The sequence below is a fragment of the Rattus norvegicus genome, chromosome 7 (genome assembly GCF_036323735.1).
Source record: "Rattus norvegicus strain BN/NHsdMcwi chromosome 7, GRCr8, whole genome shotgun sequence".
In the NCBI taxonomy this organism is placed as follows: Eukaryota; Metazoa; Chordata; class Mammalia; order Rodentia; family Muridae; genus Rattus; species Rattus norvegicus.
Genome location: NC_086025.1, coordinates 63693435 through 63765523, shown reverse-complemented (window position 1 = coordinate 63765523; position 72089 = coordinate 63693435). Strand labels below are relative to the sequence as shown.

The following is a 72089-nucleotide window of genomic DNA, read 5'->3' as shown; positions in this document are numbered from 1 at the left end:
TAATGTGCCCATGCTGGATATTAGATCTTAACTGTCCCTTAAGGAACCATGTGTTAAGGGATTAGTTTCCAGGTTTTGGCACAAGCAGGAGATTGTGGATCTTAAAGCAATGGAGCTTAATGAATAGAAGTTAAAGCACTAGGGTGTGCCCTTGGAGGTTCTGGCTTCAATAGCTTCCCTTTTCTTTGTTACTAACCACCTGAGGCCAATAGCATTCATCCACAAGGTACTAAACACCATGAGGTACTAACCCCAAACACAGACAAAATAGATAAGTGATCTTTTTAACTTGCTTTCCTCTTTTTCACTTGAGTTTCCTTTTTTTTTTTTCAGGTATTTTTCTCATGGCTATAGGACTCTGATTAATACAGCTTTCTTAGGTAAGGCTTCTATTGCTGAGGCGAAACACCATACCAAAAAAACAAACAAACAAACAAACAAAAAAAACAAAAAAAACCAAAAAAAAAAAAAAAAACCAAACAAACAAAAAAACGACTTGGGAAGAAAAGGATTTCTTCTGTTTACACTTCTACATTGTTGTTCATCACCAAAAAGCAGTCAGGACAGGAATTTCAACAGGATAGAAATCTAGAGGCAAGACTAAATAAAGCAGAGGCCATGAAGGATGCTGCTTACTGACTTGCTCCCCATGGCTTGCTTAGCCTTCTTTTTTATAGAACAACAAGCCCAGGGATGGCACCACCCACAATGAGCTGGGCCCTCCCCAATTGATCACTGATTGAGAAAATGCCTTACATCTGAATCTCAGAGGCATTTTCTCAACTGAGACTCCTTCCCCTCTGATGACTCTAGCTTGTGTTAAGCTGACACAAAATCAGCCAGTGCAACGGATCCATTGTTACTTAACACACAAACACACCGCTGAGAAGCCCCAAGCCTTCCTTTCTATTCATCCTCAAGATCTCGGATTAAAAATATAAATAACTTTAAAAGTTCCACAGTCTTTACAAATTCAAACATATTAAAATTTCAATATCTTTTAAGTAGCCAGTCTCTCCAAAAATCTTAAATCTCTTTTAAAAGTTCAAGGTCTTTCAGCTGTGGGTACTCATACAAATCAAAATTAAATACCTTCTTCAAGAGAAAGAAATCAGGGCACAGCCACAGTCTTGAACCAAGCAAAACTAAACTTCAACAGTATAATTCAGTTTGCAATGTCTGGAATCAACTCATGGTCTTTTGGGCTCCTCTAAAGTGCTTGGGTCACGTCTCCAGCTCTGTCCTCTGCAGCACAGAGCTTGTCTTCTAGGCTGTAGCTGATTCCACTCCACTGCTGCTGCTCTTTTGGGTGATCACTCCATGGTACTGGCATTTCAAAAATGCTGGGTCTTCTGCTGTAACTGGGCTGCACTTTCACCATTAGCTCTCACATGCTATCTTCAGATTGTCAAGCTTCAACTTCTGTGCCAAAACTCCTTTAGTCCTGGGTCTTCAACTGCTACTGAGGCTGCACCTTCACCTACGGCCTCTGCTGAGCTCTCACACTGCCAAGCCTCAGCTGTTCTCCATGACCCCTTCCTGTCTTCAAATCCAATACCATCTAGATGATTATTTCACATTAGCAAGACTGGCTACCAGCAAAAGGTACAACCTTAGCCACCCGTGGAACACAGCTTCTTTGTGCACTCAGGAAACACTTCTCAGAAGATTTTACCTCAGTGATGCCAGTTTCTTCTTAATCACTGCTAATTTCATAGCTCCAGCTGACCAGCATCCATTGTCTCACTAACTCAAACGTTTCTCTTCAATGGTGCTGGTCTCTTGTTAATCAGAACTGATTGTTCAACCCAGATGACCAGAACGATAGACTTAAAATAGCAAAGAGACCAGATAGAGTCCTCAATCTGCCCTCTGAAATGTCACAAACCAAGCCTCCATCTTTGGCAATGCTCTCAACACTCTCATCTTCCAAGCTCCTGCAGAACATCCATCCCACTGAGGTCTCAACACTCAATGGTTCTTTAAGCCCCAAGTTCCAAAGTTCTTTTACAATCCTCCCTCAAACACAGTCAGGTCTGTCACAGCAATAACCTCACCATGCTGGTTCCAATTCGTCTTAGGTTTTCCATTGTAACGAATCATCACAACTGAAAGAGCAAGTCGGTGAGGAAAGGGTTTATTCCATGTTGTCGTCCACTGAAGGAAGTCAGGACAGGGACTCAAGCAGGGCAGGAAACCTGGAGGCCGGAGCTGATGCAGAGGCCATGGAGGGATGCTGTTTAATGGCTTGCTCCTCGTGACTTGCTCACCTTGCTTTCTTATAGAACCCAGAACTACCAGCCCAGGGATGGCATCACCCACAATGGTCTGGGCCCTCTCCCATGGATCACTGATTGAGAAAATGCCTTACAGCTGGATCTCGTGGAAGCATTTTCTTAACTGAGGCTCCTTCCTTTCTGATGGCTCTGTAATGTGTCAAGTTGACACACAAAAACAGCCAGTACAACAGCATAGCAAAATAAGATGTACCCCCAGAATGTTAAAAATGAACATTTTGGGGCTGGTGAGGTAGTTCAGTGGTTAAGAGCACTGCCTGCTCTTACAGAGGCCCTGAGTTCAATTTCCACCATGACTACAGCCAAGTTACTCTCATAGGCATTTTCGATTACCCTATGACTAACTGGTTTACAGATTTTTGGGCTCCATTTTTCTTGACTTCTTAGAAGGTTGCAGGTGGGCAGTGGTGAGTCCACACTCCTTGACACATTTTTTTAGTTGGTATTCTGAGTTCACCTAGGCTTCTCTCCTGCCTACCTACCAGCTCCTTCCCACTCAGCTAAGACAGACTTTTCACTGTTCAGATGTGTTGTTAGTGTGCCCCAGAGCCCAGGCTTGCACCTCTCTCTCTCTCTCTCTCCCTCTCTCTCTCTCTCTCTCTCTCTCTCTCTCTCTCTCTCTCTCCTTTCTCCCTTAGTAAATAAGTTGATCCAAAGTCTTTCCATGATATCTTTATGTTAATAATTTCTGAGCTCATAGATTCATCCCGGATTCATATACCTGACTGCCAACCTGAAATTTTCACTTGAGTATCACTCAATTCCTGAGTTGGTCCGAAGCTGAGTTGACATTCTCTATAATAAACCTCAGTGTTCTACCTTGTCCCCTGCCTGAAGTTACACATCTTTCTATCATTATAAGCAATAGCTTACTTCCAATGCTGTCCATTTTACTCTGTTATTAAGACAGCCATAGAGTTAACATGGTTAAATACAAACTTAATATACACAGGGCCTGGCTCATTCCCCAGAATTAAGCAAGTGGCTAGTAATACATGTCTTCTCTTTGACAAAAGCACTTCAGGTATATTCACGTTCCACTGAGAAAAGACTAGATCACTGTCTTAGTTAGGGTTTCATTGCTGTGAAGAGACACCATGACCAAGGAAATTCATATAAAGGTAAACATTTAATGGGGGCTGGCTTACAGTTTCAGAGGTTCAGTCCATTAGCATCATGGTGGGAAGCATGGTAGCGTCCAGGCAGACATGGTGCTGGAGGAGCCAAGAGTTCTACATCTTGTTCCAAAGGCAAACAGAAGGAGGGTCTTTTTCTGCACTGAGCAGAGCTTCAGCACTAGGAGCCCTCAAAGCCCACCTACACAGCGACACACTTCCTCCCACAAGGCCACACCTCCTAGTGGTGCCACTTCCCAGGGGCCACACATATTCAATCCACCACCACTACCTCTCCTTAATGCCCTGTCATGGATTCCTGTGCTTATACTTCTTCTTGCTGCCTTGGCCACCAGCTGCCTGCTCCTACAACACTGTGTATGTATTGAGTGGGGTTCCTGACATGAATGCCTTTCCTAGGACATAGATAAAATCAGTTAATCTTTCCAGTCATTTTCTGTAGAACTGCATTCCCTAGCGCTGGTATCATAGCAGTTGTTACTTTGTAGCACACTATATAACATTCATTCGGCTCAATTTCTTTACTTCACAATATGTTGAGTGATGGAGGTTAAGTTTTATTTATTTGGTCATTACATTTCTGCAGGTGGTACAGTACACATTAAAAAAGCACTCGGTGGACTTCAGATGAAGATTATGCAACTTAATACATTTTAAATCATAAGTTTCCTTTCACCCTGATGAGAAAGAAAGTTTTTTGGATCACTCCACCTCATCTGTGTCTACTGCCCCTGCGTTCTCTTACCTGTATCTCTGTAAATACATAACCTCTCAAAGCAGACCCATTTTCCACAGAGTGCAGTGGTTCCCAACCTTCCAAAATGCTGTAACCTTTTAATAGAGTTCCTCATGCTGGGGTGACCCCCAACCATAAAATTATTTCATCGCTACTTCACAACTGTAATTTTGGCACTGTTATGATATCTGATAGGTGACTCCCAAAGGGGTCATGTTGCACAGGTCGTGAACCCCTGATCGAGTGGTTTTCTACCCTCTTCCTTAGGGTTATTCTGCTTGGCAAATGGGTGAAAGTTGAGAATATCATCCTGAGTGAGGTAACCGAGAGCCAGAAAGATACACATAGTAGGTACCCACCTATAAGTGGGCATTAGCCATAAAGTGTAAGATAACCACACTACAATCTACAAACTTCCAAAAAGTGGGTAATGAGGGTTATGAGGATGAAGATCAGGTGTGGAGGGCAAGGGGTGGGAGAGGACTGGGAGTGAGACTAGAAATCGGTGGGGGACCATCTCTGGGGACCTGGGATGGCAGAAGCTACAAGGTGTCTATGGCAGTGACCCTAGCTGAGATTGCTAGCAGCTGGAAATATGGAGACTGACGAGGCCACTTCCTATAGCCAGGTGGGACTTCAGAAGGGGACATCAATCCACCCACAAAACCTTTAACCCAAAGTTTTTCTTGCCTTGAAGACATGCCGAGACAAAGATGAACCAGAGACGGAGGGGACAGCCAACCAATGGCTGCCCACACTTGAGACCTATCCCATATAAGAGAGCCAACACCTGACGCTAGAATACTGTTATGCTTGCAGACAGAAACCTAACATAACTGTCTCCGGCTTCACCCAGCAGTGGAGGGAGGAAGATGCAGAGACCTACAGTCAAACATCAGTCTGAGCCCAGGGGGTCTTGGGAAGAATGGAGGACAGAATTGAGCGAGTCACAGGGGTCAAGGATACCACAGGAAGGCCCACGGAGTCAACTAACCTGGGACCATGAGGGCTCACAGAGCCTGGACCACTAACCAGGGAGCAGGCAGGTGCTAGACTTAGGCTCCCTACACATTCGTAGCAAATGTGCAGCTTGGTCTTCATGTGGGTCCCCTAACAAGTGGAGCAGGGGCTGTCTCAGTCTCTGTTCCTGCCATTGGATTCCCTTCCCCTTTACTTGGACAGCATAGTTGAGTCTCACTAGAGGAGGAAGTGCCTAGTCTTGCTGGAATTGAATGTCCCAGGGTAGGGTGAATCCCAAGGGGGTCTTCCCCTTCTCCTCAGGCGATGGGGGTGGGATTTGCAAGGGTGGGACTGGGAGGAGAGAAGGGGGGGTGTGATTGGGATGTAAAGTGAATAAGAAAATATTGGGGGAAAAAAGGCTACTCTGTTCTTCTAGATTTTGTCCTTTTTCTAACAGCCTCCGGACATTTCCACTTACTGTTTTAATAAATCCCTCATGCCATACAAAATAAACAAGGAATAAATATATCCCTTCGTCAACCTTATTGCCTTCTGTGCCACGGTTGGGGTACTATAACCCCCCATGCTGCAAAGTCTACAGCTCTGGTCTCTTCTCCGGCTGGTACTTACTCCGTGCTTCCAAGTAGGAGCTCCAGCTCGGTCCACACGGCACTGTGGTTTCTCACTTTAAATTGAAACCAAACGATGCAAATGTGTACATATATAGGTGTGCACACATGTATATGTGTGTGTGTTTTCATGAGACACAATCACACACACACACATACACACACACACACACACACACACACACACACACACACACACAAATGAGAAATGAGACAGGCCATGACTGGTGAGGTGGTTCCACCGGAAAATGTACCTGCTGCCAAGTCAATCCCAGGCCTAATGGGGTAGAAGAAGTGAAGTAACTCCTACAGGTTATCCTCAGGCCCCAACTCATGCACTGTGACACACACACACACACACACACACACACACACACACACACACACACATGGACTTGCACATAAATGAGATTTTAAATTTTACCAAAAAAAAAAAAATGAGATGAACGTATCTTATAGGCCAGTCTTTAGCCATCAAAAACAACCACACACATGCAAACACACACACACACACACACACACACACACACAGAGAGAGAGAGAGAGAGAGAGAGAGAGAGAGAGAGAGAGAGAGCAGAGAGAGAGCAGTAATAGAGGCTAAAGTTTGGTTTCTGTAAAGCTTAAAGTAATAAAGCCAGCACAGAGATTGAGGGCCAAAACTGCCCCCAGACACACAGGTAGTGAAGCTGGGCTCACTGCATGAAACTGAGCACCAAAGCAGGCTCTGTGGTTGTGGAAAGATCAGGGGAAAGAAGCAACCTCCAGTCAGGTCTAAGGCGTGTGGGAGCCCATACGCATTCAGTGGTAGAGCCCGACCGACAGGACGCAAGTCAAGCTGGCATCAGGTCTGTGACTGAACACGGCGTGTGCTCCACCTTCAGTTGCTAATATGAAAAAAACCTGACTTAAATTCTATTTATTTTATATGTAAGGGAGTTTTGCCTGCATGGGTGTGTATAGCACCTTTGGAAGCTGGAAGGGAAGCATCAGATCCTTTGGAACTGTAGTCACAGACAGTTGTGAGCCGCCATATGGGTGCTGGGACTTGAACCTGGGTCTCCTGGAAGAGGAATAAGTGCTCTCAACCACTGAACCATCTCTCCGGCTCTGAAAGCTGATTCGAACCCCAAAGTGCAGTGACTTCACAAAATGATCGCTAAATCTCTTTTTTTTAAAAAAGGGTAAGCGACATAAAAAGAGAAAGAGGAAAACTTGTGAACACAAAACCCAATGCACAGAAGCAAATGCTAGGACAGACTTGACAAGGCCAACAAGCGGGGTGTCCACTGTTCTCGTGTGTTCTACAAGGCCCCTCAGCTTTAAACCCAAACTATATCAGGCGATTTGTCATGTGACAGAAAGGTCACTAGTGGGGTGTCATATTAAGAAGGATACATTAAACCAAGTGACAAGGAAAACACCCTTCACTTGCTGGCTGTGGTAGCATATATCTACCTCGTAGTACCTGGAACTCTGAAGCAGAAGGATAATAAATTGAGACCAGCCTGGCTTCCCACCAAGACCCTCTCCTAAAATCTGGAACAGGAAGAAATCAGCGAACCTGGAGTCTAGCTGGAGGGAATAGAGATGAACAAAGGACGTGCATTTTAAACAGAGCCCAGTCTGAGAGTAGGGTAGCTGGTGATTCGGGGAAAGCACTTTCAACCGGATTTAAGCATGCTTTGTAGATTGAAAAGGAACTGTGACTTTAAGAAGTTTGAGCGAGAAGGACATGAGGGAGGAGAATGAAGAGGTGAGGTCTGGGAATGAGAGCTGTTGCCACATAGGATTCTGGTGACTACATTTATAGACAGAGCACATCAGTGACCTAAACACAGGAGCAGCAAGTCTCAAGTGACGTCTGAGTCCCCACCCCCCACACCACAGTCGTGTGGAGCCAACTTTTCCTGGGGGGGTGGGGGGGATAATGTCTGGACATATCTGTTTACCCCTGGTACATTGCACCTGAACTGAGCTTCCTGTAAGTGGGCCATATCATCTAGAGCAGTGGTTCTCAGCCTCCCTAAGGCTGTGACCCTTTAATACAGTTCCTCATGCTGTGGCTAACCCCCAGCCATAAAATGATTTTTGTTAATACCACGTAACTCTAATTTTGCTGCCGTCATGGACTATATGAATATCAGTGTTTTTGGATGGTTCTTTGACCCTCAATGGGTCAGGAGCCTTGGGTTGAGAATCACGGATCATCACTGAGCAAGCAGGCAGGGGTTTAGACCGTGTTGTGTTGCTATCTCGAAATACTGAAGCTGGGAACTTACAGAGAAGAGCAGTTACCTCGTGGTCTGGAAGCTGAAGGACAGAGTGCTGGCTCTGCTAAGGGTGGCAGATGGCAGTAAGAGCACCCGGTGTGGAGAGGGTCACAAGGCTAGACAGGAAACCAGAGCACAGGGGCGGCCAGCCCGGCTCTTTCAAGTAACCCTCTCTGTGGGAACTAACAAGTCTCACAGGAGCTATTAAATTCCTTCTGAGGATGTCCCCAGTGACTCAGTTGTCTTGTACTGGGCCCCCACCTTGATAGACCCACCATCTGTCACCATACTCAATATCGTGCTTGCCACACATAGGCCCCTGGGGACCATTCTACACCCGACTCATAACAACTCCATGTATTTATTTATTTTTGTAGAAACCGCCCTGTTGGCGTACAGGTTGATTCTATTTAGTGTTTGCCATGCATCACCAATGGCTCCGTGCACACTACTTTCTTGGGATTTTCTCCTGGTGGCTCAGGAGAGAGAGAGAGGAAAGCAGTTATTGTGGACATGGTAAAATCACAGGCTTGGTCCTGGAGAGGCTTACCAAGGGAGCTGTGAGGAAAAGCAACATGACTGGTAATTGTTTGCATTCGCTTTGATTTGAGGATTTGAGGGAATCTTGATTGTAAGAATAAATATTTACTTGAGAATAAATATCACCCAGCTGATGAGATGGCCTTGCAGGGAAAGATGGCGTCAACTTGCTGTCAAGCCTGACATCCTAATTCTATCTCCTAGCAAGCCTGGTGGGAGAAGAGAACCAGCTACTGTAAGTTGTCCTATGATAGCCACTCCTATTCTGCAGCACACATGTGCATGTGCACAAGCATACATACGCAGGCACATGCACATGTGCACACACACTCAAATGTAAAAAGAATAAGTGTTATGGTCATAGCATATAAGACAGCTCCTAGCTACAGGATGCGTGTTTTCTAAGACAAACATGAAAACAGTACCCCCTGCACAAAGGCAGTTAGTGAACAGGCAGTGTGCTGAACGGTAGAGTTGAAAGGCTGAGAGTGCTGTGAGGATGGGGTGAGGTCATGGACCACCTAGTTATGCTGTAACTAGGATTTAAAGTTAGTTACGTGAGGATTTTAACAGGGACCTGAATCCCTTTGGATATGCATTAGAAAGCTATTTCTGGTCATCACAAACACCATGCATAGTATACAGAAAGGAATGAGATTTGCTGAGTCACTGCTGCAAAAGAAAGATAAGAGTGTGAACCATGGGATGTCAGAGGACGTGGGGCAGACGTTGAGAACACTCAATGGGAATGGTGAGCGCTGACAGGTAAACAGGGAGCTGGGATTGTTCTGCAATGCAGGTGGAGAACACAGATAAAACAGCTGAGGCAGCTCAAAGTTCACGTGACACTTCTGGGTTACTGGGTGAGGAAGCAAAGGTTTTTTTTAGACACAAAATCGGTGCTGGCCACGGAGGCTTACTGGGCCAGAGCATTAGTATGTGGCCGTGATAGCTAATGGAGAAACTCTTACTGTCTGCTGACTCTTCTGCTCATTTTCACATCACCTGGGAAAAATACACAGCCAAGAACATAAAGGATGCAGGGGAGTAAATAAATGAGCTGCCCAAACCCAGCCCTGAACTGGAGACAGGCCCAAAAGGCCACATGTAGAAAGAAGAACAGATCATTATGGGCCCGGGGATGTAACTGTCTAGGTAAGTTCTCACCTGTGTCTCAAAAACCCACAGCAAACCAAACAAGCAACTGATAGAACAACAAAACCACTCTGCAAAACCATGATAAATAACAATAAATGTAAACAAACCAACTTCATGAAACCATGATAACTCGGCATGACAGTCGCTCTTGTCTTCCAAATGGAGCCCAAGACTTTAAGCCTGATAGATAAAGCAGTCACTCTTGAAGCCTAATGAAGATACGAAACAGAAAACTGGTTATAATTTTAGACAAAACCTAAGCACTGACTTGTAGCAGCTGTGACTTACCTTCATCCTTAAGGATCTTTAATAATGTAAATGCCATAAGGACTGCCTGAGTATTGGTTAACCTTTTCTCTCTTGATGTCCCTGGGTATCTAATATATGATATGGAATCGAGGACCAAGCGTCCTGATGCTTAGCATTAAATCAAATGAACAGGAAAGAAAATGAAACCAAAATTTGTACAACAATGAACTGATCAACTATGTGAAAATATAACATTTTTTAATCAATATTGGATTTCTTAAAGGGAAAAAGAGTGACAAATGACTCCAGATAGTGGGATAATTCTGTATATGCACATGTACAAACCCTCTAGTCTATTAAAAGATTGTACCAACTGCTTTCAGGTCAGAACCTGTTGCCATACTTTTGTGTTAACAGACTTAAGGAAGGCCTTGTGAAGAGAAGCCCTGGTAAGTCGATATTTGTATTGAAATGAGTTAGGCCATGAATGGATGGGTCTCTCTTTGAAGACTGATTTTGTTTTGGAAGGATGGGGCTTGTATTCAATGTGTTAATATCATGCTGTCTTAAAATACATGTTCCAAATTGTCCTATTGCACCAATCTCATCAGATCAGAGACAGAGGGAGTAATCTGCAACGACCCTCCATTCTCAGTCTTCTGAAACTCAGCATCACAGCGCATCCGTTTAACACTAGCTACTTGTTATCTCTCTCACATTACCAAGACAGTACAGAGACCAACCAGGCCGCTTTGTATTCTCTATCGCTACTCAAAAGGCACTGACCACCCAGCTCTGAGAAACAACTTGTGAGGTCTGTAGGAAGGCACTGAAAACCATATCGTAGTTTCTCTTAAAAGCATCAGCTGTCAATAAAAAAAAAGCCGACGGCCAGTGAGCTGACAGGAAACAGGAAGTGGGACACTGGCAGGAAGTGAAAGGATTCTGGGAAATAGTGAGACTTAAAGGAGACACAGGGAGAGATGCAGAGGAAACCCGAAGGGAAGGATTGAAGAAGAGGTGCTCACCACGTGGAAGGCATAGAACATGAGCTAGTCAGGGAATAGCCTAGGCATTTATTAATAAATAAATAGTCTCGGAGTTGTCATTCTGGGAGCAGGGGCTGGGAAAGAGGAAAAACCGATTTACGTTTTTACACTGTGTATGTCACCATGGATGTTCATTACACTAACGGTGATTCTAAAATCTTAAACAGGCCAGGACTAATAAATGTCTCTAATGTCCACAGTGGGATGAAGAAAAATACTACAGTTCTGTGAACACTAATTAAGATACGTTTGTACGAGTTGAGGATTTTCTACCAGAAAACAAGAAGGCTAGGCTGAAAGTTAAGGATTTTACTTAGAAATAAACCAAATCTTAGGTCAGGATATAGTAGCTCAGTGAGAACACATTTGTTTAATCTTCAACATTACATGAGCAGAACAAGCGAATTAACTTGTTATCGATGTTTGCCTGTCCCTTACCTTGCCTGCATATTAGTTGTTCATTTCATAGGAAACATCAACACAGTGTATACTTGTCTTAGGGTTTACTGCTGTGAACAGACACCATGACCAAGGCAACTCTTATAAGGACAACATTTCATTGAGGCTGGCTTACAGGTTCAGAGAATCAGTCCATTATCATCAAGGCAGGAGCATGGCAGCATCCAGGCAGGCATGGTGCAGGAGGAGCTGAGAGTTCTACATTTTCATCTGAAGGCTGCTAGCAGAATACTGACTTCTGGCAGCTAGGATGAGGGTCTTAGAGCCCACACCCACAGTGACACACCTACTCCAACAAGACCACACCTTCTAATAGTGCCACTCCCTGGGCTAAGCATATATGAACCATAACAATACTCTTCTTGCTGATGTCAAAGAGGTTGAATTTCTGTACTTTTTTTATAGACAGATATGATTTATATCTGATCCACAACTTTGGGTACCCAGTATGGTAAAATCACATTGATGAATCCAGTGTTTCCTTTTGTTAGGGGATTTATTTTTATTTTATGTGAGTCTGTCCACAAGCAGGTCTGCGCATTGTGTGTGCATTTGGTGCCAGCAGAGGTGGTCGGAACTCCTTGGCCCTGGAGTTAGACCGCTGTGAGCCAACATACGGGTGATGGGAAATGAACTTGGGGCCTCTATAAAATCATTCACGGCTGAGCCATCTTTCTGGCACTCAAATCCCATGTTTCAGCCTAAGGTGCTGATTTAAACTTTTGTACTAAAGTTAGAAAAGTATAGCTCCTTTAAAAAGGCGTTCCCATTTAAGAAGCCCACATTTGCAGTACTAGGGATGACAATGCAGATGAAGTCACAGTAAGATTTCAAAAATCTGACACTCTCATACAGCCTAAACATGGGAAATCACTTTTCCTAGTCACTGGCAGTATCTCACACTTCCTGTCTTAGGCTCCATTTTGGGCCCCTGGCTCTCAATAGAGACGGAGACGGTGAGGGAAAATCTTAACCTCCAGCACATCCTAGCAGAAGATTCTGCTTTTCCAGGGGTTGTTTTCAGTTTACTTCCAGAAAACTGCAATGGCTGAAATCTACCCCGTCAAGTGTTTTTGGTTTGGTTTGTTTTTGTTTTAAATTTAGTATGCTACACTAACTCCTGTCATGAGAATTTATCTTAGGCCAGAATGTTTTCTTCAAATGGCACATACACACCAGTGTCTCCCAAGAGCATATGCCCAGTTTTATCCCAAGAGTCTTCCAATGCAGTAAGTTTAACTAGTCTGTTGCTTGCAGTCATACTATATACACTGTTGACAATCTGCTTATTCATGTGGGCATGAGCTTGACATGTAATGTTTAATAATATTTAAAACTAACACCTTAAGGTATTGGAGTAACACGTTCAGCACCTTAAATTCCAACCAAGAGGAGCCAAAATGACAAAGTTAGGAAGCTATCCTCATTTAAAAAAATACTTCAGAATACCTTCAAAACACTGTGTACCCTCCAGCCACATCGCTACGGTGCACCCACCACTGCTCGAAAAGACCAGTAACCAAGTCGCTAACCAGTAAGCTCAGCATAGTGGGATAGCCCTCCCAGCGCAACTGCAGGTGAGATTGATCTTCACAGTATCCCTTTCCACATCAGAGCCAGGCACCAAAGAGCCCCGTAGCCATAACACGAGCCGTGGTGAATGGGAAGCTCCTGGGATAGACCTGAGGGGGCCCACAGGGCATAAACTTCATTAAGAAAGCATGGATTGTGGAGTCACTTAAGCTAGAGTAGTGGCCAGACTGCAGCAGCAGATCTTTCTGTTTGTGAAGTTAGAAATAATGTTTCTGATGGCTGTGGGTGACTCTTGGCGGTGGACCACCGGATGTCGGTCTGTTAGCACAGCAATCTGGGGAGGCTGGTTAGATGGGCTGTTTTAGCTGCCCTTTAATATTGTACTTTAATATGCTAAATGTAACTTTAATTTATTTGCGATGTGATCATTTGAATGCGTTAGGTCTAAAATTCATTGGAAACTATTATTGTATAAAATGGGGTATGGCACCAAATGGCACACTTTAGTCACGTGACGTGCGGAATAGAAGAAAGGGAGTAAAGGGAGCACGCGGCCGCTACTCAGAAAAGAGTAGGATGGGAAGATTGAAAAGGCTTCAGTACTCATACTCAATAAAAGGAATCTGGCTTTATAAAAATACATAAAATAGTCATGGATTCATACCATTAATTTACATAAGATATTTTCATATAAAACAAAGTTATAAAATACTTTTAAGGATGCATTTTTTTATATGAAAGTTATTCCCGGTATAAAATTTTTATAATGTTTTTGTAATTTTGGTTCATCTATATAAATAAAGCATCTTTTTTTCTTCTTTTTAAACTTTGTAAGTCTGTTTAAAAACATAGGATTCTGTGTCTTTTAAATAGAAGCCCAGCTGAGGTAGTATGCGGAAACTTTTCCTTGGTCCCCTCCAGTCTATGTGTCTGAATCACAAGGCTGTCGGTCTGGAGTCCTGTAACTGTGCAATATCTGTTGATAAGTACACCTGTGATTTTCTTCCCGAAAATCTGTCCTTTCTTTTTCATCTTCTTCTGACTCAGAGTCCAGCTCTGGTGGGGAAAGTGATTTCCCGTGACAGGGCCTTGGCTGACAGTCTGGTGGTTGTGCGAAGCTCGACAAGGCATCCAGTTGCGGTCTCCTCAGAGGTTTTCCGAAGGTTCCTGAAAGAAAAGAGACCCCATGAGCACATGGGTCCTTCTGCTAGCAGAGAAATGAACCCTGAGAGGGACAAGTATGTTCCCTTTAACAAGATAAGCTTCCCCATAAGTCCCCATGCAGTGAAGTCCTCCCAGTGAAGGGATTATTTACAGAATACAGCACAGCTCAGCTGCACGCCCATGTTTTTAAAACTATCAAATAAATGCTTTCATTTTAATATTTCTCATGATCCTTAGGAACGTCAATCACTCAACAGTTAAGTTCCTTAAGTCTGTTGATGGAAAAATGCCCCTGAACAGCCCTTGCTTGAGGATTTGTGAGTCCATGATTCTCCATGAAGGAGGACCTCATAGTAAGAAGCAGTACTGCCTGAATCCAACTGGCGTTCTCTCAAGACTCTGGCCCCGCCCTTTCAACTACAGCAAAACATCATCCAGTTAACTAAAATTCCTTCCCTAGATCTACAAAACATACTTCATTTTCTTCCCCTTCAGGGAGGTACATAAATAATCATACTGGGACAAAGGGTAAACACTCAAGTAGAATGGTCTGGAATTCTCCTTTAAAAATAAACCAAGAACACGAGAACACACCGAGGCAGGTTGAGGCTTGTTTTTCCCTGATGGGTTCACTCCATAAAAAGAGCATCAGCTCTCTGTTCTTCCCCACAACGGTTGCCACACATGAGACCAAAAAATTCACACTCTACCCACGGTGCTGGCTGCTGTCTGAACGTGCACAATAGGCACCGCAGACCTCTCTCGGCTGAAGGTCGTCCTGCTTGTCCGAAGCTAAGCTAGGTAGGACGTTGCTTTCCCCGGCCTCCACTGTGAGTTCAGTCAGAAGCCACGAGACATATGAAACCACAACCATGCAGAGTATACGGCTCCACCCCTCAGGCTGCCGGGACCCAAAACCACTTTTTCCACATGGCTGACAAGCTCAGCTCCTAAGTCATTCTCCAAACTCTTGTCTCCTCCATGCCACACACAGTATGGTCCAGAAAGCTCCCAGGCTCAGGTACAGATGAAATACATAACCACACACAATTCCCACCCCAGGGCACTTCAGAGACTTGGAGGATTTATAACTCACGGGATCTCACAGTGGCATCAGGAAGAATGAAGCTATTGACCAACGCTCTGAGTTTGAGTCAGAGAAGTGAGTTAATTCTCAGCTTGATAAACGTACCCATGAAAGAGTTACTTGAAGTAGCCGATCCTGGTTCTGGACTTGTACTAAAATCCACGGACTTGTTTAGACGCAGAGTCTGAACCGCAGGTCCCTCGTTCTGAGAGAACGCGGAGTTCATGAGCTTTCTAGAATGTGGCCACGGGATGCTCTTGAGGCTCCGTTCACAGGGTTCCTCTGAGGGATGAGCGCATGAGAAGCAGTCCTTCTTTGTGTAGCTCGACTCACAGTGGTCCATTAAAGCGATCCTCGGGTCAGAACTGCAACCTTTGCAAGTTGGAATCCACAACAAAAAAGAGACGGAGTTAGCACACCGAGAAGCCTTTCCGAGAAACATAGCTGTGTTCAAGCAAGGTAAACCATACCTGGAAGATACACTTCAAATGGATCTGGGCCGTACAGATTCCCCTTCAGATACACAGGGCCCGAGGAGCTCACGAATGGGCAGAGAAATGGATCAGGGGCCGCTTCCACATCCGCTTCACTGCTGTCGTCAAAATGGCAGGTCCCTTTAAAACACAACCCTCTGTCACTGAACCATCGGTTGTCAACAGTCTCTCTGAGTCTGCACTTCCTGTACTTAGAGAGGCAAACTGGAGAGAATGCAGTAAGAAGGAAAAAGTGGACACACACGAACACAGGAATTCTTCAAACTTCCTGAGGCCTGTCATCTAGGCTCATAGCAGCCTACTGATGCTACCCTTGGTTCAGAACTGTAAGTCCTTTGGGTTAGGATCCACCGGTTCAAGGCATCCGGAGAGAGGCCCGATTCCCTATTGAGTTAGGTGTGTCAACCTTGCGGCTAGCCCCATTCCAGTTTTAAGGGAAATGGGTCTGTGTCTACAGCCAGGGTTCGAATCCTCAGGACTATTGCTTTCCTGTAAAATGTCACAACTGACTAGAACCAGGGACTGACATTTGGTTAGTCAGCTCTTAGTGCCCTACATCAAAGAAGAGCCAAAAACAAAACCATCTCAGGGTAGTTCACTCAAACAACAGAATGAAACAACAGTCGGCAGGAGTGGAGGACTAGGGGGAGGACCACTGATAGCTTATTGGAGTTGCCATGGCAACAAAGGATGGACGCTCTGTGGTCTCAGAGAGAAGCACACTGTAGCTCAGCAATGTTTGGAGGCTCTGGAGCTGCTCTGGGCCACTTCTACAGCACCGCCTGTCCCTTAACCGGTTTTATTCGAGTGTTCCCAATTAGCCTCACTACCTGACTGGGGTTGGGTCTCTGCTCTTTGCCAGTCTTCACACTCTTCATGCTTGGACCTTGTCTATGTATCTGCTCTTACTATCTTGCCAAGCACTTTTGTGTAGTTGGTCTGTCTGTCTGCCTACCTGCCTGCCTGCCTGCCTGCCTGTCTGTCTGTCGTCCCACCCCCAGCTCCCCTGTGAGCATTTGTTTCACCAGTGACTAACTGAAGCTGAGAGGAAGCACACTTCCTTTCCAATCATACAGTCCAACATAGAGCAAATGGAAAGACTCAGTACAGGCCTGTGCTACACAGAAGGTGCTGAGAAAGGCCAGCAGCACTTTGTCAAAGCAGAGTCGGTGACATGTGCCAAGCATGTGCATGTTCCTTTAAGCCACCTCTCTGGGCAGTGTTGCAACCCCTGTGCATGGAGAGAGTAATGCATGGGTGGAGACGTGCCTACACCACGCTTCCTCCGCTGTTAGGCTCAGGTACATAAAGCACCTACAGTGGGGTGACATCGGCTTGCTGCTGTGGCCTCGGACACCATGCAGGAGATGACAACTGAGGACATTCAGTACCAACGAACATCACGATGGAAAGGAAATAGGACAGTCCTCTGAGAAACTAAATTTGACCAATTTGTCTATCTTCTTTAACCATTAAAAAAAAAAAAAGGTGCTTTTCAAGAATTTAAGAAAGGATTGTGTGTGTGTGTGTGTGTGTCTGTGTGTGTGTGTGTGTGTGTGTGTCTGTGTAAACATAAAAGAGCAGATCCCCCCTGGAACTGAAATTAGAGGCAGTTCTGAGCCACTGGGAAGCAAACCAAAGTCCTCGGGAGAAGCAGTAAGTGCTCTTCACAGCTGAGCCATCTCTCCAGGCCACAGGCATTGGAATTTTGTGGGGATTGCCACGAATCTGTAGATTGCTCCTGATGGTATAGCCATTTGCCTCAATATTGATTTTTCCAGTCCCCGAGCATGGGAGGTCTGTCCATTTCCTACTACTTCCTTCAGTCTCTTTGTCCTGCTTCTTACTTGTGTTAGTCTTTCGCGTTCTTGTTTAGATTTACTCTCTGAGCAGCTATAAAAAGATCCTGGTCCTACTCAGAGCAGGTGGTCCTCTTTCTCTGAAAATTCACTTGCCGTGTGTCCGTCCACAGCATCCAGTCTTTAATAAAACTTTTATGTCCACTCTCAGAGAGCATGGGGATGGGGGTGGGGGGAATTGTAGCTTTGCTTGTAACCTCAGGCCAGGCCATCATCACTGTTAACAATTCCTTCTGCAAATTACTATGTCACCCAGGACCCTTTCTGTGATTGCAGACATCTCAGACACTCACCAGCACTGTCATGTTGTGGCAAGAAAAATCCACCTCCCGAAGAAGTGACGAACTGGTGGTGGCTTCCGTTCTCTGAGGAGATGTACCCATCCTGCCTGTCAGCTAATGTCCCCTGAGATGATAAATAACTAGGGATATCGGCGGGCAAGTTGGTCTCATCTGTAAACCGAACAATAGTATTTCATCAGCAGTTGTGCCTGCCGTGGCTGGCGAGGGCAGTACAATACAGGCCATTCTGGTCTCTATAACATCAATGGGTCAGGAAAGATCTATTCCGGAAAACCCAGGAATGGCCCATGATAGCTTTTCAGCTCTACAATCCTAGTTAATTTTTACTTCATTACCCAGCAGATACAGCCCTGCCCAAATTTCAACACGACATGTTAAGTAGGAAATGATTCAAAACCACGAACCCAGGCCCTTGACCACTCTGTTTCATCAATAGCGGTCTATCCTCATAACATACAAAATGCCGTGTGCACACATGTGCACACAGATCATGGGGCAGGGCTGCTGGAGAATGAGCTGACTCATAGGTGACTCCTGCCTCCCTAAGCCCATCCTGGAGGAGGGCTATTTCACTCTGCTTGGATTTTCTGTTTCGGACACCAGGATATTCTGATGAGGATTTAATAAAAAGGATTCACCTTTGTGCAATTCAGTCTTTCGGACTGGTTTCATTTTTTTAACCGACCACATCCCTGCAGTTTGCAGTGAATGAGTCCACCTCCTGAGAGGGACTCAGACTGGGAGACACGTTCTAGAAGAGAACATCTATGAAACCACACACACACACACACACACACACACACACACACACACACACACACACACGATTGTTACGCTCTGAGTCATGCCCGTGTTTACACACCTGTGTTGGTAATGCTGCAGTCCTCGTTCCTCCGCCTTGTGTGGTATATAATGACCACCCATACGAGGGACGTGCCCACCACACAGCAAACCACGGCTATGATGACCACGCCCACAGTGGCCCACCCGTCACCGTCCAGCGACGGGGCAGTCATGTGAGGGGAGTCGCAGGTTGGAGTAGGGATCACACTGAGGCGAACATTGCCTCTCTCAGTACCAAGGGTATTGGACATCTCGCACGTGTATTTCCCCGCGTCACTGACGTCCGAGTCCACAATGATCAGCAGCTGATTGCCTGCTGCGAAAAAGTGCCTCTCGGTCACCACCAAAGGGCTGTCATCTTTTGTCCAGTTCAGCCGAGGGGGCGGGCTCCCTCCAGCAATGCACTGCAGGACTGCTGTTTCTCCCTTGGTGACAGTTCTGTCTAACAAGGGCCGCAAAAACGACGGTGTCTCTGAAAGCACAAGGTTTTAATTTCCTAAATGAGAGCGGGTTCCACGTAAGACCTAGCAGGTGAACTTACTTAAATCGGATGCTCCTACAGCTCGCCAGACAAATGTATTAAACAGACACCAAACAAAGCGACCTGGGGTCACATCACTACTCCCACCAGGTCAAATTGACTAATTTTTATCACGACCTCCCTCAAAGGTGCCAATGTTAGCAAATTTTTTAAATCTAGAAAATGTATAAAAAAATAACTTGTCTCGGATGCTTTTAGAGTTTTCCCTTTATTACTTTGTGTACTATGTGCATGTGGGTCTGATTTGGGAATGTGGAGGCCAGAGGTGACAGGCTCCGTGGAGCTGCAGTCAGAGGCTACTGTAAACCGTCCAGTGTGGGTGCTGGAACCAAGTGGTCCGCAACAGTACGCACTCTTACCTACGGAGCCATCTCTCTAGCCCCACACTTAATTCTTTTAAAACTAAGTTTCTTGTGCCAGACACCAAGGTCTGTATGAAAATCTTGGAACTGCTTCTATTATCTGGCATATTGTATCTTGGTGGGTTATTATAACCCAAGACACATCAATCACGAACATCTTCCCAATCTGACAAACAGGTGAGAAGAAGGACTGGAAATTCTCCAGAGACCTGGGAGGAGGAACAGGAGAACAGGTCTTCCCAATCTACCTATAGGTGCTTCCTTACATAGTCTTTACAACACCGAGGTGACTGATGGTTGGGAATAATCCCTGTGCACAAGGACAACCCTAGAGATTGTATTTGGAGTCAAGGGGGCAGATTCATCTCCCTGGCCACAGACACGAATGTGTCCTATGTCCCTGGATTCAGAGCTACCCAGAGGCTGTTTAGTTTTCTGAAGGCAGAGCTCTCTGACTCTTCACCCCTACCACCAGCAACTTCTAGCATTTGGTGTGTGTGGGGTGGTGTCTCTGAGTGAGTTGGGGCATTCAAGATGACCTTGGAGTCTTAAGAAACTGCCTCACCTAGCACGGTCAGGGTTGCGTTTGCAGAGACGCTCCCCGCACTGTTTTGAGCCGTGCAGCTGTATACCCCGATGTCCTCAATCTTCACGTCCACGATGAAGAACACGTCATCCTCAGGCATCACGTGCATGCGTCTCTCCCGGGCAGCTGGGAAGTCTATACCTCCATCCTTCTGCCAGGCTATCTGCGGGGCTGGGTGTCCCACAGCAGCACACTCCAGGCGGGCCATGGCCCCAGCACGGATGGTGAGGTCCATGGGGGTCTTGGTAAAGGAAGGCAACACTGAAATTACAAAAACCAATGTATGTGTGAGATAGGCAGTGCAGGTGCGACGTCACATTCCTCTTCCCAGGGGCTCACAGAGATAGCTGGCTCCCGTAAGGAAGGGTTCTTTCTACCTCAAAGACAGAGCTGTAGAAATGAAATGGCTCAGGGTTACACAGGCGCAGGTGAGATGGGAGTCAGGATGACACAGGGTCACAGGATCCCCCCATGAAGAGCCTCCTGGCATTCTCTGGCCACATTTGAGTTTTCTCAGGTATTTGTGAGATCTTGGGCAGATCGATGCATCTCTCTGTACTGTGACCATTTACGTCATCTATTTCTTCCTGTCCTGCAGGACCTAAGTTTTGTGACTTTAATCCCGTTCTACACTCTAAATTCTCCTACATGCCAGGCCTTGGAAAGTGCCTGCTGAATGAATTCAGTAATGAATCATCACCTAAATCTTCTACCAGGCAGACATTAACAGTTAAAATGATAAAGTGCAGAGCATCGAAAATACAATCTTTGAATTGTAGGATTGTATGCCTGCGGTACAAACGGTGCTACAGGACTACTGTCTATTAACAGTGGCTGCTATATGTGCCTTCCTGAGCACTACCTAAATGACAAGACACCCCACCAAGCCCCTGACACACGCATTATCTAATCTATGAATCATGACCTTTCTATGAAGTGACACTTGGCATCTATATTTTATTTTTACGTGCACTTGTGTCTTGCCTGCACGTCTGTCCATGTGAGGGAGTTACAGACAGTTGTTGACTGCTCTGTGGGTGGTGGGAATTGAGCATGGCTTCTTTAGAAGAGCAGTCAGTGCTCTTAACCTCTGAGCTATCCCTCCAGCCCCATCTCTTAAGATGAGAGATACAAGAAGGAGGGTAAGTCACATAACCATATACCAGGAGTGGCAGGATTAACACCCAGAGCTCAGTTAAATGTCATATGCTTTAAAGATATATTCTGTGGCCCTTTACATGACAGTGTCCCAGAGAGTGGTGTCTGGTTCATTTTAATCCTGTCCAACCTGCCACATTTAGTGAGATATAAATAATCACCAACAGTGATTTTGTGTATCAAGAGGCTGGGAAGGAACTGGGTGGGAAACCATGAGAAAGGAAGGGGGGAGGGGGTTGGGGGAGGGGGAGTTGGGGAGGGGCGGGGAGGGGGTGGGGCAGAGGACAGGGAGCAGACAGACACTATTGCTGTCTGTAAACAGTGGCTGAGAGCGAATCACTCACTGTTGATGGTGAGCCTGGCTTTGACGGAGTACGATGAACCGAAGTGGTTGGAGATGACGCACTGGTACCTCCCTTCGCTGGCAAATTCCACGTTGCGGAGCCTCAGGATGGTGGTGTACTCCATCAGCTCGCCTCCCTGGGCCCGGAGGTGCGCATAGTTCTCCATTTCAGCGTCCTGAAGCGCTTCGTTGTCTTTCTTCCAAGCGAACGTCATAGGGGAGTCGCTGCTGCTAGCGGCCGAGCAGGTAAAACTCACGTCGGAGCCCTTTATGGCTGACTGTGTTTCCGGCTGGACCGTGATCTGGGGTTTGGGAAAGTCATCTGTTTAAAATGGAAAGGAGGAAACAAAGGTCATGAGTGCCTGAGAGCGCACCGGCGTTCAGACACCAACACCAGGAAAGAGTCTACGGCCGCTAGGGTTGATCCCCTGCCTGGGTTTTACAAACACAGAAGCTGACCCAGGAAGGAGCAACAACCACGAGAATGTGCATATGTAAACTGTCCAACGGCGACAAAGTTTCCATCGTTATTTCCCTGAGAGAAGTGTTACCGTAAAATGATCGTAAAGGTTTATGCCACGTGTCTGGTGTTCTGTGTAAGCACAGGAGGCGCAGATAAGAAGGCACGAGGGATACCCTAGACCCTATTTAAATGAGTGAGGTAGTGAGTACCCCTGCCTGACAGCAATTACAAGGCTATTTCAGGAGCCTGTGGAGGGGATTTGCAATACTCCCAGCACAAGGAAGTTGTTTAGGTTTGAGATGACGGAGCCACCAGGTAGCCTGATCTTGCAGCCCATCTTCCTGTACTGAACTGTCACAGTGTGTCCCATGCACACATATAATTACGATATTAATTACCATTAAACATAAGAATAAATATATACATACATTATACAGACATTCATGTATGTATATATATTCTTAAGTTTGGTTATGTATGTTGTAGTACACATTTTATATATATATATATACATTCATATATCTTATATACACATACACACATATACATACATATATGTGGTATACATAGCATACATTTATGTTATATATACACATTATATACATATATATTATATATAATGTGTATGTATATACAATGCACACACACATATATATTTGGTTTTGGTTTTGGTTTGCTTTTCTTTAAGAAAAAGTGGGGTCTCACTATGTGGCTTTGGCTGTTCTGGAACTCCTTTAGCAGAGCAGGCTGACCTCAAATCCACAGAAATCCCCCTGCTTTGCCTCTAGAGTGCTGGGATTAAAGGTGTTTGCCACCACCACCCAATAAGAGTTTTTTTTTTTTTTTTTTTTTTTTTTTTTAAGGAATACAGAAAAGCAGCTTAAACACCTTCAGGCTCATAGATGATCTTTGAACATTATTCTCAACAACTACAACCCTTGCCTAGGCTTGCCATCAAAAACATAAAGTAAAACATACACAAGCAAATAATCCTAACCCTACCGTATCATCAAGACCGGTTGTGCCTACAGAAGGCCTGGGTTTGGTTGTCAGCACCTTCTAATGGTAACTCCAGCTCCTGAGGCCCTATTTCCTCTTCTGGCCCTATAGGCACTTGCATAGACATGGTGCACAGACAAACAGACAGGCACACACATGCATAAACAAATTAAGAAAAGACAGCAATGAACAAAAAGCAAGCAAACAAGTGAAAAAGCCAAAAATAAATGGAAGCAAATGGAAAAGCACGTGCAGGCTGGTGCTCTGCTAGGACCTGAAGCGGGCCAGTCCATCAATCACCCTGCGGCACAGCCTGTCAGGGATACATTGTAATTAAAACGGGGCAACTCTCATTCTACAGTTATTTTTAGCTCCTGGTTACTTTTTGGAAGAGTTACCTTTTTTGAACTTCAGTTTCTCAGAGATGGTCTACACAAACCCTGAAGGGAACTACCAGATCTCCCAACACGGACTTTTGGAGAACGGGTAATCAGAAAACACAAGCTTTCAGGGCCACGAGCTGAAGCAGGGTGCTGCTCTGACCACGGCTTGGCTGCCGGCTTCCTACCCTACGCCTGTGGGTTGTTAAATAAGATGGTTTCTCTGTGGCTTTCCATCCCATACGTCAGTGTTCTGATTCACAATGGAGAAGGAAAGGAAAAGACAAGGGCTACAGGTGATGCCGATGGGTTTGTCTCACAGTACACAGAGTTCATATATCCATGCCAAGGAACTGTGAGCTTAAAGTATAAAGAAGGAGTAATGTAGGCCCTTACGGATGATTGCCCAAAGCTTACTTGCATCCAAAACCCACATCAGAGGTTTTATTTCCAAAGAATTGCTGACACCATGAAATTCTGCAACCTAAAAATATATATTAATATATTATATGATGTATACAATATATTAATATATAATATGTGCTAGATATAATATATAATACATGATTATATACACATAACATTATACACACATTATTATATGTATATATAGGCAAAGCAGTGCTTAGTCACGTTTAAATGTCAGTATAAAATATGGGTCTGTAGTATCTTCTCACACGTGCTTCAATACAAGCAAATTTAAATTTCGTATTCTATACACACATTTATTTTTGTAAAGTTTTCCCTGTAAGTGAGGAGCAGTCCAGTATATGTGACAGAAAGCTGAATCAGAGATGAAAACTGAATTTTATTTACTTATTTTTAACCCTGGTCTGTTCCTATCTTGCTACAGGAGCTCTGGGAGTTTTCAAATACGAGATTCGTGATTGCCAAGGCAATGGATCTTTAAGTTATTTACAATAAATTCAAACCTGCCATTCCTCCTAATGCTTCACTCACTAATAGTTAATGTCTCGGCAGCCCTAATTCCTTAGTTACTTTTTTCCCTATAGGCCTCTCAAAAAAACAAAACAACAACAACAACAAAAAAAACCCAAAACAGACAAAGAAAACAAACAAACAAACAAAACAAATGAACAAAACCAAGGGATAAAGAGCAGAAAGCAAACTGCCCCTAAAATACCACAAGACTGGGTCCATCGATATTTCTACCTTGGGTGTGGGAGGAGCTCATTGCTGGCCCTACCCGTCCTTGAGAGCTTTAGGCAGTTAATGGTTACTGAGGGGTGGAGAGTCACGAAGCTGCACTGCATTGTCCTTTCACAAGCAAATAATTCACCCATCCCTGCTCGCGCAGACAACACTGATTAAACACAGGGGGCCGCCAAAAAGACACGAAACTTGGAGCTGGATTCTGGAAGAAGGGGGTTTGGGGTGGGGGAAGGACTGAGAAAGAACAATTACGTGTGTTTGTGTGTGTGTGTGTGTGTGTGTGTGTGTGTGTGTGTGTATGAATTTTTGTCTTTGTGAAAGTAAATTTTAAAAGATAGCATACTGATTTTTCAAGGGGGAGGCAAATAGCAATTAAGAAGTTTTCAAGGTCCCTGGACTGGTAGCTCAGAGTTATGACCCCACCTACTTAGAAGGCTGGACTGTAGAGTGAGTTCTCACTGAGACCCCCACATCAAAAAATTAAAAGCAAAACAACAACAACAACAACAACAACAACAACAAAAAAAAAAAACGGTGAGGTGTGGGGAGCTGGTGGTGCGGCTCAGTGGTAGAGCACACACAAGACCCCAGGTATGACTGCCACTAACACAGAGACAAATGCAGCTCCCAGGTCTAGGGACCAGCTTTGAAAGCTACTACTAGGAACTGCAGTTTTCCATCTCTAAAACCAAGAGAGCAAGCCTCAATGTAGTATCCCAACAGACAAAGGTGTATATGCCATTTCCAGAAGCAATACCAAAACCCAGTACCGCTCTCCACAGCCTGGGTGCAGGAAGGTGGGGGAAGTGAAGTATGGCGAGTCCGGCCCACTCAGCTCTTTCAAGCTCCAATTTCCTTCCTGCCAGCAAACCACGCTGATGCTAAAACAAATACGAAAACTCTACCGACATCTGTAAAACTTTAACGAGCAGCAGACTATAGATCCACTTCATTTATCTCAGCAGAAAAGGAAAAGCTTATTAAGAGAACACAGATCTCTTCAAAACCATTATTTGGACAAACGAGTGAGGAAAGAAAAGAATTAATAAAAATCAATGATGATGCTTTACTCACCACACACAAAGCCATCTGGGCTGACAGTAAAAATACTTCTCCCTTTCAGCGGCTGAGGGTGGGCGCAACTGGCATTCACGAAGCTCTGAAAGTTGTTCTCTGCCACCCACTGTGGAAGCCATTTTAGCTGGCAATCACACAAAAGGCTTGATGTATTTAGATGCCTGAGGAGAGGAATTACGTTCGGTTTGTTTGGTATGAAATGCAGATTTCTAAAACGTAAATCAAACGTACGTAAATATGAGCCAAGTGGGGGATCTGGAAACCAAAGGCGTGATGCTATAAATATACTATAGTCTACCGTAAATACAAGAAATCGAGCTAGCAGGGCCCTTGGTCTTTGCTGTTCTTACTGTCCTATTGAGGAATAAGTACCAATACATCAGAAATTCCTGGCTAATGGAAAAGGAGAACTATATTTAGGAACCATACTATATATGGTCTTACAAATTTAAGCTGCAAATTCAAAACAGAAAAAGAAATTCCAGTCGCAACCAACGGAACAAATGGCCCGCTCCCCTTGTTTCCCGGTATAACCATTAATAATGTTAAGAATGTGCTAGACACTTTTCATAGAGGTCATATCACATGACTTTCCTCCTTGGGGCGGAAAAGGGAACACTTACAGTTGCTGAAGTTTCTTCATTTGGGAAAATGCATTGTTTTGCAGAGACATGATGGCATTGCCACTGAGGTCACTGGAAAACAGCAAATCGAACCCATCAGTGAACTTACGGCCAGGGTGTGTCCTTAAGGTCTGGGCCACACCCTACTACCTACCCTCATTCACCAACCAAATACTTCACGTTGAAATGTGTGAATGGGACAAGCACAGAGCAGCCCCTCACAGAGTTCTGACCAAGGCACCCAGAGACTGGTTCTGTCTCAGGGTAGACGTTATTTTTGTCACCCTCCCAGGGTGACCACTCCTCAGGGCTCAGGCTGATCTGCCTGCTGTATCACTATATTTCTCATTATTCGAATTAACCACTAATTAAGAGCACAACCTAGGAGACATGGTTGGTAGCTCCCTTTCTGTGATTTGTGCTGTGTCGTGTGATTTAGAATACGTCATTGCAGGTATTCCTAAAGCAACTCAGTTCAAGATGGCTTGACAGCATAGCTTGGCATGAAAGGGGAAGGAGGTTGCTGAGCCCAGTATTTTCGAGTCCAGCCTAATTCTGTCCCACAGAGCTCACCACTGCTAAGGCAGCCATGTTCAGAGGGATGTACTTATTAGAGCAAATAATGTTTCATCTATGTCGATATCTATAAAATGAGAGGATGTTTTGTGTTGGCTTTATTTTTAACTGGGACTTTATAGCAGTCTGAATTAAACTACCAGCCACAATGGTTGTTTAACCATTAAAACTACCACCACCACTGCCACCACCACCACCACCATCACGGTTCACAGAATACAAAGGGGATCTTGAGTGAGACGCATAGAAATAGAAAAGGAAGACTAAAAGTGCCAGACTTGGATAGGGAAAGAGTCTGGGAGAGTCAGGGAAGGCTAAAAGAAAATTGAATCAGAGGTTAATACTCTGCTGATCCACTAATTCCACTTTCCCAGAAATGGAACGGGCCAGCTGACAAAACCCTTTGGCTAGTTTTCCTTTGAAAACAATCTGTTTCAATAACAGCAATCCTGGCTTGACTCTGTGGTGCTCAGTTCTGCAGACTCATTCTGCAGTTCCCACTGCTGCCCTGTCGTAGGTGGGGCTGGCAATCCATGTCTCCCTCCAAACGACCGGTACAGTGTCAGGAGAAGCCCGTAAGGTTGCCAATAGACAGATTACACCCGAATAGATCATCCGGGTGAGGTACAACCCAAATGTTCACTTACATGATAACATGTGCCAAGCTAACACATAGGAAAACTTTTGGCTACAAGCATTCCTCAATAAAGCAAGCACACCCCAACCTACACTGCGATCCGACTATCCAAATAGGAAACTAATAGTTAGTTGGGTCAGTTGTCGTAATATTAAGTATCTTCTTTAAGTAGCTGAGAACCCTCCGCCTGGAAATCTCATTTCAAAAATGTGGGTCAAAGGTGCCTGAGAGCGGGTTTGGGATGACGACCGGAGGGTTCGAGGGCTAAAGGGATATAGGATATAGGGGGAAAGGGGATAAAGAGATCTAGGATCTCTGTGAAGCCAGAAAAAGGCTAACCCTGTGTTTCCCTGGCAGTCCGCAACTGATGAGTGGAGACCAGGAAACAGTAACAGAGAAAGCTAGGCTGTCCGTTTTACAGCAAGCAATTACAACTACAGAGGTTCTCAAGATACTGCGATCGACCTTCCACTCTCAAGGATAACTTCTTGAACTTTAAAATTCAAGTCATCTTAACTTAGAAACAATCAGAATCCATGAATCTTCAGGGATTCTAGATAACTTTTTAAAACGATAGCAACAGCTACTGAACAGTATTCTTGTTAAATACTGGGTGGAGATATATATATATATTCATTCTCCAGACTATATCCTAAGAAAGCACACAGGTAAACTACTGACGGCAGACAGAAAGCAAGATGAAAAATGACAGGCAGATGTGCAAATGGCTTTCCCAGCATGGGGAGAATATTGGCACAACTATTTTATAAACAGAAACCCTCTTGGACCACCCTTAGGGGAACTGAATTCCAGCTACTCACAGGTGTTCCAATGTGTCCAAACCAGCGAAGGCCTTTTTGGTAATAGATCGAATCCGGTTTCCCTGGAGAATTCTGGAGGGGTAGGAGGTGGAAGGAGATATAATCGCATTGTAGTTAATTGTAAAAAGCCATTTTAGGAGCAGAACTGTTATTAAAAAGGACTATTCTCATTTTCGAGCAATAGTGTTGTCTTAAATTAAACAATGTAACTTGCAATGTTGCTCTAAGCATCTTGTTCAGTAACATTCTCTAACAGGGGTTTCCAAGCACTCAACAGACAGCTCCCTGTAGGAGCTTGAACAGGAAATGCCCCAGTGAGCTCATGTATTTGGACATGTGGTCCCCAGCTGGACGTACTGCTATAGGAAGCTCAGGATATGAAGCCTTCCTGGAGTTAGTATGGGTTGGGCTTCAAGAGTTTACAGCCTGGCACTTCCAGTTCCTGTGTGTGCGGCAGAGATGTGGTCTCTCAACTTCCTGCTACCGACAGCCGCCATGGCTTTCCTACCACTGTGGACAGGTAGCTGTCTAGAGCCATAGGCCAAAATAAACTCTCAAGTTGCTTTTGGTGAGCTCTGATCACAGCAACAGAAGAGTCACCAGTACACTCAGCAGACGCAGGTGCTACATAAGTTTCCCTGGGGATCACACAGTCCACCACACCCAGTGCAGCTTGCTCCCCACTTCTCTGTAAATGCCCTTCTTCATCAACCGAAACCAGAACAATCTACAGGACCATCTCATTGCCAAACACAAACTGTTTGCATCCCTCCTGGACCCTGATGCAGCGTAGGACTGATGGACAGTGTACTCATTTGAGAATTCACAACTATAGCATAGTGTGAAGCCCTTCAAAATGCTGGCATTAAAGACAGTCGCTTCTACAGAGTGATCATTTCTGATGTGTAACAGTCAACAAAATTTGCACATGCTTATCTGGATATCAAAATGAGTAGTCAGACAAATTCCAGGATTGAATTTTCTTCCTTTCATCCAAGGAAGAGAGACAAGGTAACTAATATTCACAGGTTATGAACAATACCACTTGCTTGGAGGAAAGACCAAGGGCACAAACACATGTCATACCTACTCCTAACTCTATAACGTCAGCGGATGGATCTGACTTCAATTAAGACAATAATTTTAATTCATAGAGGAGGCAAATTATACTCACAGTTGCCTCAATTTGTCCAGCCCAGAGAATGCTCCATTCATGTCTTCGATGGTCCATGAAATTTCATTGTTCCTCAGATCCCTACAGAAAACACAGTCTTCTCTTTAGAGACACTTTTCAGAAACCTCAGATGCTACCCAGGTGGCGTGCCATTTATATCGGAAGCCTCCACCTTCTTCACCCACTTCAGAAGAAGAAACTCAGTTCTCCAAGGTGCCTCTCAACCTTTTAAAAACTTCCCCAAACTGAGACAGTAACCCTGGCCCTTAAGTCTTCTATAAAGATGGCTAAACTCTTCAGTCTCGAATAACTTGAAAAATACACTAAAATTTAAAACCAAGTTCCCATCACAAAGACAGACCCGAGCCAAAGCATATAGCATGTCTTTCCACTCTGTAATGGGTCAAATGGAACAGAACGCAGATTTGTGAGTGCAAAATCCTGAAGCCCATGGCACAGCATTAAATTAACGTCGGAGAGATTTTTCAAAAGGTCAGTTAATTCAATACATTTTTTTCCTTAGGACAGAAGTCAGGGGGTGGGAACCAGAAGAATAAACATTCAGCTCCCTTAAGGCCGTTCTACAGTCCTCTTTGCTCTGACTTATTTTTAATCTATATTTTATAAAGAAAAAAATTAGTGGACTTAAAATTATTTTTTTTTCTTCAGCAGTTCTGGACTTCCTAGCAAGGCTGTGAAGGAGGGAGGCTGCAATCACCGGGCAGGCTGATCAGCGTCCTTTCAAAATCCCTTTAAGAAACACACATGGATGAAATGGATCTATTCTAATCAGACTGCTCTGGGAAAGATTAAGAGCCCACTTTTGAGGCTGTACACATTTCCTCAACAACAAAGAAAATCTGTTGGGAGAAAAGTGGGCACATTTAGGAACCAATTAGGCTCGTGTACCAAGAGCAAAATGTGTAACTTACAAAGTCTTTAAACTGGAAAGCCCCCGGAAGGCACAATCAGCAATGTAGCTGACTTTGTTATTCCCAACGTGGAGGGCATTTAGTAGGCTTAGGCCAAGGAAGCTGGAATCGTCTAGCCTGGATAAGTGGTTGAAAGTCAGGTCTCTGCAAAGAACAACAACAACAACACAAAGCTTTTACCTTTCCATTCAACAGGCTAATCTGTTTTCTAAAGACATGTAATAAATGTAACTACAATAATCACGTTTTAACATTCTGCCTTCCAGTATCCAGGTAAACATTACTTCTAAGCCCAGTAATTAAAATTAGATAAATAGTCCATGAAACAATGACTTCTGTCAACTCCACAAAGAGCAGTCTTGGCGTCCTTGTATCACAACCGAAAATACAGTATCAAGGGCACCCGGGGAAAGTCTCTGTCGCCTTGGCAACTTTGTTACCAAAATTTCACAGATGACCAGTAAGAAACTCATGCTCCAGCAGGATCCCTGCCCTTGAACCTGAGGAGAATAAAAGGCAACTTACAGCTCACTGAGTTTCTGGCAGAACTCCCAGGCGTCCGGGCTGATCCTGTTGATGGCATTCTGGCTCAGATGAAGCTCCCGTAGCATCAACAAGCCATAGAGCCAGCCTTTGGTAATCTCGGTTAGGTTGTTATGGTCCAGCTGCCTGCATGTACGGTGAGAACCAAAGGCGGGATTCAGAGTCCACGATCTACTCCTCTCTTCAAAGACATGCATGGCGGGCTGCACACAACTTACGACATAGCCCTAATGTCGTTAATGTGTCTAGATATTTGGCTTTGCTATAGAAGGAGATCAGCAAAAGATTCATGCAATTCACCTGAAACATAACTAAATGATTATGGCTGTAGGGCATGAGGATTTAATGCGGCTCTTCAAAGGGGAGCTACCTAGTGTCCATGGAGGATTCGGGGGTCACTGCATCTGAGTAGGGAACCGCGAGAACCCACACTTACAGGATTTCCATGTTGCTCAGCCCCCAAAAAGCTCCATCCATGAGCTTAGTCACTCCATTTCTTTGCATTTTCAGGGACTTCAATGCGCCAAGCCCCTGGAATGTGAGTCCATCCACGTTCTTAATCTTGTTTCTGTTCAGTTCACTGTGTTGGAAATTACAATGAAGCCGTTAATTCATGTGTCAATTAAATCCTAAAGGTAATAAAATGGGTCATACACTGCAATACATCTAACCCAGTCAGCACTAAAACTGCAAGAATGTTTTGAATTTCCCAGGCGTTTTATTGATAAGAATTTCATTTCTTTCCCCTCCAATGTATTACAGGGAGTGAATGTCTATGTAAAACACATGATATATATATATATATATATATATATTTGGAATAATACAGGAAACACGTTGGATTTTCACTTCTAAACTGTGGTCCGCTCAGGATAGCAGTTAACAAATTGATATTCATCCTTCGTTGATGCAGAGTGAGAGAGATAACCATTCCAGGAAAGCAGGAGGGCTACCCCGGAGTGGTGTAGAAACCCTGCTCTGTGTGTATGCAAAGCTGGTTAGCATCATTTCCAATTAAAGTTCAGTTTGGTAATTTCCTGTAGGCTACAACACTCTCTATTTCTGCTGAACACTAGAACCACCTAGGGAGCTTTAAAAGTTCCCGAAGCCCGAACTGCAAACCCCAGAGGTTTAAGTATAACTGGTGTAGGGTGCAGCCTGGGCTCTGGGGTTTTGAAAAGCTCCCCAAGTCTCTGTAATGTGCAGCCAAGGTTGAAAAGTGCCGTTGCGGGAGCCTTTTCACAAACCATTCTACCATTCTTAACAAGACAGTTCTTTACAGCCACTTAGGCTATCAAAGCATCCCGGAGTTGGTCTTATTATTCTCATAAACCACAGCTATTGAGAGACGTTGTGGTTTCCCCAGGTCCACAATGGCACCTTTGTGAAGGGGCAACACGGTGATCACCCTACTCCTTCAGCCACAGTCTAACACATGTCCTATCAGGCAGCAGCTGGCATGAGGTAATTGGCAAGCCTTTTCCTAATCAGGAGATTCCACCCCTTGCGCCATGAAAGGGAGGGCAGTCACTTGCTTGCCTCTAAACTTCTCCTGTCCCACTGTGGGCATCAGACACAGACCCCAGAGGTTTAGAGGAAATAAGGTGATATCCAAGAGGCCACATTCACTTACAGGTGCTGCAGCTGAGGCAATTTAAACATTTTGGGGGGGATGGCTGAGATGCGGTTCCTGTTCAGCTTCAGCACCAGGAGAGTGCTCCCCAAATTGTCAAAATACCCCGGTTCCATGGACGTAACTCGGTTGCTATTGATATACCTGTGGAGAGTTTGAAGGTTAGCAGAGGCTTACTCAGGCTTCTTGGGGACGTTAAATTCAATCTCCCCATTGCCGAGAGTCTCCAGAGAACCTGACCATAAGTGCACCCTTACAATTGTTACTACTGTTCCCCGCGAACAAATGAAGGTTTACACCTATGGGCTCGGATATGCCTCCGTGGCAGAGTGCTCACCTGGAATGTGTGAAGAAGCCCTGGGTTTCATATCCAGGACCAGAAAAATAGTAACTAAAAATAGAAGGATTCATCCATTGTAGTTTTAATATGAAATGTCCCGTGTAGGCTCATGAGTTCCAACACTTACTGTCCAGCAGGTGGCACTCTTTCGGAAGGTTGTAGAACCTTTGGGAGGTAGGGCCTAGCTGGAAGTAGACCACAGAGGGCAGGACTTGGAGTTCTATAATCTGGCCTGATTTCCTGACCACAACGTGACAGGGCTGCCTGCCACTTCTCCCAGCATGCCCTCCCTGCTAGGGTAAGACTTGAACTGTCAGTCAGAATCAGCCCTCCTCCCCTCTAATGGCATCTTGTTAGGAATTGGGTAAAGGCAGCAGGCAAAGTAACTAATACCCATATACTGACAGCAAAGACAGACAGACCTCTGAAGGAGACAGATATCTGTTACATATATATACTGCATTATATATACTTTGTGTGGAATTTGTTACCAATGCCCTATTTGGGGCATTTTTAAAGACTGTGATACAAAATTGTAAGAAAGAAGATTGAAGCTATTCAACCTATTCAAGTTGATAAGAAAGTTATATTCCAATCAACAGCAGTAAAATTGGGTTCCCTGAATCATAAGCACGCCCCCGCCCCAAGTTATAACAACGTTGTCACTGTGGGGGTAATTTTACTCACAGATACTTGAGTTGTAAGGGTGGAAATGCTGTTCTGAGTTCTGAAATGTTGTTGTTGCTCAGGTCCAAAGTCTCCAGGGACTGAAATGCTTCCAGCTGCTCAGGGAGGATTTTGTCGATGGCGTTCCCTGCCCTGTAATTAAAACACAATCCCAGCAACCGGTCACCAGTACGATCCAAAGGGAGAAGAAAAGCACCGATGCCTGACCTGTTCTTCAGAAGTGTGAAAAACTAACCGTACTTCTCAAACAGCAACATGGCCCTGCATGCTCTGAGGTCATACTAGAGCATATGAAGAACGTTCTTACACCAATCTGACAGGACAGTAAGCATATATAGTTGTTGTGCTTTTAAACACAACTAATGGATCTTTTTTCTTTCAGATTATTTTTCTATGTCTTCCTGTTTTATTAGATAATAAAGGAAACATCTAGAACAGAGTGGGCACACCAGGCTACCCTCCCTCATTCCACATTCCATATGCATGTATGTATGCATGTATGTATGTATGTATGTATGTATGCATATATTAGTCTTGTTCCCATATATATATGTATATATAATTATATATTACAGTCTCATTCCCCATTATACATAATATAATACAATGAGTATTTAAAGTATATATATGTACACCCATATATTTAAAGTTAGTACTATTAGTGGGATAGAGCTCACACGTGGAGATCAGAAGGGAACTTTGGGAAGTCAAGTTTGTCACTTCCACGTCTGTGTTTCCATGGGTTCTGGGGACCCTGGTCAGCTGGCTAGGCTTGTAGGCAGGCACATCTACCTATCTACCTTCAGAACCATCCAGCCAACTCTATTTCTTTTTGATACCTAGTCGGATTCTTTTTTAGACTGTACTCTCACACCACAGTGCCAATCAGCTCCCAATCCTTACCACTCTGTGGCTGCTTTGGTTCCTGGCTAGAAAGAGTCCCTGTTTTTACAACAAGTTACTAAGCTGCCAGAGGCTTCCATACCAGAGAAAGAGCTACTGGGTCTTCTATGTTACAAAGAAGAGCGACCAGCCTGAACAGTCCTTAACGACAGATAGATTAAGGCACACTTGATATTACCAGTCTGGACAACAGATGCGGAACAAAGTAGACCACAAGGATAGTAGTCACTGGCCACTGGCTACATACAGTTCTTTAAATGTACACACACACACACACACACACACACACACACACACACACACACACACACACAGTACATGTCACAGAGTACGAAGGCACACACTTCTAAAGCCACCACCATTCAGGATGCAGTGACAGATATTCTGGGTCATCCCAGCTATATAAGAAGACTATGTCTCTACAATCAACAACAATAAGTGTATCCCTTTATTATAATATCCATATTTCAAGAATATACCTGACAGCATCAAATGAGACAGAACCATCCCACCATTTTTCTGCTGCATTTCAAATGGGGAAATGCCCAGCCATATTCTTACAGACGGGCATACGTACTAGGGCTGCTTAGTACTATTACTATGTAGTACTGTACTAATCAGTACTAAGTGACCATCTTAGAAAGCGAGAGCTAACTGAACATGTGAGCCAGCCCAACTGTCACCTAAGTTCAGGTAGCAAGGACATTTTTCCCATTAATTAATTTATTCACTTTATATCCCTATTGCCGCCCTCCTCCTCTGGGTCCCCCCTCCCATGCTCCATTCTCCCTTCCCCGTCCCCTTCTCTGCTGAGACGTTGGAGGGCCCCGCTGGGTATGCCCTCCATCACATCTAGTCACTGCCTAGGTGAGCCATATCCTCCGAGGCCACAAGGCAGATGAGTTAGAGGAACAGGATCCACAGACAGGCAACAGCTCTAGGGGCAGCCCCGCTCCAGTTGCTGAGGCACCCACAATGGATCACACTGTACACCTGCTATATATGTACAGGGAGGCCTCGGTCCAGTCCGTGTATGCTCTCTCATTGGTGCTTCAGTCTCTGGGGAACCCCAAGGGTCCAGGTTAACTGACTCTGTTGGTCTTCTTGTGGAGTTCCTATCCCTTCCAGGGCCCAAAATCCTTCCCCAATTCTTCCAGGAGAGTTCCCCAAGCTCTGTCCAATATTTGGCTGTGTGTCTCCTGCATCTGTTTCAATCAGCTGCTGGGTGGTAGCATGGGCTTTTTAGATCATCGCTTAGCAGGAGAAACCATGTTGAAGTTAAAAAGACTGGAACAATCATAACAAAGGTTTCTCTTTATACCCTAAGGAAAAGCCAGGGCTCTGCACCTTACAACCACCTCACTCCACTAGTTCTGCAGTCTGCAGTGACTCTTCCCCAAGGGAATTAGAAAGTTCACTTTCTATGTGTTCTCCTTATTTGGAAAATAGCCCCCATGTATGTATGTTGCTTACTAATAACTCGGACATGTCTCCCCATCTCAGAAGTTAGGTAGACCTCTTTTATGGGCTCCCAAATTTTACACTGCACCTTACTATATATAACATGCACATCACTAGTCTCTTCCAACTCCTTTGAGGCAGGAATTCGTGTTCATGCCACTGAGTTAGAACATGGTGAAACCAGAAATAATGGTGCACACATTAGGTGTCAGTCAATACCTGCAATAGTGCACACATTAGGTGCCAAGACCTACAATGGTGCACACATTAGGTGTCAAGACCTGCAATGGTGCACACATTAGGTATCAAGACTTACAATAGTGCACACATTAGGTGTCAAGACCCACCATGATGCACACATTAGGTGTCAATTAAGACTTGCAATGGTGCACACATTAGGTGTCATGGCCCACGTTAAACATGGTTCACAGATTACACCATCCACTCATGAAGTAATTTCTCTCTTACAAATATAATAGATAATCTAAAGTTGGGAAACTAGGGCTTTCTGCATAACCAGTCCAACCACTTCTGAGCCACCTCACAGAGCAAGTCTGGGTTGGTCCCCCCAGTTGATCCCAGGTTTCTTTTACAGAACACAAAGCATCAGTGGTATTCTGGCAATTAATCTGGGAACTCTGTACACTTTCCTCAAAAAGATCTGCCACTTCTTACCTTGACCCTCCCCAACCCCACCCACCCCCCCAAAAAAAACAGCTCAGAGCTCAAACTCTGCAACTCTATTTTCAAACTCCCTGATCCATCATCACCGGGAAAAGCCAGGGGCCCTTGCAATCTTGCCATCTGTGCCTGCCCTTTTCTCCTGGAGGAGACGGGCCTCTAGAGATCTGTGTGCTCTGTACCTGTTACAGTTAGAAGAAGGTTGGCTTCCCGAGACCACAGGGGCCAGGTACTGCTTTCTCCACAGCAGTAAGGAGGACTCCAGAGACGCAGGCTGTGAACAACAGTGTAAAGCCTCTCACGCCGCAGTTAAAACCCTTGGTCTATTCCCCTTCAGAATTTTAGGGTTATTGTCTGCTTGATCTTTAAGACCCAAATCATCAGAGAATGTAACTACACACACACACACACACACAGAGAGAGAGAGAGAGAGAGAGAGAGAGAGAGAGAGAGAGAGAGAGAGAGAGATCCTGCACAGTTGGCGACAGACACCTTAAAAGCTGAGATAAGGTAAAGTTCAAAAGGAAAAAAGTAAGTCAGCAGGTCTACATACAAGCCACAGATTCCCAAGTTCCTTGGATTCCCATAAAGTCTTACAGACTTTGTTTAGAGTCTAGTCATCCATGACCTCTGATTCTGACCATTTCCCACATCTGGATTTGCCAGAGCACAAACTCCTTGATCTAGCTGTGAGGTACAAGTGAGACAATTAGTCAATCTCTCGGTCCCGGAGATGGAGGCAGGCCATCCGAGCCAAGCCAAGAGGCCTTGGGGTCAGGGTATAAGGGATGAACAAAACCACAATTTGGGGGGCAGAAGTTTTCTCTTAAATACAGAGCCCAATGTTTCTATCAGCAGGATGTCCTCCTCCCAGCCACCCAGCAGCTGAAACACCCAGACACACCCCTGTCTATCTCACATCTCCCTTCAAGTCTGCACCTAGTTTGGGCCAGGCTGTCTGGGGCTCAACTAACCTAAAGTTAATGCTCTTTTGCAACAACGACAATGAAACAATAGTGTAGTGTTTGGTTTTGCTATTATTAGGATTTTTTCCCCCTAATAAATGGCGCACATTTGTTTTCCTGAGGTAAGGAGAGGGAGACCCACCAGGTGTCTATCATATTGGTCAAATAAGGCTACAGGTTAGATAACAAGCCATTCAACCTTTGGTTTATATATTCGTTTGTTTATAAGGTAATTATGAACAAGGTATTAAAACTGCCAATTACTTGAGTGACGAATAAAATTTTCCTTGCAGTAAAAGTATGGTCCAGCCAAAGCCAGCAATTTCCTGAACTGCACAGCTCCTAAATTGTAGTGTGAAAGTGTTCTGCTCTACATGGCATGTGCACAGTGTGCTCTTTGTCAGCCTCTCTGCCCAGCACAAAAATCCCTTACAACCCGCCAGGATAATAGGCCCTGTATCACAAACATTTAAATCTGCCCTAATGGAACTGAATCAAATCCAAATTGGGGTTTCTTATTACCTTAGACTAACTGGCGAATTACCACCTGACAGGTACCAGTTTAAAATGAAAACAAACAAATAAAAAAAAAAACCCACCTCACCTTATATCATGAAAGAGCATTTTAAAGAGAGAGAAGTAACTACATTTAAAAAAAAGAAAAGAAAAAATTCTCATATCACCTGAAACTCTCAAAATAAATGTAAGTCGGTGATTGGGTCCTAAACAACTGCTTGCAGAAGACAAAGATCCAATTCAGGAGCAACTTCAGCTTCTCTCCAAAGAGGGATACATGCCAAAATTCATCAACGCATCGAAAAGCACCACAGCCGATTCAGACTGGGGCAGAATGTGTGCCGTGCTTGACTACAAACAAACTCCTTGTCCATCACTAAACATGACGTGCACAAGGCATCTTTCCATCGCCCAAATAACAAGGCCTGGAGGGTGTTTCAGCCCTGCACAAACCCATCGGAGACTAGGACTATTTAGTCCTCCATTTGTTGATGGTACAGAGAGTTCCACGGTCAAATCATTGCTGAGGTGACTTATAATTAGTCCCTTCAAGACAAACAGACCTTTGGAGCACGGCTGGTGGGGAGACTGAGACAGCTGCTTCCTTCCAGCTTCCAAAGAGGCCACAGGACAAACAGTAGCCTCAGGTATTTCAACCTTGGCTTCCGACGTCCAAAAATAATGGCTTCACTTTGTCACCAATGCCATCTACCAGGAAACTTTGCCAAAACGAAGAGGCAAATATGGCACACCAATTTTCTCTGATGATATTTACTCTTAAGAGTGCTGGAGAGAAGGGGTTGGGGATTTAGCTCAGTGGTAGAGTGCTTGCCTAGCAAGCGCAGGGCCCTGGGTTCAGTCCCCAGGTCCGAAAAAAAAAGAAAAGAAAAAAAAAAAGAGTGCTGGAGAGAGACCTCATCATGAATAAGATCAAGATGCCCTTGACTTCCCTGAAGCCTCATGTCTAGCAGGGAAACTGAGAGACAGAGGTCAGTGGTAGGGTTGGTGCTATGAGAAGGAAGGTAGGGACAGCAGCAACACGCAGGTACCAAGACACCTCAAAGACAGTGGGAAGACCATAGCGAGGTCAGCAAAATTTGCCAAGGGAGTCACTGATGAGATTTCGGGGGTGCAGAATCAGCCTGGCAAGTGGGAGGGCAGCCCAGTGTTGCTGTGAACAAAAGCAGGGCCCCAGGTCAGCTGCTCAAACAGGAGAGAATGAAGCAGAGTCTTTTCAAGGAATTGGAGTGTGCTTGACTGGCCAAGACACAGTGCTCACAGCTATAGACAGAAAGGTTGACATTCAGAACCGAGCTAGCTGGGAGTAAAGACTCACAGGTTAAGACCACTTGCTCCTCTCCCAGAGGATGTGAGTTTAGATCCAAGGACTCACAACAAAGAGATCACAATCTCCTGTAACTGGGGATCCTTGACTCCAACACCCTATCCTGAGGACATCTGCATCCATGTGACATACACACGCAGATATGCACGTACACACAAATAAAAATAACAAATCTTCAATGAAAAAGAGTAGGGTAGCTATTGTGAAGGGTGTTGTTTCCCTGACTTCTTTCTCAGTCTGTTTATCCTTTGAGTAGAGGAAGGCTATTGATCTGTTTGAGTTAATTTTATACCCAGCCACTTTGCGGAAGTTGTTTATCAGGTTTAGGTGTTCTGTGGTGGATTTTTTGGGGGTCACTTAAGTATACTATGATATCATCTGCAAATAGTGATACTTTTACTTCTTCCTTTCCAATTTGTATCCCTTTGATCTCTTTTTGTTGTCTAATTGCTCTGGCTAGTACGTCAAGTACTATACTGATAAAGATGAGGATGCTTGCAGCTAATCATTGGACTGAGCATGAGACCCCAATGGAGGAGTTAGAGAAAGGACTGAAGGAGCTGAAGGGGTTTGCAATCCCATAGGGAGAACCATATCAACCAACCAGACCCCACCAGAGCTCCCAGGGACTAAACCACCAACCAATGAGTACGCATGGAGGGACCCATAGCTCCAGCCACATATGTGGCAGAGGATGGCCTTGTTTGGCATCAATAGGAGGAAAAGCCCTTGGTCCTGTGAAGGCTCATTTCCCCAGTGTAGGGGAATGCCAGGGTGTTGAGGTGGGAGTGAGAGCATCTCCACAGAAGCAGGGGGTGGGGGAGGGGATAACATTTAAAATGTAAATACAAAATATATCCAATAAGAATACACACACACACACACACACACACACACACACACACACACACACACCAAAAAGAGTAGGGTAGCTGAGATAAGCCTAGGTCAGGTCAGACCCTAAGAATCAGGTCAGGCAATGGGATCTCCTGTAAGGAGAGGCCTGGGGCTTCTGAGTGACTGGATGCAGTCATTGCTGGTGTCATACAATAGATACTTTGGCAGGAGTGGGTAAAAAAACCAGCTGAAGGGCGGGCAAGAACAGATGAGGGATGCCATGTGTGAAACTTCCAAATCAATAGAGAGGACAGAAGATGACAGTGTGGTTCCATGGCAATGCTCTGCTTAGATGTTATGTTTGGGGGTCATGTATCACCCCTCTGGCATTCTAGAGTGAAGCCAAGGCTTTGTTCCCTCCTGCACACAAGTTGGGGTTCCCCACTCTACAGCTCTGGCCCTCGAACCAAGTTCAACTCCAGAGGAGCTTCCGTTCACTCTGTTACTCCTGTGTTTGGTGTCGGGTGTGAGGGATGAGACTCCCTCTTGCATGGCAGGTATGAAGCATTTCGAATGGAAAGGACCAACAGCAACATTTCAGCATGCCCAGAGCTTGTGGGAAAATGGTGGCATGCACTATCTCCACAAACCAGCAATGTGCTCCTTCAATCCGACACTCAGAGTAAACCCAGGCGGAGTCACCACCAGCAGATACAACTGAGGCCAGGAAATGTACAAGGATCTCAGCACTCAACACACGCTGTGGAGTGGATTTAAATGCTGATTATTTACTTCCAGGGTGAGAAAAGGGACTTTAAGAATGGAATCGTCTTGGGGCTGGGGATTTAGCTCAGTGGTAGAACGCTTACCTAGGAAGCGCAAGGCCCTGGGTTCGGTCCCCAGCTCCGAAAAAAAAAAGAACCAAAAAAAAAAAAAAAAAAAGAATGGAATCGTCTTTGTCGGTGAGGAGCAGGAATAGCAGGTTTTTTTCATACCGGAATTCCTGAGCCAATCAAGCTCTTGCTCCTTGATAGGGAAGGAACCTCTGCCAATAGTTTCGACTGTCTCCAACCTATTGCGCCAGATGAAAGGCAGCTCAAGACCTCACAGGCCGAATGCGTCAGGGCACGCAATCTTGGCTCCGTAAGGAGGCTGTGCGCAGGAGGCTCTCTCCTTTTGAGAGGATGGGAAACTGTGTTTTAGATGTTGCAGGGGCTCTCTACTTGGAATGTCTCACCTCACTTAAATCCCTCCGGTTCTATTTTTCTGCTGCCTCTAATAACTGCTGAACCTGTGGCCATTCCATGCAAACACCATCATGCAAGCACATTAAATATACTGACAGTCCAGCCTAGGCATGGGAAAACACTGATCTCCATGTACTCTTATGAGCAACCAGCTTAACACCATATATAAAGAAATCACAAGCTACTAATGAAAACACAGCATTGTCCAACCTTTGTCTCTCTCTCTCTCTCTCTCTCTCTCTCTCTCTCTCTCTCTCTCTCACACACACACACACACACACACACACACACACACACACACACACTCCCTGCCCCGCCATCCCCACCCCCTTTCAGGAAAGGTTTCCTTGAGCCTTCTTGAAAACTGCTTTGGCTGAGTCAACTAACTCCGCACAGGATCAGTCTTCTTTTAAAAGAAAACGTTGGTCGGCGAGATCTGAGTCTCTCCATACAGATGAAAATAAACAACAGCCTTTGCTTTGCCTCTGTGAACAAGATAACGAGGAAGTTTCATTAAGAGAACACACGTGTTTAGACTGGCCCGCTAGCACCGTGCCATCACGTAAGAGGGCCGACCAGTGGAAGCTTCTGGACAGAGTCTTGACTAAGAACCAATGCTGCTAACCAGCAAGGGAGCTGTGGTGTGAGGGGAAGACTCACTTCTTTTCAGCTAAGAGCCAGATCAACACGAAGTGTAATTATCTTCTGGATCACGAGCGGGATAAAGATGGCTACAGCGAAGTATTTTAACAGCGGTCCCACAATAATCAGCACTGTGTAGGACTGCCAGGTATAACACACGTTAGGGCGAAAAACAAAATCTGGGTCAAAAGCCCATTCACGCCACATACAACACAACCCTTCACTGGTCCCCGGGTGTAAGCTCAAGTTGGTCCTCTGTGGAAACAGGAGTTGACAACAGATTCTAAAAGAGGATGATGAAGGAGGAAGTTACTGCAAAGTTATTTTAATGTGAAATAACTTAAGTGCAATAAAGCCAATCCTGACCAGAGAGATGGCTCAGCAGGTAATAGCGTTTGTTGTCAAGCCTGACTCTGAACCCTGGGACCCACATGGCAGCTCTCTAGTCCCCAGACTGTTCCCTGACCTCCGCACACATGCTGTATGCATTCATGGGAAGAACAATCCATGCCTCAGTGCACCAGAAAATGCTCCACGCCCCTCCCTGTCCCCCAGGAGGGCAGGAAAGCAAACACACCCATGGTAACACATACGGAGCAACTGGCTCAAAGTTACGGCCCTTTGATACAGCAATTCAAACTGTGGTGCCTGAGAGGACTTTAATCTCTTCCTGGTTCAATGTCTTGCTTTGCTGGACTTGGTGAACCCAGAGAGAAATGGAACACAAAGATCTCACTCAGCCATTGCCAGCTGAAAAATCAAGATTTAGACGATGATGCACTGCGAACGACCAGGTTTGCTACAGAGGCTTCGGAAAAGAATCGCAGTGTCACCCAGCACTGTGTCTGGCTCCAGAGTCTTCTTTTACAATGTGTCCCTGTACCCCTGATCCTTACTGGTATCAGTTTATGCTCGCATTTTTCCCAGACCTCATCTCCCATTAGCTTCTCCATGTTTGGTAATGACCGTGAGTCTGGCAGTTTGGTGGCACACTGTGTTCAGACAAGAAGTGGTTATCCTTCAGGACCAGGAAGGCTCGGGGCTCACAGGAGGGGTGTTAGAAGCCAGGTCCCTTCACCCCAGTGTTGTTCAAACCTGAGCTAACATCAGAGCTGGAAGAGGGTCTTCTTGAGGCAGGGTGGTAGAGTTCTACACCACTGGGGTTCTATTCAGTGTGTGTGTGCAGGGGAAGATGGATCTAAGAGACTGTGTTTCTACCATGTTCTCAGGAGTGTCCTGCTGCTAGGAGTCCTGAGGAAAGATGACAGTCAATCATCTTGAGAGGCCTTCCCTTCAAGCTTCCCTCCTCTCAGAGCTTCTTGTCACAGTCCCAACATGTTGAAATTTTACAGCAATGTTCCACTGGAAGCCTTTTATCTTTTTCAGTGTGCTGGCACACAGTAGGCCCTGTGCTGGCACACAGTAGGCCCTTTCAAGAGATCTATGCTGCTTCTCAGTTCTCATTTTGGTTTTTTGGGGTTTTTTTATTTTGTTTGTTTTTTTGTTTTTGTTTTGTTTTTTTTTTGTTTTTGTTTTTTTGCTTTTTTTTTTTGTTTTTTGTTTTTTTTTTTTGGCCTATATCTTTGGTAGTCTCTTCCGTTCAATGTCTACCAATGTCTTTTGGTGGAATCCAATGCACAGAGGAGCCCAACCTTCTCGATCCTCCAGCCTGCTCCATCCACACCTTTGTCCTTCGGTTCCCTCTCCCAGCATGATTATTTCTCTGTTAAAATGACTCTGTACTCTTACCTTCAATTTTACAGCCTGGTGAGTATTTGCACTTTCAACCTCCCGAGCATTCTATGCTTGCATGTTTTCACCAGGTTCCTCTGTCTGTGGTGGATCTGGTTCCCCCGCTAGCGTGCCCACATCCCTTCTTTCCACTTATTTTCAGACTCTAACTTTCAAAAGCAGCAGATATTCGTTCCTATTTCCTACATCCGTTCTTTAAAAAGAAGAAAAAAAGACCTTACTAAATAAAACCAGGCAGGGCAGAAGGCCCATGTCCTCCTAGCATTTGGGAGGCTGAGGCAGAACACATTGAGTTCAGAAGCCGTTCTGAGCTATTCAGCAAGAACTTATCTCAAAACCAAACCAAACCAAACTAAAACAAAACAAAGTCAAAAGGGGGTTGGGTGTGGCTGTAGCTAGGGTGGCAGGGTTCTTGCCTCACAAGTACCATCTCTGGATTTGGTCTACAGAACAGCATACATAAAGCACAGTGGCACCCTCCATTAATCCCTGTTCTCGGAAGAAGAAGAAAGCAGGACGATCAGAAGTTCAAAGTCATCCTCTGACTTCTAGGAAGGGCATCGAGGACTACATGAGAGCCTGTCTCATAAAGAATGTAGGGAATATAAGCTTACTAAAGACTTCAGGTAGACATGTTGTTGAATGGTAAGCATCAATATAGGTGACACAGAGGAGCCATTTCCCGCTGGGGTGTCCTTGAGGGAGGTTTTCTTAGCAATCCTCCAGCCTGAGGATTATTATGGGTATAAGCATGATTGTCACCTGAGAAAGCGAATGAAAGAGGAAACAATGTAACCTCAGCATTCGTGTTTGACTCAGTTTCCCTGACTAAGACAAAGCCCTCCATCCCAAACTCTAGACTCTGCTCAAGTTGTTCTGGACATAAACTTCCAATCCTGTGTTGTCAGATGCATGGCAGTCGCTGGGCTGTGAGCCGGGAATGAGAATGCAAAGATCAAGTTACCTCTTATAAATATGAGTTTTAGCTTAATTGTTTTTTCAGTCATATGGGGCACCTCTACCTTTATAAGTTTTGAATTTCTGAAATATCCTGAGGATCAGTAGCACATGCACATGTGTGTACACACACATGCATTCCCACACACAAGAACACATGTACGTGTATGTGTGTGTACACATGCATGTGCACACATATCACACACACACACACACACACACACACACACACACAGAGTAGCTCTCTCTTTCTCCCTACTTAAGTCTATGATTTATCCATTTGCTTGCAAACTTTTTGTGATATTTTCATTTAGCCTGTTACCTTCTCTTTGTTCCTATTGGTATTTACTTTGGCTATTTTCTTTTCTTTCTTTTTATTCCTCTCATTTTTAGATGGCTACATGAGGGAACAGAGCAGAGTAGATGTGCTTGGTGTTAACATTCTTAACACACAGTAACTCAATCTACTCAGTAACACGATATTTACATTGTCCTTATCAGTGAGCAAAAGATAGACCGCTAACTCTGCTTCCTGAACAAACTGCTTTATTGGCTGGTACAAGGGACTGTCACTTAATAATAAAAACAAAAGAGTGCCCTGTTTGAAATGACAAGCCAATAACCAGGCATCATAGAGAGATTCAGTGTGCATGTATACACCAGGCTAAATTAATTCTATTTTATTTTCTGATTTGGTTCACAAAGAAACAGGCAGAGTGTCTGGCACTCAGAGGTCCCTCTGAGCAGACACAGAAAATGTGTTTGTGACCCCAGAGGCAGGCATGCTCACACCCCTGTTCTGCGTTCATACTGATAGTGAGCTCAGGGATACTTATCCTCACAGAGGCCCTCCTGAGCAGGACTGGCCAAGCCTGGAAGTCATGCAAGAAAGAGGCATGAGAAATTTAAGACTAGACATAGAAGGAGCCATGAACGTAGGGATGCCTATTGTCCGGCACTGAGAAACTGAGGCAGGGGAACTAGGAGAGAGCTAGGTCTACAGAGTGAGACCCTGTTCCAGCAAACAAACAATAGCACAAGGAACAACAAAACAAACTTACATTTAAAAGCATCAAATGCCCACCACAGAGAGGTAAGTTCTAGCAATTACAACCACAGAGTCTGTCTCTCTGGAAATGGTGCTTACCAGAACATGCCTCCACCCAAGATGATTTTAGGGGCTTCATGGAAAGATCCAAGAATTTCTCTTTCAGGGATTCTTTTATTCCCATAAAGGAAAATGCCTCTTCCGGTTCCAAGTTATTACAATTGTGCACAGACATTAATAGAAAATTTTAAAAATGGGTTCCAACAGTTATATAACATATAAACCTGTTTCTAACTCTTTGCAAATTCTCTTTGATAATATACGGCATAGGGGGAAAGGAAAAAGAATAACTCAATGAACTGACTACCTGCCCAACTCTGTAAACATATTTTCATCTTGCAAGAATCTTGCCACCTATTCTAGGCCGATGTTATGTGTGGGATTACAAAGAAAAAAGGTAACCAAATTCAAAGCCCCTCTTCTGTGACAGATAGATGTGCATATACATACACATATATGTGTGCTCATATATATGTATATGTGTGTATTCGTTTTGACTATTATATATATCTTTGCTATGAAAAATGTAAACTGCGCATACGTAACAAATTTGACAGTTCATGAATAAACACTAAACCTATTCTATGCTCTAAAGTACCTGAGGTGTGACTATTCCCTTAAAATCTCATTCAACCTTAGTCTACGGAGCCTTCTGACTCCTGGCTGAAGATACACAACAAGGGCATGAGACAGTCTGGCAGGTGGTATTAAGCGGTAGAAAGGAGGTGTTTGCATTTATAATTGCCTTCTCTTTCATGTTTTGAATTTCGTATTTAAGCAATTTTCATCCCAAAGAAAGAAGAGGCAGGCACTGTTGGTTACAACACTGTCTGATTGTTTTGGTCTCCAGCAAACAAGAGTCCTGAACCTTTGGCCTTCGGAAGCCATCACAGAAGCTGAGGCAACAAAATGAAGAGGCGAAAGTAACCAGACCAGAAAGGAGCCGCATGTTGAATCTTGCCACCCCAATCAAGCAAAGCTCGCTGGCTGGAACGTTGTTTTGTCTGTCTTGGCAGAACAAGTCTCACTTGGCATAGAGATGCTTCCTGGTAGAAGCCGTCTCACTGCTTCAAAGCAGCACTTGAAATGGCTAACCCAAAGTGGGGAGGAATGGGAAAAGGAGGCAGGCTGTGGCAGCACAGAGTACTGTCGAAAGCGTTCTGTAGGGCATACTCAAGGGAGTGGAAGTCGATTCTAGGGGCTTCACAATAGACCACTGGGGAAAGATCGCCCAATAGGTCACTGCTGCCAAATCTAAAACTCTTGTTTTGAAGGGAGAAAAAGCAAGTTGAATAAGGAAAGACAAAATTCTGAGATGGAAGACCAGAAAAGCTAACTGTACGGCTAACTAGGAGCAAGTCATCCATTCAGATCTCTACCCATCCAACAAACGTGTCCTACCGTGCACACCGTGTCACAATGGATATAAAAGTAGAATTGATATCAGTAGGGGGTCCATTTTGAAGGGAATAACAGAAATATAAATCATAAATACAGCAAGGAGAAATATATTTTCAGACACACTTAAAAATGTAAAACAATGGCTGAGTATGGTGAAACAGGCCTTTATCCCCACCCTCAGGAGGCATAAGCAGACAGGTCTCTCAGAGTTCTCAGCTAGCTGGGTCTACATACTGGATTCCAGAATAGCCAAGGCTTTGTAGTGAGACCCTCACTCAAAACAAACAAGCAAACAAACAAACTCCCACAAAGGTGGTTCCTACGCTGAGGAATGGCAGGCAGCAAAGTGATCATCATGAGCAGGGTAAAGCAATGTAAAGACTCCTGGGGCTGGAACAACAAGGCCCATCCTTGGATCTAAGGGATGACTCCAGAGAGTGTCCAGTTTGATGAGTGCTCACAGAGCACTGTACATCTAGACGAAGATTCTGAGTTTGACCTACCAAGCTGGGAAAGACTCTGAAAGCCCTTAAAAGCCATGTGACAATGAAAGACACACATTTTCAAATTCCGTCATTCTAAGCAGAGAATTGAAAATCCAGTTAAGCCTGGATTCTGGGGACAGGTTAGTTTAATGTGTAAAAGTGAGGGTAAACTCACGCTGTGGTTACCAATACAGCTCTGTGCACAGTAAATTCTTCTATGTGCACGCTGTATGTAAACCCTTTAAAGCCCAATGGAAGAATCCACATAAGGTATCAAGATGCTTATGTGTTTACTTTGTTGGGCTTTCCCTCCAGGAACACAACAGTACCTGGTTTACACGCAGGAAAGAAGGGCAGGGGCCTCTAAAGCAAGCCTCCCTGCACAAGAAGACACGGGTCCATTTGTACATCAGCAGGACAGTGCGAGCTTGGGAGGAATTTTACAGTTGAGTTGGTCAAATTCCATCGTCTCCCCCGCAGCCAGATGTGGGCAAGCACTGGGTATGGTTTGTGCCCACCTAATCAAAACAAAGCTGTTGGCTTGACTCCCCTCAAACCTATGTTTTCTCTTGGCTACAGTTGATCCTCAAGTTTGTTAATTAATACGACAAACTAGCGACCTCTCTTCAAATATTGACTCAACGAAGGTTTTGGTTAAAACAACTATTTGTGTCTTTACTACCTAGGTATAAAATTATTCAGGTACGTTACTACTTGAAATTTTTATAATGGTTTGCCTTCCATACGCGACTTGATTTCTGAACTATGAACCTAATAAAATCACTAATACTGTATTTAAAAGCTACAAAGTAAGCCCAGTGAAGTCTTCAGATAAACTCTGTATCATATGGCCAAGCAACAGTATCTCAAGTGAACCCCAAACTAATCCAGGAGTCTGATTTTTGGAATGCATGAGAATGTGTAGTTAATATGGGTTGTTTTCACTATATAAATAACGGGACCTATATTTCTCCAGACTTAAGATAGCATGCCATCCCAGCGAAAACATCAGGTGTGGAAATATTCTAAGATTAAAAATGCAGTTAACAGCAAACATAACCTACTGGCCATCCAAGCTTAGGCTAAACCTGTCTTAAAGCCGCTCAAACATATATTCACCTCTCACTACAGAGAGGCAAAACCATCTCACAGAAAACCTACCTTACAACTAGGTGTTGTCTCGTGTAACTTATTATATGCACTAGACGCAGAAAGCAGGATCGATGTTGGTTGGAGTGCACTCTTGAACCACTGTCCAGGCCAAATACTGAGCCGAAACACTGTAAGTTAGGGAGAAACTGTACTTCAATCTCAATGTGCTCCACTCTGGGCACAATCCAGAAGCCAATGCTCTGTGTCACTCCCAGAGAGGAACAAACTCCGTATGCGCCTCTAACATACCCTAGGGCTTGGAATACAGAACAGCCATATGATCTGCAGGTGACAGGTATGTCACAACTGTTGGTTCTCAAAGCCACGTATGATACTTGATTTTGGAAATGAACAGTATGTTGACTATCTAAAAGGAGAGAGAGAGAGAGAGCACCCTAGAGTGAGAGGGAGGGAGGGAGAGGAGGGAGAGGGGAGAGGAAGGGGAGAAGGGAGGGGAGGAGAAGGAGGAGGGGGCAAGTTCTACACTGTAGCCTTCCATTCTGCTGCTTAAAAAACAAGAAGTTAAGAACTCATCCTTGACTCCTTCCAAACCAGCCAATAAGACAGAACCTCCATGAGCTCATCCTACCAACTCATCCACATTTTCTCCCTGACATTAATGTCTTGTCCAGGTAGCAATCTCTGCACTAGAAGCCTGGGGTGCCCACAACTCCCTGGACATAACCCCCTCTCTTTGATGGTCTTTTACCAGCTTTCCTTTCTATTGCTCAGAGCCACTGCAGCGCACACACCAGACACTCTTTCCTTGCTCTCACTTATTACACAATTGACTTTGTTATTAGGGGGTCAAAGTTCATCCAATAAACAAACTTCAGTCATAAAAGTTATTACTGTCATCTTGTGCTTTATTCTGACCATGGCAAGAAGGCTCCAGATTCACTGTTAGTTCACTCTAAATATAAAGAGTCTCCCTCGTCTGCGGCTGCCAAGACAGTCCTTAAATCCCACCTTCCTCCTGTAGCCCTCGTGCTCAGGAATCCATGTTGGCCCACCGCCCTAGGCCTCTGCCCTGCAGCTGAGCCCACGCTGCACTGCAAGTGGTGGGTCTGTGCTGCTGGGGCTCCCCGAGGCCTTTCAAGTGTGGAATGCCATTTGATCCTCTGCGGAGCAGAGGAGATGGATGAGCAGACATCGCTGACTGCTTGTACTGATAAACAAAGAGGACTTAATTAAGTCTGCCTGAGGTCAGACAGGCCCTTCCTGTGAGCCAGACACAAACCTGCGCCTCCCAGCTCCAGCCCTAGTCACTCCTACCTCAGAAGGCTCTCTGTGTCTCATTCATTCGGAGTCTACCCAAATGGGACTTCCCTGGGCTGCTATAAGGACTAAGACCTCAGATGTGAGTCAGAGTCCTACACTGGTGTGAGATGTGACAGGTGATGCTAGGCTCCACAGGCGCTAAACTTGTAAGATGATGATGGTGGTGGTGGTGGTGGTGATGATGATGACGACGACGATGATGATTTTAAAAATCTCTGTGACGGACGGCTAATCTCACTAGTCACTAGTCAATCTGAATGGACTGGTAAATGCCGTGGAGGTTAGTGAGGAACACCTCGAGCTACATCAGAGAGGATGTCTGCAGGCAGGATTAACTTGGGAAGAACACCTGGCCCTGGGGCCCATAAAGAATGCAATGGAAACAGAGAAAGCCTTCTCTCTAGTGCTTCCTGGCCATCAACAGATTACCTGGCCCTCTCTGACATGTCGGACCCAAACCTCAAAACCCGAGTCAAAGGCGAGGACCTTGCTTCCTTGTCTTTGGGCGGCAAACAATTCTGTTACAGAAGCAAGAGAAGCTGGCTGACAATCTCCCTTCCAAGCAGTCTACAGAACTCAAAGTCCCTGCCCCCCATGTCAAGGACCAACACTCCCCGGCACACTGTAGTGTTTTCAGTAGTTGTCTCTGCTGCCTAAGTCCCCACACCAAAAGAAAGTGTGTTTCTCACACCTTTCTGTGCCTCCAACACATCTCAGGTTCAATAGGACACATGATAGGATCTAACCGCTCATTACCCATGGCGGTTCGTAGGCCAGCAGTGGGAGTGGCCATCAGCACAGTCCTTAAACACAGTGAGGACTTTGGACAGAGTCTCTCTTCCTTGACCCAGGAATCCAATATGATTAAGTTTTTTTTTTTTCCCCAGAATGAGACAGTTCAATTTTGTGGGATGTGTGTGTGTTTTATCTCTGCTGTTGCTTTCCAACTTGGAACTTGAGTGAGAGGCACAGTCACCACAAAAAACCTGTGTGTGACTTACAAAGGCAAAAGAGGAAGCCACAGAGTTCCACGTGCTACTTACTCTCTAACAGGCTCTCACGGAAGAAGAGTCGCATAATGAATCCTCAGCTACTTAAATTGCTTCCCTTACTCTTTTTTAATTTGGTCTTTTTAATTAGTGTTATTGCTGTTGGTATAATTTATTATTATTACTTTACCAAGTATGCACAGTTGAACGCTATAAATATTTAGCCACAGGTTTAGACTATGTGTATACAAGGTCTGTCTGAATTATGCTAGTACAGGTGGCTTTCTATAAATATTCCCTAATTCATATGTTAATTAAGCACTAACTATACACTGTATACCTGTAGTAAGACATCGGCCATACAAGTCTCCTAACACAGAGAACAATAGAAACAAGATTATTGGATAACTAGGTAACAGATAGATCCACAAGGTGGGCAGGGTGGGTGTGACCGGGCAAGGTGGGGAGGGTCAGGGTGAGGTGGGGAGGGTCAGGGTGAGGTGGGGCAGGTTAAAGCCCCAGACTCCAGCATACACTGTGAGGCCCTCACTGAAGTCTCACCTTCTCAGTGAGCTCTTTTCTCTCTGCATCCCTTTACATTTTTACGGTTTTTTTTTATTTATTTATTGTGGTGGTGGTGGGAGTATGCCACAGTCAGCCACAGTGTACTATGGGAAGTCATGGGACACCTTATGGGAGTTGGTTCTTCTCTTCTACCCTATAGGGTGTGGGGAATGAACTGAAGTTCTCAAGCTTGGCTACTGGCCTCCTCTTTAAACTGTCAATTTTCTTTGGCCACACCCACTTCTCAGACCCTTTCCTGCTTCAGTTTTCTCTCCAGGATCTACCCCCCTCTGTGGACAACTCCACATTTTTAGCCTGATCCCATGAGAAGAGGAGACATTCCTGCTAAGATGGCAAAAATTTTTGTCTGTTTTGTGCATTGCTGATCTCTGACCTTAGGGAACTGTAACCTGACACATAGTGGGTCTCTGTCAATATTGGCCTTTCCTGACCACATCAAAGGTCAGCTGCCAGGACTCACTAATCACACCTATATCAGAAGACAAAGCCACCTTTTCCTTTGAAGCTGGCTTACCTATTGGTTTTTCTCTCACTCCTCAATGGAATGAAGTTCCACCATAAAAGAAAGATTTTGGGCTCTTCACTTGAAAGAGAGCCTGGCAGATAACATATATCCACTGCATTCTAGGTCAATGAATCACCTCCCTCCCCAACACCCATCAACAGGGGTATACCAGATGTCTTTCCCGGCTTCTCTCCACAAATCCTCACAATGACTCTGGGAGACAGGTACTGCTATCATTCTCATTTTAAAGAAGAAAGAGGGCAGGCGTGCGCGCACACACACACACACACACACACACACACACACACACACACACAGTGGGTAGGGCCAGCAATGAATCCCAGGTCATTTGATTTGCGTTTTGCCAAGCATGAAGGGCCTTGCACAAGGCCGGCCAGCACTCCCAGCCTCAAGCTGTGCTTTTAACAACTATTCTAGTGGCATGACCCTTCACGGATCTCCAAGGCACCTTCCACACCAAAGATGGACTAATGTTTTTTTTTTTTTTTGATGTTTTCACACATTACAATTAACCATCGAACTGTTAACATGTCTTCAACAGCTCTCTACTGAAGCCGGTGTTTCAAAGTGTTACCAACAAAGTTAACCAGTACCTATAAACATTGCAAAGGGATAGCTCAGTCAGGAAAGTGCTGGACAAGAAGATCTCAAAACTTGACGACCATCCAAGTTCACCAGCTGAATTACTCTGGGCAACTCTAGACAACTCATCTCAAATGATGATGATGATGATGATGGTGGTGGTGGTGGTGGTGGTGATGATGATGATGATGTGCAGGATGAGGGAGATACCAATACTGCCCTCAGGTTTCCACACTGCACATAAGAACTCGTAAAAAGATGACAATGTCCTCTTAATTGCAACACTGATCTGACTCTTATTTCAGAAATATGTATGTCATAACTGATCAGAATCCAGAGGACAGATGTGTTATGACAGACGTTCCTAACCCTGTCCCACCAAATGGGGTCAGAGAATGTCCATTTTAACTCCAGGGGCACCTCTGACAGCCAGTGAGTTAACAGTTTTCATCTCTCGGACACGTGGCAAATGTCTTCAGGTCATGCAATACTATTTAAGCCATCAGCATCAAGACTTGAGCAGCCCTGTTTAAACACTGTGATGCACAAATCAAATCTCCCTCGCTCATGTTTCAAAAGGGCTTAGAACATGGATAAGTCACACCATACCACATGAAGCAGAGACGAGCACGAGGTCAACACTTTTACTCTGAGGTGTACTCAAGCTGAGAATTATTACATTTCTAAAAACCAAACCAAATCCTGCCACAGCTATGTAATGATTTGAGGGAGAGAGAAATCAATGAACACACACACACACACACACACACACACACACACACACACACACACACACGGCACATGCTTGCCCCAGCATATCACTGTGATTTAAGCAGTCTATTTAGTCTTTCGCATTCTAAAAGATCTGATATCATGGTGGAGATAAGCTATGTTAAGAGGATGTTCAGGGACTCTCTAGCTAGCATCCCCTGTTACTCATATCTTACCAGGTTTCTGAAGAGAATGAGTTTGCCTTTGCACATGGGAGGCCATTGGATCCAGCAATAGCTCTTGTCTCCTCCAACTCCAAACAGAGACAAATATTTTACCAGTTAATCACCTCTGAAGCCAGCTACCCCAACTGGAAAGGTCCCATGGGACCGAGAATAACAGTATGAAGCTGGAGTATTAAATCTGTGTTCTTAAGATGTATAATATACAAAGATGATAATATAAAATATATATCACAAATATGATTTTATGCAAAGATTGTGAGATCCTTAGACCTACTTAGCTTAAGACTCCAACTATTTTTTTTCTTTTTATATCACATAAATAGCCTAGAAAAATGTTTTCTTCCCAAAAAATGTAGGAAAAAAAAGGGGAAAAAAGTAACAAAGGTCAAACAGTTTTAGAAACTACTCTGAAAAATGCAGTTTAAATATAGAGCTAAGGCAAGTACTAAAACTGAGTCACATCGTGTGGTTTAACGCTTTTTCGTTTTTTTTTTTACAATTTCAGAAATGTATTTAACACTTAGCTGAGATTACTTTCAAGGGTTTCTCTATAAAGGAAAATGTTCTATCTATACAATGTGATACAGAGGATATTAATGCTTTAGAAATAACTATATATTGCAATATTCAGAAGAGCCCTCAGGAGAAAAATAAAACCTTTTGTTAAAAAGAAACCACCAAAGAGGTAAAGTTTTCAAGACTTTTCTTCATGGGCATAAAGACTCCTTTTCAGTCTCCATGTTGTATGAACAGGCTCCTCACATAAATCACCACCCACAGGGGTTTCCTAAGCTAAGCAATAATTGGGCCTCTCATTATGTGAGAACAAAACTTTGACTGCCCAGATGTACTATGACCAACAGGAGGGAAAGGAAGTGAGATTATTGAGGCTAATTTGACACACAGCCTCACTAACGCCAAACACATACAGAAACAGCATGTGGAAGATTCGTAACTTTCTGGCCTCATTCTGCCCTCTAGTTTTCTAGCTACACGTGATGGTATTCAAGTTGCTACTTAGTTCCAAGATGTAACTAACGTCCTTGCCTGGTCTTTGGCTTCGGAATTTAAGCCATGCTAAACTACAGGCTGTTACCCTACCCTACCCAGAGCAAAAAAATAAAAATAAAAACCAACCCACACTGCCGACCCCCCACCCCCCCAGCCACCACTGTGCCAGGCTCTTGAGCATGTTGATAGAATCTGCCAAAGCACAAGACAGAGATGACAGGATAGAGGGATTCTGAAGGGCCCCCTTGGTCAAAAATAACTCCGATGCTGCAAGATTTCTTCCACTCCCATGCCAATAAAACGTGAAGAAAATAGGTACTAATACTAATACGAAAGCTTTGCTTTTCTTTTTCTTTTTTACTTCAGTGTTTATTTGACAAATACCAAGTGCTTTTTCTTTCCTTCGTCTCTGGTTCTGATCCGTGGTGAAACCACATCAGTATCAAATGCCACTTAGTTCTTACTCAAACAGAAGACAGCAGACAGGGCGGCTGCAGGGTGACTTGGCTGACCTGGGCCTTCAGTAAAAACAAACCACTATAAATCACCAGATGGAAGCAATTGGAGAGTGATCACTTTAATTGATTGACCAGCCCGCCAGAAATTTACTATATAACTACAACCCTCCCAACACCCTTTACTGGGGGGAAAAAAAAAGAAAGAAGGAATAGTGGTTTTTATCAAATCACATAAAGAACATGTTTTAACTTTAGAGACAAGAAAAAATTTTAATGACTCAGGCTCAAAATGGGAAATGGCTTGATTTTAGAAATTAGACCTGGAACATACGAAATGCTACTTCTAAATGCTGCAAAGACAAGATGGTCCCAAAACTGACCTCAAATCCAAGAATTTATATCTGCGCTGAAAATACAGAAAATTTGACAAAATTTCAATTTTATGAGAAAACTTTGCAAACTAACATTTGACTTCACTTACTGTTCTAACTACCGTTGTCCACATTTTCAGCTGTGATTTCTAATCCTGATTCCAACACCAAGAGCCAGGCTTAAGAGGTGGTTCAAGATGGCTCAATTCCCAGCACTCACACCCAGCAGCTGGTAACGGACCCAGGGCACCCGGTGCCTTCTTTTGGAATCTAAGGTCCCTTGTACTCACATTTGCACAAATACACATTCACACATCGCTAAAAGTAAAGATGCCTCAATGGCATATAACCAACTCCCATTGTCCTCACGCAGTAAGTCTGATCATTCTTTACAAATGTTACTGTAATGCACAGTTGCTATGCCAACCACTACACAATGGCAGAATTTAAGTTCTGGTCTACAGACTATAAACCAAGCTCAAAGTAGCCCTTCTGAATCCTCGAAGTCAAGTTAGCACATATAAAGTGTAAAGTATTTTATTGTTGGAAGGATGTTTGAGGGAGTTGTAGTTTAATGGGCTGCCTAGCAAGCAAGACTCTCTGGGTCCCATCCCCAGCATCCTACTAAGTGTATAAACAAACAAACAAACAAATGCTTGAGATTTAGAAGTGGAAATAAGTTAACCTATAGAGGTCTTCTTTGTTCTGCCTTGGGAAGGGTATTCAAAGTTTGCTTATAAGAACTGCATTAGTCCACACAGATCAGTGGTTCTAAACCCTGTAATGCTGCAACCATTTCTTAGAGCTCCTCATACTGTGATGACTCCTCCCCCAAACATAAAATGACTTCATTGGTACTTCATAGCTGCAATTTGCTACTGTTATGAATCACAATGTCTGTATCTGATACGCAGGATATCTGATATATGACACCCCTCCCGCACACAAAGGGGTCGAGACCCACAGGTTGAGAACCACTGATCTAGAGAGCACTGGCTGCTCTTAGAAACATACAGGAATGATGCTGGATTCACTTACAAGGACAGCTGTCTAATGTTCGCAGAAACTGGTCCCAGGTTTGGGATGGTCTCTAATTCATTGTTGTTCAGCTTCCTGCAAATGACAAAAGAACAGAAAAAGCCAATTAGATCATCTGAAATCCAGATATGGAAACATCTTACAATATTTAAAGACATCACCCAAGGTAAAAGTTTGAAGGATGGTTCTTATCATCCAAAGGCTCAGCCCATGAAATGGTCCCAGGGGAAACACTTTATGCAACCCTCAGGAGAGAGATAAGTAGGACTCACACTTCTTGAAGGCTTTGAAGGTGGCTCAGGGAACTCGCTTGGATAAATGATAATCTGTTGTGACTCAGGTCCCTGTAAGAAAACAAAAGTCATTATTACAAGTAGTTTCTTAAATGTCACTGACATCACTTAATGACCCACTAGGCAGAGTGGGGGCTTTGTATTCTATCAACACCAGTGACAAGCAGAGAAATAATTGGACCATTCTGTCCACAAATTAAATGGCAACCAAATGCCAAAGTCAAAAAACGACAAACTCTGAGGACAGAATTAGTTTAAGAGGCTGGCAGATTCAAGTCCTTGAAGCCCACAAGCATTTTAAGAGATGTTTTCTGGCACTTGGTGAACAGATCTTTTGTGAACTGTGCTTTGCTTCATCCTCTCCCCCTCCCCCCTCCCAACCTGATACAGTGACATCATAGACTATGAAAAGTGGCTAATTAGGCAGGTTACTGAAACAAGGACTCCGAAGAAACACGTTTATTATCACAAAATTAAGTACCAATGTCCCAACTGCAGTCAAAGAGAACAGAGGTTGACATCCTCCGGTATTTACTTGTTTCAGTGTGTTAAAGGGCTAGATTCTTGGTGGAGTGTGTGTGTGTGTGTGTGTGTGTGTGTGTGTGTGTATACATGCCCTTGAAAATACATGCTCAAAAGGATAGTCCACAGCCTGAATCCTCTCTTTTTAGAATTTGGATGTAAACACCCGGCAATGCAGCACACTAACTAACCATCTAATAATGCCTGGCCAATGCTACAAGCATCCTGTGGACATATTTTAGACATTAAAAGAAATGTGCTTCTTACCCAGGTTCAGTCAAACTTAGTTAACAATTCCCACAGCCAACCAAACACTCAGAGTAGAAAACTCCTGTGTATTGTTCTGGGCTGGAAAGTCTACTCAGCACCAAGATCCGAAACAAGGAACAAAATCCAACAAATGCTTCAACACCCTGTCTGCAGGCCACTGCCAAACTCGAACACTGGAGACGAAATGGGCAGAAGAGCCACTAGAAACCAGCCTCCAAAGCGTGGCCGGAAGCTCCTCTCAGGAAGCCGAGAACTGATCCTAAGTTAATTCTTCAGTGTTTAAAATAAAGATTTTTTTTAAATAACCAGAGTGTTAGGTAATTAAAGTTAGTTGCTGGCAAGCGCGAGCCATCAGAACTCGCTCCCACAAACAACAGGAAAACAGAAATCACACACTCAGAGAAATAATGTTACTTTTTGCTTAGTCGACAATTCAAAATTAAGGATACTGTCATTCTCCAAGCTTTTTGTTTTGGGAGAAAGCCCTGATTTCTGTATTTCACCTTAAAACAAAATAAAAAAGAACTTGCAAAGATTTTATTTAAGCCCTGTTTGCCTAAAGACCTACCAGACAGTAACAGACATGAGTAGATTTGTTCTGGTGGAGTTATAACATGAAGGGGGGAAAATCTGGCTCAGTTTTAAACTATAAAAATCCTGCAATTACAACCACTGCTGTGCACGCTCACCACGCTGGCTGGAGCCAGACACTTTCCCTCACAGTCCAACCCAAGTCCATCTGGAGTTCATCAAGGAAGCCGTGAGCCCAACAACTCACGTTAGCAGTCAAACAAAACCTGTGTGCTTTAGCACCCCAGACAGTCACAGATTGCCCACAAGCTTTAAAACACAACCAAGAAAAGAGCCCTCCACCTGGGACTTCAGCCTCCCTCCACAGACAGTCATTTGGAGCCACTCAGCTCAAGAATGCTGAGCCTGCCCCCACCCAGCATTGTTTCCTCGGTTGGAAAGCACAGGGGGACCAATCTGGTATTTACATTTAATACAGCTAATTTTCTTTTAAATTAAAAGAAAGAAAAGGAAAGCTAAGGACTGCCCTCTGCTCCCAGGAAGGATTATTTCACAGGGAGACACTGGGAGAAATGAGATTTGTGTGCTCTTAAGTTTTCCACCAGTAACGGGGCTGAGATTCCCGAAACAAAAGACCTTTGAACTGGGGGCAGGCCTTGAGTCCAGTGCACATTCTGGGGACACTGGTTGCATGTCCCCCCGCAGATGCTGGCAGTTATATGTATCTCAGCTATTGCAAATGCTTCCCTCCTGAGCTCTGTGTGCTATTAAAGCCACATTATATGTGGGAGAAAAAAATGCTTCTAAAGTGACTTTTACTGCTAAACGCTTAAAGCCACGAAACTTACCTAAATTTAGATTTTAAAGTAATATACGTTTCAGAAACAATTACCCTCCTTTTAGAGGCTAGCACGTCTCCCTACATCTTCCCTATATTGTTATGGCTGGAGCTCTAAAGAGAGATGTGGAGATACAATGTTTCCAGTGTGTCCTTGAACCCAGGAAAGACACTGGTCAGTAGATTATCCTTAGATGAAGCTCCGTTAAAGAACATCTTCTACAGGAAACTTTAAAAAAGACTTGCTGTGATGAAGTCAATAGATAGGAAAGGTGGGGAGGCGCTAACTATTTACCCAGAAAGCCATGGGGCATAGGCCTAGAAAAATCAAACCCTCCTGTATATTGTAGAGTCACTCTCCATTTTATCAAGTCAAGGAGCATATGTGAAAATTGTTAATTTTACAACATTTGGTTCTAGCTATCATTTTCTTCTTTCTAAGCATTTGGACATATGACTTCCCAATTCAAATTTGAAAACACAAATACAGCGTAGCTTCTTAATCAATCCCACAGGGGCCTGCCAAGCTGCTAACTCAGCAGAAATATGGAAAGCCGAAAAAACAAAGAGGCAGGCTGTAGCTGCTTTAAAACACCGATCCAAAGCGACTCGTAAATCAGCCTGCTATGCTCCAGTTTTGGTCTGGAAAATATAGAGAAACAGCTGTGGAAAACATAAGGTCTACTACTCCCTCCCCACCCCCCACAGTACCCTGTTCCCGAAGATTCCTAACAGGCAACACAAAAGAAGTCACAGGAGTACAAACTACCTTTCGGACTTTCTCCTCAGCCCTGTTAAGAGCTCCAACATTTCTGCATGATAAGATAAATCATCTGAGACTCCAGCTAGAATTTAGTAACACTTAAGGTTCCAGTTGGCAATCAAACAATTCGCCCCCCTTTGGCTAAATAACGTCATTTTAACAACCCCCCTCTTTGGCTTCAGAGCTCTGGAGAGGCACAAGGCTCTTTGAGTGAGGCTCCAGCAGTAACTTTTTTAACAGTGACTTTCATTAAAGAACTGCAGGTTCCCTCTGAAAGCAGAAGCAAGTACAGAGTTATTATTGTTTAGCTCCAACTTCTCAGCTTTCCACAAAAGGCTCTCCTATGGCAATAATGGACAACTGGGTAAAGTGGGGCACACATGTGCGCGCATGTGCACACACACCACACACTCACACACACATCACACACACACACACACCACACACACACCACACACTCACACACACACCACATACACACACCACACACACACACACCACACACACACACACCACACACATACCCCACACACACCACACACACACCACACACACACCACACACACACATACCCCACACACACCACACACATCCCACACACACCACACACACACCACACACACACCACATACACACACACCACACATACACACACCACACACATACATCACACACACATTACATACATACACCATACCACACACACCACACACACATACATCACACACACACATTACACACATACACCACATACATCACACACACGCACGCAATACACACACACCACATACATCACATACACACCACACACACATCACATACATCACACACAAACCACCCCCCCCCTCTCAGCACAGACATTTCCTAACTTGTAGATTCAACAAAGGAAACAAAAGACACACAGCATATTCTTCTGAACTTTCTCAGAAACTCTTCCAAAGACAAACGTCTGCTATTTTAATAACCCAAGGAAGGAGGGCTGCGGTGAACAATTCACATTTTCTGTTCACTCCCAGTCTCGGAAGCCATCTACTTAAGGGCTTTCGTAATCATGTAAGATTTAACTAGGAGCAACTCACACCTCCGAGGGCAATACACGAAATAACAGGGGAGAAGGACTGCATGTTTTGCCTTTTTTGCTCTTCTCTGAGGTGGGGAACAGACTTCTGAGAGTAAACAAAGGAAACACTGACAATAAAGAACCAAAGACCACATGGCTTGGTGATGCCTCCAAACACGGTCAGAAGTCACAGAAGTCACAGGAGTACAAGGGTGGAAAGGCTGTTTGATGAGCGATCACAGCGGGGCTTCTGACAAGAGACCCAGCGCTTATTTATACAAGTGGAACGTATTTTCACATACGTTTAAGGAATGCAGACGTGTATTGAGACAATTTACTACTGGCGGAAATGTAATTAAAGACTGTGCTAACCAAATAAACTGTAATTTGTTTTTAGTGTGCCACCAAATTATCTGCAAAACAAAATCCTAATTAGGTCAGCTCCCTTTAAGAACGTTTAAATAGGTATTGAATCCTCTTTTTGATTCAACTCAACTTACAATCAAGGTCCACACAGTTCTCTGAACTCCATCTACATTCAGTGGGCCACCTGTCATTGAGAAACTACTGGGTAAAGTCAGACTTAGTAAGTATTTCTAAAGGCACTGCAGGTCTTAGCTTTCTAAAGGCACTCCAGGGAGACAAGGTCTTGGTATTCCCCCTCACCCCTCTCTCATCCATAGATGCCCACCTCCAGGCATTCAAATACTTGATTCCATGGGCTGTCAGTAGAACTATCCCCACTGCCTTTCACGAACTCAGCGGCATGACCCCCCACCCGGCAAGAGGCAATTGAATGGAATTAGCCACAACTAATTGAAAGTCTTCCTGCTTCAGGCTCAAGCCTTTATCTCTCCCTTTCACGAGTAATAAAAGCTGCTACATCAGACATTCCATAATCAGCCATTAAATATCAATCCAGTTCTCGTTAATTCTATTTCCTTATTAAACTCCCTTTTAAGAGAGCGTGTCGTTTGATGGTCAACAGTTTATAACTGATGGAAGAATTTAGGTTGGGACACTGGGTCAAAACCACGATTTCTTAAGCCGCTCGGTCACTATTATCAAGACCTACGACTGTTTAAGAGCTGAGAAGGTCTGCTAGGCCTAAATTTGAGAATCTTAAGTATGAAGTGATCTGATTTCTCTTAAACGGGACAACTTTTTTTTTAAGTACAACTTTTGCTTTTTTGCTTATGGCTTAAACGCCCCCTCCAATTTTAACAAAATTAGGGGTTGGGAGAGAATAAAGAGAGCTGACATTTGTAAGGACTCGCATTTCCAAGTAAATTATATTTTCTTCCGTGTTCTTCCACACAGTTGGCAGCGACTTCGGGTTTTCTGGCTTCCCAGCTAAAATCCGCCAAACAGTACTCAGCACCGGCTCTAAACTTCCCCCAGATCTCGGTTCAGAAAACCTATTTCCCTTGCTTATCTACCCAATCAGTCTTCGCACCCAACTTCTCACCGGAACCAAGACGCATTACAAAGTGGCCCAGGAGCGAGGCTGATGGTCTGCTAATGTGAAGTTAAGCACAGCGGAGAGAAAAGTCTGCACCTTAGCTTCAGCAAGGGGTTCTAAGAGAAAGGCGCGCCTGCAGTGACTGTCTCGGGACAGGCAGGGACCCTAACTACTGAGAAGTTACAATTGGGTCAGTTTCCTACATAAACTCAGAATACTTCAAAGTACGGGGTCTCGCAGACTGGCTCCTGCGGCCGCAGGAATCGGGTCTGCAGGCCCGCAAGTGGCGAGCCAACAACCCACCTGCGCGGAAGCCGAGAGAGACAGAGTCCCTCCACTGGGCTCCGCTGGAGGCCTGGGCGCTGCACAGTGCGCCCCGAGCCATGGGCCTCGGCGGACTCTTCTCGTCCCGCACCCCTGGCGGGCCGGTCCCCTCCACCCCACCGGAATGATACTGATACTCACAGCCGAGTGACCCAGGCCGGGAGAGGATCGGGAAGGCGAATCAGCCGCCGGCGGCTGCAGTCCAGCAGATCCCCGAGGCAGTGGCAGGCGGCTGGGCACGGGCGCCGCGTAGCTTCGTCCGAGAGCTGCCCGGGCGCCCCGTGGCCTCCGCTCCCTGCCGGGCCCGCGCGCCCCAGCCCCGCGCAGAGCAGCAGTCCCAGCGCCGCAGCTGCAGCTCGGAGCCCGGGAGCACCCATCGCCGCGCGCCCCGCCGCCTCCGGTTCGGCCGGGAGCTCTGCAGCCTCGAGCACCTCCAAAAGCACCGACTCACAGACCGGGCTGGACACGCCGATCACCGCCTCGTGTTCCTGGCCGCTCAGACCCGGCACGGAAGGCCTCTCATGCCTGTGCACAGCGGAAGAGCTAGCAGCGGAGGATCGGCAGCCACGGTGAGAAGGCAGCCCGAGCGGCGTCCGAAAGCGCGATCGCACGCTGAGAAACTTTTCCGCCTGCGGCGGCGGCCGGGCGCGAGGTCCCCGCACGGCGGAACGGCAAGGCGGGGCGCGGAGGCGGGCGCGCGCCCATTGGCCCGCCAGGCACCCGCGGCCACGTGACAATAACAAGGCTCCAGCCCCGGGCCGGCGCCCGGGAGAAAGTGGCGCTGAGATTGTAGGAAATTCCGAGTTACATTTTCCAGCGTCTGCAGCCAGCAGTCTCCGCTATGTCCTGGGAACCATAGATCAGATGGAATGGGAGGGCAAGAGCGAGCCAGCGAAGGATTGAACCGGCTGCTCCTTAGAGCTGCAGTTACTTAGGGGAGACTTTAGAGGATACAGTTAAAGTAGTTGTGGTGTTCGGAGGCCTTTCAACTCCTAGCGAGAGAACTGTGTCGATCATTGTACTATTGGCCGATGAAACAGTGGCTTTGATGAAAACAGTTTAATATCGGTGCCAGTGGGGTCTTTTATGCGCATAAATTAGATATATGTAAGGTATATGTGTGTGTGTGTTTGTATATGATATACATTCATTGCCTGTCAGCCTAGCACTGAAAGACAGGCTGGCGCATCTATGAGTTTCTGGCCAACCAGGACAATACAGTGAGACCCTATCTCAAATGTAGGTGCCTATGGAAGGATGGATGGATGGATGGATGGATGGATGGATGGATGATGAACAGACAGAAAACATGATTTTGAATATGGTAGTTTGGTTTATAATGGATGGAGCTGGAAGGAGGTGATAATAAATTAATAAATAATTAAATAAATTAATAAGAGAGATAGTAAATTAATAAATCCAAGTTGGCAATCAGGTTCCAAGCAATAGCTAAGAGGAATAAAAGCAGCCACACTAATATATACTAAGACCTTGAAAGAAAACACACACACACACACACACACACACACTCTTACCTTGGTCTACCTGGCTTTTGAATGATGACAGTTCCTGACCGAAAAGGCTATCAGACTTAAATATACTTGCCCGTCTGTGGGGTACATTGAGGGAGGAGGTAGAGTCTAACTACCAGTAGCCCGGTGAAGCCTGTCTGGACATACTCTGCCTGCTACCTGGGCAGAAATGTGTTAAAGTGATAGAGACCTCACAGTTGCTCTGCTAACCCTCAGGGAAAATAGGACCCCGAAGAGATACCTAATACTTTGTGGGGTGACATAAACTAATTTTAAGGCTTCCTTTCTATAGGCTGTTTGCTGCATGGTATCTGCCCAAACATGTCTGTGACAGGGGCTACTCAAGCAGCCAGAAGATGCAGGATGAGATAGCTGGTGGAATTGAGACTTTAACCCCGTGCCCATTGATTTGCACTGTGGCATTCACCTGTGTAAGCACGGCCATTCATGGAGAAATAAAAGACTGGGGTTGACACACCCTAGTTTATGTAAGATAGCCCCTCCCCTTCTTTCTGCCTGCCTGTAGCTCTGCTCTGTTGTAGAACGATCTACAAGAAGTAGTTCTAATTAGGAGGCTTCCGTTACGAATCACTACAGTCAGTCTGTGGATTTTTTCAGGTTAGTCTTGCTTGACTCATTCGCATAAGGAAAACCAGGTTTGCCACTCTCAAGTTTTTGAAAACAAGAGTGAAGTCAGTACACACATGCCCACGCTGTTTTGTGGCATGGGTGCCTTGACTTGCTCCTGAGATGTCAGAAACAATAGAAGTCTGTCATCGTTTGGCAATGCTGGGCTCACTTTTCCCAGGTACATTCAGTTTTGCTTTCGTCATGAACTAAATTTACACTTCTATGCTTGTATTCACATTTCATCCTGGTATCCTGATTTCCAGTTTAGAACTTTCTCCTAAATCACACACACACACACACACACACACACACACACACACACACACACACACACTATACCACCACATTCAAATGTGATGCATCCAGAATCATGTTTCAGCATCCCTGAACCTCACTCCTTTCTTCCTGTGTTTACTGTCTCAAAGAAGGATGCTTCACTTCATCCAGGTAGAAACCCTAGACCCTAAAATGTCAACCTGCATCCTTAGCACTGTCTCCATAACCAACCTCATGCTCTGTTGAAGCCAACCTAGAGATTAGGTACCTATCTCCATCCCCTCAGATGTCATGCAAACAAGGGCCCCATGGATCAGGACATCTTCCTCCCCTCTGGCACTCCAGTTCTCTCCCTACATTGCAAAGAAAGCTCAAACCAGGGCTTAGGATCCCACTGCCTGATTACCCTCATGGGTTCCATTGGCCTTGAAGTAAAGTTTCAAATTCTGATTAGACATATACCATTTGGCCTCCAATAGCCTCTTTAGCTCATTCTACATCCCTCACCCCATAACCAACTCCCCAATTAATGTGAAGCTACGTTTTTCTGCTCCTTCAATGGCTGTCCAGATCACTCAGCCCCTCCTTAGCCTGGTCCATTTGTATATCAGGAATCCTTTCCAAACACACTTCCCTAAGATCTGCTTAGCTTCCCCCTACCTCACCCCCCATTCATTAGGTTAAGTTTCTTAATCAGCAAGTTGGGAATACAATCAAGGCTTCTTTTTTATCAGGCTCCCCTCTATCAGCTCCTTGGATAAGTCCCTGTCACCCTCTGTCCTCTCTGTAATGCTGGCTGACTGTGGCCTAGACCTCCTCTGGAGGCTACCAAGTCCTCCCTGTTATGCTCTTCTTTATGTGTGGGCCCTGACAGTTAGTACCTGCTCCTTAGTAGGTCCAGGCAGGTTTGTGTTTATAATTATACAGTGAAATTAAGCATTGAGTTAGCCAGATAAATAGGAGTGTAACAGGAAGAAACACACTCATTTTTTTTTATGCTAACAGCCTGGGAGCATGGGAAATATCCTTTAAGGGTAACCAACTACTAAAGCAACGTCATCAAGTTAGACAAGAAAAGACTACCATTGTAAAAATGGGAAGGAGGCGCTTAGCTCACTGAATGCTCCTGTAACAAAACACCTGATACTGGGAAACTTATAACAAAGAAAGTTAGCATGCACAAGACTCACATCTAGAGAGGACCTTCCTGGAGCACCATCCCACAGCAAAAGACACATAAGAGAGGAAGAGGGGAATGGAGAGGAAAGGAGGAGGGAAAGGCAGCATTAGTCCTTTCGGCAGGAACCTGCTACAGCCAAAAGTCATCCGTCAACAGCCTGCGTTAGGGTCAAGCCTGAAGGACAGGGCACAGAGGACACATTATGGGGCATGTTCATAGAGGGACATATTCTACAGAGGGCATTCTGGGTCTTTAGGATCTTCATCACAGTGGGAGTGGATTTCCTACCTGAGGATAGTTTGTTGCAAGGTCAAGTTTGGCCCCCTTTCCCTCTTTCTCGCTCTCTTCCCCCTTGCTCCTTCCTTTCTGCCTCTGCTTCGGGATGATAGAACGGAAAGTCTTTCCAAGATGTGCAAGATGTGGGGACCTTGACCTCGGATGTTCCAGCTTCAAGCATTGAAAAAGATACATCTGTTTCTTTGCAAACTGCCAGGTCTCGGGGAATCTGTTACAGTGGTACAAAGATGAACTAACAATTCTGTCAGTTGCCCAGCATTTAGGAGTAAACAGCAGAAACACCTAGAACGGCCTTAGTGAAATTGCTTTCCGTTCCTCTTAGGTTAATATTCTTTTATATAGACATGCTGCGCCTATGGCTGGCTGAGTTGCTGTGGCTAATGTCTCATCCACAGGGCATTTAGTAGGAGGCTGTCACATTTGCTTCAACTGGAGTCACCTCGAATTTTAATTAAAATGAAAAGTGTCAGGTTTCTTCTTCCTTCTAAAAGTCAATAGTTGAAAATGAAAGCTGACTTCCCTGTGGAAACTGCCTACATCACACTGGTTTCTCGTTTAGAACTTTTTCTCTGGTGAGTGGTAAGTCCTGACTATTTTTTAAAATGCCTGCTACAGACCATTCGGTGGTTAGTACGTCCCAGAGCCAGAGCTGAGTTAGGGTGGGACTTTTGTTGTTTTTTTCTTTTGCCTCTGTTAAGTGTGTGATTCAGATACACACTAGTTCTCTCCCTCTGCCTCCCCCCTTCCCCTTCCCCTTCCCCTCCCCCTCCCCCTCCCCTCCCCCTCCCCCTCCCCCTACACAGACACACAGACACACACACACACACACACACACACACACACACACACACACACACACCTGGCAAGTGAGAGACTTTCTTATCTCCAGGGCTGGCGAGGCCACTGACTCAGAGATAAGGAGTAATAGAGGTGCTAGATTGTCAGTTTTAACATCCAAGGACAAGCGTGGAGTTGAATTGCTCAGTCCTTGCCTTATCATTACAATGAATGACACGGTTTGTGTACCTGTGAACTGTGAAAAGGGGGGAAAGATAAGGCAGGGGAGAATGAGGAGTGCGAAAGTTCCAGCTAGAGTTGCCGAAAGGAAAATGTCCCTGCTCAGTAACCTAACCCGAGCGTCCCTTCATTGTGGCATTAGAGCAGATAGACAGCACTCACCCCAGCCTCATGCTCATACACACACAAGCTGCAGTTTCGAACAGAAAGCAGAGCCCTACACATATCTGTGTCTAGAAAGAAAGGGGTGGCTCCCCATCCGGTTTTCTCCAGTTGGCTGACCATGTGGTATTATTGGAATTAAAAGCAAACACTGTTATCTGAACGTTGACTTGGCTACAGATTAAATACATGCCGCTTTACATTTTACTTACTTCTGAAATCACTCTCTAGGACAAATGTGTGCTCTCAAGAAAACTCATACTGTGAGCAAAAAGGATGCTGAAGAAATGAACCAGGTGCTGCCCGGTGCTCCTGACTGTCTAAGGGAGCTGGGCAAAGGCAGGGTGCATTCACCAGGGGCTCCTCAATGTCGCACCCTTTCCCCACGAGGTGGGGAAACACCTTATGGTGTTTCCAGTCCTTCCAATGTCTTCTCTATACCCCAAACACCAAACAAACATCAGTCCTCGAAGTTCACTGGGACATCTCAACCATGAAAGGCCTCCCTAAACCAGTCCTTTCCGGAGTGCAGAACACCAATGGGCAGCACGTTGTTACCGCCACCGGAAGTGGAGAGGTCAGAAAAGGAAGTGCTGTAGTTCTCCATAGCCTGACAGCTCCTTGCTCCATTTTCCTCTTCTAGAAAATGGCTCAAAAACAATACTGTCCTACACAGTGGAACCTCTTAAAAAAGTTCCATCTAAAATCCAATCCTTAATATCAATACATAGAGTGTGTTTTAGTAAATACATAGTAATATATTTATTATAAATAATATAGAGAATAATAAATTATATAAGACAGAGGAGAGAGGAAGAGGCGGGTAGTAGGGAGAGGAAGTGTGTGTTTGTGTGCATGCCCCATGAGGATATAGTGCCCAAAGAGGTCAGACAAGGCATCGGATCCCCCGGAACTGGAGTTACAGGTAGTTTTGAGTTGCCGTGGGGTGATGGGAACTGAATCTGGGTCCTTTGCAAGAGTAGCCAGTGTTCTAAACCACTGAAGCCATCTCCCGGTTCTGGAGCCATAGTCTTTACGTTACAAGTTGTAGAACTCTTCATTTTTCAGAGAGGTCAGATGGGTGAACCACAGAAATAGTTTGCTCCTGGAACTATTTACTAGTGAAGTTAGTGGAACTGACTGGCTCTTTAACTGTTAAACAATACAGAAATTGAGAATTTAAAAGAAGGTATTTAATGACCTCTTGTCAGTTCCTAAATCTATTGTTATGGTAGCATACTGTATGAATTTTATTAGGAATTCTTTAATGCCATCTCAAAAAGTTATACCTTAACTCAATTTTCTATTATGTATGCTATGAGGGCAGAAAGAATTATTAGGCATATTTACAAAAAAGGACTTCTATGTGCCTCTGGGAACTTCCTTGGGAAATGTTTTTCTCTTACTTCTTGGACAAACAGTTGGTCTACACTAGTCTAAGAATTAATTTGCATTCCCAAACTATAAGAGGGCTCATACACAATTCATTTATTGTTTTTATTTACAGCTTCATCCTCTTGGACATTTTACATTTATTCAGGTCTATGCTATTATTAAGGTATCTCTATGCTGCACGTTCTCAGAATTGAGCATCCTGCACTACAAGCTCAGCTTCTACCCCTACACAGGAGGACGCACACTATCACACTGTCAAGTATTTGAAAATAGAAAACAAGAAAATTCTGACGGCATGACATTGGTTTTAAACAGTAGAAAAGGCAGTATAAAGACTGTACTGCAAAATCTTTGTATTTTAGTATAAGCCCAAGGAGATTGTTTTGCAGGTAAAAGCCTTTGCTGACCATCCTGGCAACCTGAGTTCAGTCTCAGGGATCCATGTAGTAGAAGGAGCAAACTTACTTCACAACTTGTCCTCTGACCTCCACCATACTGGCTTACACACTCATGCACATACGCATGTGCACGCAAGCACGAATACAGGCATGCACATGCCCAGACACATGCACATGTATTTAACGTGATAAAATCATAAAACATTTTAGCCAAAAGCCTTACAAAGTTCTATGGTGCCCACATATTAAAACAAACGGTTCCCATTGGAATATTGGCCTGGAGCCTGAAGGTGTTGAGGAAGCTCAGTGTCTAACCGCCTCACCCAGAGTACCTGTTTGCTGCAGGCCTGACCCTCCAGTCCATGGCTTTGACGGATGTGGGTGGGCATTCATTCTTTTAGTTCCCAGAAATGAATCCTGCCTGCTCTTTTCTCTCATTTGAAACTTTCTGTACCCACCCCACCCCCAACTCCCAGAGGGAAAAATGGAGTGTTTAGCCAGCAATATTTTTGAATCTTTTCTATACAATTTAAAGAATTGCAGTTATTTTCAACAGGGGCTCACACACAGTACTCATTTTCTGACATGCTCACCAGGAGAGGGAAATATTTCTTTTCAGCTTCTGTGTTTTATGGAGATGAGCATGCTAATGTGGAAGTAAGAGTTCTTTGCAGCTCCTCAGATGTTAGCAGTCAGCATTTGCAACCTCCTACAATTCATTATTACCATTATCCTTAGTGCAGTGCTGGGGGTTGGGCCTACCGTGCCACACATACTCTACAGGGGCTCTGTCACTAAAGCATCTCTCTAGAGTTCGCTATTGACAGGAGCCAGAGTCTTACGAAGTTTCTCCAGGTAGGCCTCAAAGGCTATGTCCTCCTGCCCCAGCATCCCAGTGCTGGGAATACAGATATTTACCAACACACTTGGCTTCTTAATATTCTTTAAGTGTCCAGTGTGTACTAAATCTCCCTATAGAGTATCCGCATATTCTAAGGTATGGAAACCATGTTATGAGATGCTAAGAAACTTACTTCTGCTGGAGTCCGGATTCCAACGTAATCCATCTGACTCCACAAGTGGTCCCTCACCCACTGAGACACACCCTTTCACTGTAGAGTTAGAAGAGGTAGGTTTCCAGAGCCTTCCTTAGTGTTGCCAAGAACAGCTTCGAATTGCTGTCCCTCCGTCTTTTGATGTTGATTAAAGGTGGGTAAGGTGGCTTGTGTCATCGCTTTAGAGTCTGGTCTGTAAGGGGAAGGTTGATGCCCTTGCCTTCGTGTCAGAATGAGGCTTGAGAGTTACTTGAGGATAGTAACTCTCTTGTCTTCTGAAAGGTTTATTCTATTACATAAGCCCGACCCAACTCTAGAAGTGCTGCTGATGCATGAGGGATATTTTAACCAACCCTGCTTCATAAAGGAAAGTTGGCTAGGAACCTAGGCAGTTCATTATTAGAGTTAGAGAGAAATGCCAAGAGAGAAGGTTGCTTCCTTTCTTTACAACTTTATCGGTATCTATCTATCTATCTATCTATCTATCTATCTATCTATCTATCTCTATCTATCTATCTATCTATCTATCTATCTCTATCTATCTATCTCTATCTCTATCTCTATCTATCTATCTATCTCTATCTATCTATCTATCATCTATCTATCTATCTATCTCTATCTATCTATCTCTATCTATCTATCTATCTCTATCTATCTATCTGTCTGTCTGTCTGTCTGTCTGTCTATCTATCTATCTATCTATCTCTATCTATCTATCTATCTCTATCTATCTATCTCTCTCTATCTATCTCTCTCTATCTATCTCTATCTCTATCTATCTATCTATCTATCTCTATCTATCTATCTATCTCTATCTATCTATCTATCTCTATCTATCTCTATCTATCTCTATCTCTATCTATCTATCTCTATCTATCTATCTATCTATATCTATCTATCTATCTATCTATCTATCTATCTATCTATCTATCCAGTGGGTTACTTACTTAGGGAACTGAGAATGATACCTGGGCAATCCAAGACGCCCAGAGAGATAAGATGTTAGTGCAGGGCCATATTCC

The 72089-nt window shown here is 44.6% G+C and overlaps 1 protein-coding gene across 1 annotated transcript; it reads right to left on the bottom strand.

The window, feature by feature from the left end:
* Window positions 1-13625: 13625 nt before the first annotated feature.
* Lrig3 (leucine-rich repeats and immunoglobulin-like domains 3) lies at window positions 13626-63800 on the bottom strand. The gene is made up of 19 exons (XM_216905.11): window positions 63267-63800; window positions 57335-57406; window positions 57063-57137; window positions 33814-33945; window positions 32787-32930; window positions 31590-31733; window positions 31136-31279; window positions 30611-30754; window positions 29679-29759; window positions 28505-28576; window positions 26471-26542; window positions 25845-26008; window positions 21757-22077; window positions 20234-20515; window positions 18785-19237; window positions 17914-18072; window positions 15738-15881; window positions 15373-15639; window positions 13626-14183 (listed from the first exon to the last, which is right to left on the bottom strand). Exons 1-19 carry the CDS (start codon window positions 63500-63502, stop codon window positions 13939-13941), a joined length of 3351 nt encoding a protein of 1116 aa, XP_216905.5. The 5' UTR covers window positions 63503-63800; the 3' UTR covers window positions 13626-13938.
* Window positions 63801-72089: the final 8289 nt, after the last annotated feature.

Excerpts from the sequence above, each read along its gene's own strand:
- Lrig3 (XM_216905.11), bottom strand. The coding sequence starts at position 63,502 with ATGGGTGCTCCCGGGCTCCGAGCTGCAGCTGCGGCGCTGGGACTGCTG. Across the intron at positions 26,009-26,470 it reads ATGAAGAAACTTCAGCAACT|GCATCTAAATACATCAAGCC; the intron begins GTAAGTGTTCCC and ends TCCTCTCCTCAG. Across the intron at positions 15,640-15,737 it reads ATTTGAAGTGTATCTTCCAG|GTTGCAGTTCTGACCCGAGG; the intron begins GTATGGTTTACC and ends CAACTTGCAAAG.